General features: G+C 34.0%; 2 protein-coding genes across 3 annotated transcripts; both read right to left on the bottom strand.

Annotated features, from left to right (window-relative positions):
- Positions 1 to 11,225: 11,225 nt before the first annotated feature.
- On the bottom strand, positions 11,226 to 16,086 carry LOC131062401 (disease resistance protein RUN1). 2 transcript variants are annotated; one of them, XM_057996052.2, is made up of 5 exons: positions 15,081 to 16,086; positions 13,843 to 14,929; positions 13,356 to 13,697; positions 11,985 to 13,265; positions 11,226 to 11,873 (listed from the first exon to the last, which is right to left on the bottom strand). In XM_057996052.2, exons 1-5 carry the CDS (start codon positions 15,794 to 15,796, stop codon positions 11,424 to 11,426), a joined length of 3,876 nt encoding a protein of 1,291 aa, XP_057852035.2. In that variant the 5' UTR covers positions 15,797 to 16,086; the 3' UTR covers positions 11,226 to 11,423. The 2 variants fall into 2 exon arrangements, with proteins under 2 accessions (XP_057852035.2, XP_057852034.2); XM_057996051.2 differs by having other exon boundaries at positions 11,226 to 11,882; positions 15,081 to 16,081.
- Positions 16,087 to 43,094: 27,008 nt separating this feature from the next.
- On the bottom strand, positions 43,095 to 54,867 carry LOC131062399 (disease resistance protein RPV1). The gene is made up of 6 exons (XM_057996049.2): positions 54,687 to 54,867; positions 46,861 to 47,913; positions 45,654 to 46,734; positions 45,157 to 45,486; positions 43,782 to 45,062; positions 43,095 to 43,698 (listed from the first exon to the last, which is right to left on the bottom strand). The coding sequence occupies exons 2-6, from the start codon at positions 47,727 to 47,729 to the stop codon at positions 43,261 to 43,263; spliced, it is 3,999 nt and encodes a 1,332-aa protein (XP_057852032.2). The 5' UTR covers positions 47,730 to 47,913; positions 54,687 to 54,867; the 3' UTR covers positions 43,095 to 43,260.
- Positions 54,868 to 72,089: the final 17,222 nt, after the last annotated feature.

Below are 72,089 nucleotides of genomic sequence, written 5' to 3'. Positions count from 1 at the left end.
ATAATTAGTTGTAGTTGATTGTTGTTGTGAACACATGACCTATCTTTCACTGCAACTTTTCCAGATTCACCTATAGTTTTTTTTTATCATTTTTATTTTAACTATAGTTGAAATTCAAACCTAATTGACTATTTAAGCTCTTCCCTATAAGTGTCTAGTTGAAACCCTAGTTTCCACCTGACCAATCATACAAAACCCAAGTTCTCTAGGGTACCAAGCACACCTATTACACATCATCCTTCATACCCCATAGAATGCCCACACTACAGTTGGCCACGGTTCTTTAACCACAAAGAAAGTGAGCGTGAGCTAATGCAACTAGTCACTTTACCTAGAGGGCTAATCTTCTTTGCAAAATCATTTAATTTTATCTGAATTAGATTTGAATGTTTAATACTAGTCTCAATTGTTGATGATTAGAGAAGTGCGCAGTGCATCTTTGACAAAGTAAAACATAAGTAGTGTCCATCAAAATTAGCAACCCTTTGAAAGATAAAGCAGTTGCTGAAGAAATGTGGGTAGGCAAGGTCAACCAACTGGAGCAATGAGAAAATGGTTTTCTACCAATAATAATTTTGGTTTAATGTATGACACGATCTGCTAGTGCAAAATACACATTCAAATATATGTCAAGTTTACCCAACTAGGGAAATGACCAAATGGTTTTCTACCAATAATAATTTTGGTTTAATGTATGATTTTAGCTTGTAAGACATGATCTGCTGGTGAAAAATACGCATTCAAATATATGTCAAGTTAATTAATTACCTCAAGTGAGTTCCTTTTATTGATCGCGATAGGCATTTGTTTTTATCACATACTAAATTTTCCATAACACAATTGAATTGCCTAGGACACAAATTGTCATCCTCCTAGAACATAACATGTGAATTTCAATGTTTGCATTTGGCACTTAATGTAAATCCTTTTAATGTTTCAATCTAGTTTGTCTTGGAGAATCTTTTGGTTTTTTTGAGATTTGAATGCAGCTCAGTAAACAAGATTTATGCTATATGTGCATTAGATACGTTTGCACACACCTCAATAACAAGAGGATGATGGTATATTGACATAAGATAGTCAATGTTCACATTTCTATGTAAGATTTTTCATAGCTTCGTGTGACATCAAATTTTAATTGAGGCAAAAATTCCAGAATAACTAAAATGACAATAACACATGATTTGATTTGTTATGTTATAAAATTATAACAAATCTAGATGATTAACAAATATCATCGAAACTAAAATTCAATACTCTGTAAATATTGTCTATAGCACAAATTGGAATGGAGAAGCTCAAACATGTGGCCATGACCTTGCAAAGCACAGTATAATCAAGTGCCTTTTATACCTCTGAGCAAAGTATTGGTTTAGAAAAGAAACTTTTGCATGTCCAATATGAAGATATCCACTGGCCTCAGGAGGAAAGCCTGTACAAACTTTTCACATTTCTCCATCCAGCAAACCAATGCCAAAACAACCTTCCTCTTTCGGTTTGTCATTACTTTCACTTTTGATGTCTTGAAGCTTGCTTTCTTTCAGATTTACTAGCTTTTTCTTGCCAATTCCTCTTTTGCTTACATATTTAGCAACTACTCTGTTGAGTATTGGATACTCTAACAATATTAAAATGAACCGTCTGACTAAATTTCTTTCATTTCAATATCAAATGTTTGTAGCTTTCATAATCCAAATCTCATGCCTTCTCTCTAGATTGCGCTTGACACTTGCTCCTATCTACACTAGTTTCTATACATGTGTTCTCATATTTAGATTGCTTTATTTATTCTACGCATTATAAATTTACATGTAGAGATTGTTCTTGGGAAACTAGTTTGAAATTAAAACATAATGCATTACAATATTGTTGCCCAAAAGCATTTGAAATGCCAGTCATTGGTTTTAGACCAATGCAAAATTTAATTGTTTTATCCTCTATTATTTTTATAGTCATTCTAGCTGCACTTGCCATGGAGAAAGAAAAATCAAAAAATGTTTTTGTACCACATAAAACATGTATGAAAAATTGTTATAAAAAGCATGGCAGATATGCCTCTTTTTTAAAGCTCATGCTTGAAGAATTTGCTAGAAGCTCGTAAGTTCTATACTTCTATTTCTTTTACTTTTTCTTTTTGTAGGTTTTATGCATTCTAAAAAAACTTTTTGAATAGATGTACGTTTAATATTTATTATACTCTTTTCCTTCACTTTTATGATTCATTTTTTACTTACTCTCTGGTTACTTTGATTTTGCTAGACATGAAGCTAGATTCTATTGCACCAAGCTTGTGTTTTGCTAGGTAACTTAAGATTTGATTCAAATAGAATTTGTTTCTTTATTATTGCTATTACAAGCATTTTCATTAATACCAAGGTAAAGAAGCATAGTTAAAAAAACTAATCTGAGCTTGCATTAGTTGAGCACCCTTTAACATGCAACACCATATTGGCCTTGAGAATTTCAACATAATAATAGCAAAACTGCACTTTAGCTTTGCAGCTATAAAGGTTTCTACTAGTACACTCGTTTATGGTCAAAACAATAACCATTTTTTTAAACTCTCTCATTGTAACTCTGTGACATTTTTCTCAAAGGAAGTTGTACTTTTCTTAATGCTTAGGAAGATGAATAGGACAAGCTGAAAGGTAAAATAGTAGACTTTGAATATTATGACTTTGCTAGATATATAGATAGTTTTTAAGTCAGCCAAAGACAATTTTACCTATGTGATATAGGTTTTATTCAAAGTTTTTCTCAATTTAGGCGAAAAGCATTACACTTACAAATTTGAACTGAATTCACTAAAATCGTGAATTTGATTTGCATTGTCAAAAATCATCAGTAATAAGACCACATGAAATATATAATAACACAATTGACATTAGAAATTCCTATAGATTTCACCACAATTTCTACAACATTGATTACTTGCAACTATTTGTTATGCACAATCTCTACATCATGCATACAAAGCTCTTACTACTACTCGACTGTTGTTTGTATTTCATTTTTAACTTGGACAATTATACCATAAAGTAAGTATTTTAAAATGCTAAATATTTTCTCTATACAAACATATCCCTATTCTGCATAATTGTGCTTAATCACCCATTGATTGCTAGAGAACTTTATTTTTCATATTCATTCCTTTTGTATGATAGCAATTTCACATATGCTTATTTGCTCAAGGTTATCTTGTAATTTGATTTTTTGGACTAGTTTCTCTCAATCATATCTTAATTTTGTTAACTTTGCATTTTGTAGGTTTTCTTTCAAAAAAAACATTTGATATCATGCTTAGTTTTGGTAAATGTAAATTTTGTTTAGTACTGAATTGCATATAGAACAACCATAGTATGAGATACTATACTATTTAAACTTCCATTTTAAACTAATTTAGAATATTGTTTCTCAATAAAATACAATTACTTATCATTTTGGTGGTGATTATAAGTTGTCAACTATTTCATAACTTGTATGAATAAAAAAAGATTTACTTACGGCATATTTTGTTCACAGTGTTTACCACACTAAAACATTATTATGAAACAACATGTTATTGATTTTTTCATTGTCACTGTACAATATTCCTCTTTCTTTCACTAGGTAGGGACTCCAGCTCTACAGAGCTCTTGTTTTTAATGCAAACAACCACATCATTCAATGGCCGAGTCAATCCCTCATAAGTTTGTTTGTTTCTTTTGAGAGAGTGGAAATTCACTTGTTGCATTTGACAGTTGAGAATGGCTCCTTCAACAAAATTTATAGTAAGGGCATATCCAGAACCTGTCTCATATTTTGGAGTGGATACCCCTGTATCTTTATCAAGTCCAAATAGAAAGGCAAACTTCAAGGAAATCTCTGATCAAAGATTGAAGAGAATTCTGCACTCCACGGATGAATTTGTTATCTTGGTAGTCAAAACGGTTGTGGGTAAGGGCCATATTGATAGAAGTGAATATTATAGGGACAACACATGTGTGTTGGAATATAATCTCAACTACCTCCACCGTATAGTCAATCTTGTCATATGAAGCCTCTGTATCAACATTAATATTTACCAAGAGCTTCCATCTTATCAACTTAATTACACAACCACCTACAAGATATTTTCAATGTATGTGATCAATATGCAGATTTCTGGAAGTTTCTTCCAGCTACCTCCTGTACATTCTAGAAAGATCTAAGTCCTCAATATCAAGAGGCATTTTTGTAATTGGTTGTGAAGAAGAATGAAAATATGGTTTGATAAATAAAAAGTTGTCTTCCTTGTGTGCTGCTCTGTTTTCTCCATACTCTGTTTTTGTGTTCTGTTCTATTTCATTTCCAATACGTGGTATCAAAGCCAATGATAACGTAAAGAGCCTTGAGACCCAGAAGTGGTGAAGTGTATATACAAGAAACATTTGGAGGTGCTCTAACTATTTAAGAAGGGATTAGTACGAGGCACTACTCTACCGCCGCAAGAAGTGTTCAAAGTTACATTAATCAAAGCTTGTATTCCAAATCTGAGAAGGAATAGCTGAAGAGAGGTGATCACTGAAAATTGTTTTGTTTGCTGCAGCCAGTTTTAAAAAGAGAGGCAAGGCCACCGTATCTGGTCAAAATATATTGTTGCAGCCGTTGAAGCCATCATTGTTAGAGGAAATCACAGATTGAAGGTTTGCAGTCATTAAAATCATTGTGAAACTACTCATAGCCACGAGGAGAAGAAGATGTTGTTGGAAAGAGACTGCATAGGAGATCTATGTTTCGATTGGGTGATGATCTTGGAGAAGAAATGTTTGTAAGTTGTTTGTATATGTTTTATAGAGTTTGATGACCTCGAAGGAGAAATTGGAGACTGAGACATTGCATCTTAATGGAGGCCATAGCAGTTAAAAAGGCTACCAAAAAGAGAAGACTCTAGCAGACTGAAAGTGTAAGTTGTTGGCCAAAGATTGTGAAGGTGTACAGAGTTGTTTAGAGGAAGAAATTTGTAATAGCAAAAACATAGTCAAGCCTCAGGGCAAGGTAAGTTTAAGATTTTTTTGTTTCAATGGGTAAAGTGGAGAGAGTAAAGAAAGAGAATACAAATGATTTGGAAAAAGAATTGAAGGAATGTAAAAAGAAAATTTCAGAAATGATAATGCTTTTAAAAGAGAAGCAAATGGAAAAATGTGAACTGTTAGATGAAAATTATAATCTTGAAAAAGAACTGAATGAAGTTAAAGATAAAAATAAGGAATTAGAAGAGAAATTACAGTTATTTGATGATGTCAAAAGGAAGTTTGATGATTTGGAAGAAATTTCAAAAAGGTTAGAAGAAAAAAACAGTTTACAGAAAAGGGAAATTTTAAATCTGAAACAAGAGAATGAATGTTTGAAGTTAAAACCACTAGTTAGTAATGCTTCATGTGACACAAAAGATTTGTGTTCATCATTCGGTGAAAGTGATTTAGATGAAACTGTTTGTGATAAAGAATGCAAAGAAGAAGATGAGAATGTGTTTGCAAATTATATTAGTTGTGATGATAAGAATATTGGTTTAAAAATCATGAAGAAAATGGGTTATAAAGGTCAAGGATTGGGAAAACAAGAACAAGGAATTAGAGAGCCTATTGAGCCTATAATGAGGCCAAAGTATGAAGGTCTTGGATATGTCACAGGAAAAGAAAATGATGCTACTAGTTCAAGCAAAACAACCCATAAAAGGCATTGTATTAGGTGTTCTCATTGCAATAGAGAAGGACACACAAAAGAAATGTGTTGGGACTTGCATCCATGTAAAATTTGTGGTTTGAAAAATCATTCTGAAAAAATGTGTTGGAAGAAAGAATCAATAACAGATTGTATAAAAATGGATTGTGGATGGACCTATGGAACTAATTGGCAAAAACTCACTTGTATGTTCAAAAGATTGTACAAATGTTCATATGTGAAGAACAATAGAAGTAATGAAAGCTTTGAATGTCCAAAAGGGATTAAAAATGTTTTCAGCCAAAAGAAACCATTGTCTAGCAAGGCAACTACTGATTGTATGATGTTTTGAAAACTTCAAACCAAAGAGATTGAGAGACTATAGCAGCAGTTGAAGAAAATTGGAGCACAAGAAAGAAAGAGGAGTTGATGAAAGAAATCAAAAAATCAGAGGAGGATATCAATTAAAGAGAAGACATTGTGGATGCTGAAAATTGCAGCAGTTGTAGCAACAGCCAATTAGCCAAAAAACCAAAGGAGAGATTACAGATAAAAAGGAAAGATTGTTGAAGAAAGCTGAAAAGAACAAAAGGATAGATAGTATATTGGTAATTGAGATTAAGGGGGAGTGTTGGAATATAATCTCAACTACCTCCACCGTATAGTCAATCCTATCATATGAAGCCTCTGTATCAACATTAATATTTACCAAGAGCTTCTATCTTATCAACTTAATTACACAACCACCTACAAGATATTTTCAATGTATGCGATCAATATGCAAATTTCTGGAAGTTTCTTCCAGCTACCTCCTGCACACATTCTAGAAAGATCTAAGTCCTCAATATCAAGAGGCATTTTTGTAATCAGTTGTGAGAAAGAATGAAAATATGGTTTGATAAATAAAAATTTGTCTTCCTTGTGTGCTGCTCTGTTTTCTCCATACTCTGTTTTTGTGTTCTGTTCTATTTCATTTCCAATAATGTGGCGTCTCTATTGGACATTCAGGTGCCCAAGGTAGAAGTCGGAGACTTGGCTAACCCCCTCTTTGGTCCTGAGCTTTTGGTCGGTCTAGGCAAAGTTTTGGGTTATGTCGTGCTTGGAGTTGGCCTTCCGTTGGCCTTCCACAGCTCGAAGACCTTGCTGCAGTCACACTCGAAGAAAACATTAACCTTTTATCCATTCCTCCTTGACCTTAAGGGTTCAGCTCTAATGAGACAGAGAGCATTTTCTGTTATGACATACTCTTTCTTAAAATGGAAACCCGGATAAGGAGGAAGAACTAAGAGAATTTGCTATCCTGAATGGCCTCCTTCACGCAAAAGAAGATGATAATATTCCCAGCAGTAATGACAATAATTCAGCCCATTTGCAGGAAGTTCAAGGGAGTGTTCTTGGGCAGGGGTCTCAAGGTGGCGTCCGTGGTCGCGAACGAGGGAGAGGTCGAACCAGAGGGAGGGGTCGTGGTCACAGAGGTCATGGCAGTAGTGATGCAGAACAAATTTTCTCTCAGCCTGGGTCTTCATCCCAGGTGCTTTCTCAAGCTTGAAAGAGACATGAACTTGCAGACTTTTTTTGCCAAGTTTTTCTGAATTTTTTCAAAAACTAGATGAAATGTTTTGATAACACAAGTTTTCTTTGTTGACCTTGATGAACTCTTCAAGCTTTTGATGCTCGACATTACATTTACTTTGGAAATCTTTCTCGGCTAGGAAAGACTTAGTTGGATTCTCGGACTGCAAATTTTTTGTATTTCTAAACTATATTTTTTAATATAAAAATTTTGGCTTTTGCCATTTGCTGACACAAAAAACAATTAAAATTCAATTGAAGAGGTAATTATGGATACAAAAAAAAATAACGGACAATCAAACTTGGAGAAAAAGATTATTTTCCCCCTTTAAAAATTTTGTGACAGCTTTCCAAACCACAATCAATGCATGCTCCTATTCCATCAAAATCTATGAGACAGGCACTTGCACGAAAATTCGACCACTGAGCTCGAAATATTTTCACCAGAAAGAACAAAAACATACATAAAACCAATCAAATTAAGCACCATCAATACACCATTTTAATAATTCCCGTGTCAAAACCAAATCAACAAAGGTACATCAAACTATTGGAATCCAATATTTAACAAATGCCCATTCAAAAATTGAATTAAAACAGCAGCCAGTTCAGAAATCCGCCATATTACTAAAGCTCAAATGAAAAATTAATCAACAACCCAAATTGTCTAGAATTCACTGGTCACAGTTTAGGTTGTAGCTAACAGTCGCACAAAACCAGAAAAATTAGCAGACTGGGAAAATTGAAAAAATAAAACACAATATTTAAAATAGAAGTCCTTTGAATTGAACTTTGTGGAAGCAGCTGCTAAAAGATGAGTTTAGAAATTAAAATGAGGTCAGGTTTGTAAGGCATTTGTTTCTAGTTTTAACTTTTGCCCTGTTCACACTTCAGGGTTCTAATTTTTTTTTATCATATTTGTAAAACAAACTAAATCCAACTAAATGATTTGACAAACTGTTGGGTGAATATCAAAAACATTCCAGGTAACCTATCAGGCACGAAATTGCTAACAAATAATACCGATCTTTTCAAATTCATTGATAAGAAGAGACATTCTGTGCATAGGAAGTAAATGGTGCTTTTGAAAAGCCTAACTTCGATAATCTCAATAATGAATCAAGTGGACTCGTAGAATCTACATTACTACTAAAACAAACTCAAAATCAATGCATGCAGGCATACCAATTTTTCGCAAGGTGATATATAGTGAAGAGTCAACTCAACCCTAGTCAAAACGGAACACCAATTTTTGGTAACCACCATATATACAAATGCCCGATTCTTAAAACCCACCATACTACAAAAGCCCAACACAATATCGATCATAGTAGGCACACCCACTTATTTAAATCCATCATAAGTTCCATTAATCCTAAGTGGGAGTGAACATATTTTAATTCTTTTTATTTTTCTCTACATTCCCACTTCTCAAAATGTTCAGATCAGTGCCAAAGGGCGGCAGGGAACACTTCTCGGCAAAATGTATTCTATTGTGCCCTAGATTCAGATACAAATCAAATTGTCTTTGTATTCTATTGTGCCCTAGATTCTGATACAAATCAAATTGTCTTTGTATTCTATTGTGCCCTAGATTCTGATGCAAATCAAAATGTGTATTCTCCATTTTCAGCAATCAGGTGATTATCACTAATTGAAACAATTGATCTGGACTAAAATGGAAAAATGGATCAAGCAAAGGAGAGGGAAATGGAAAAATTTGCATATTTTCGGTTTTACAATTCACATCATGCTTGAAGACATATGCTGCACACGACTCTGACCGGTCTGAGAGAATATAAATTATTATTCTCCGACAGCTATGCAGCCTCTTCTTTACAACTCTTTGCAAACAAATTATAGAGCCCTTGCTCTGAGAGAACACATTTTTTTATTCTCCGACAGCCATGCAACCTCTGCTTTACAACTCTTTGCGAGCAAATTATAGAGCCCCTGCAGTTTCCTTTCCTTCTTTAGGCCTGATTTTTCCTTTGAAGACAAACAGTCCCCCAAATTTGCGGCGAGTCCTTGCGTGATTACAGAGGGTCACTGTCCGGCCTTGTGAGAATCATGCACGCGCATTTGAAGAGGAAGATAGCCAAGAATATCGACAAACTGAAGAATTTATCGCAAAATTTTATAGCCAAATATAATTTGATCTCTACTTAAATGGAATTCGATTTGATCCGATTCTATCATTTTCTGGTGACTAAAAAAATTAGCAGGCAACTGAAAACCAGCATACAACTTCGCAGATGGATTTCTAGCATAAGAGATTTTGAGTGAAAACCCCACCCTATATAGCCTATTGGCTAAAACATCAATAATGAGGTAAAGTGAAGGTTCAAAGGTCAATACATGAATGAATTGAGAGTATTGGAAGAGGGGCGAGGGAAATGGATCAATGATCGGAAATTGAGAAGAAGATTTAGCTAAGAAGAAAGTTAGATTGAAAACCTGATCACCAAAGATAAAATATCGGGACGTGTGGGATCTCAGATTAGGAAGAATGTGTAACTTACAAAGAAAATAGTTTAGATTCTAAAACGCACACATGATAAACTTAACCATTTTTTAGGATAAGGCATTGTAGATCAAAGAGATGGGAAGGATGGAGAAGGGAGACAAAAAGTGATAAGGGGAAAGCTCAAAGCTTGATTTCGCAAAAACAAAATTAATGGGTATAAAGGGTTGGGATTTAGGAGAAAAGATGGATGAGGGTTAGTGATAAGGGGGTGAAGGTAAATGGCAGGCTCAAACCCTGACAACTAGACAAATGTTAAACTTGAAATTCAAATATTTTCAGAATGCACAAAGTACACAGGACTATGGAAGGGGGACCATAGCTAAGAGAAAGAAAGATAATGGTCTTCATGAACTATCTCAAATCGGCTATCAACAAAGGATTATAAAGCAAGCACATAAGAGGAAACAAACTCAATAAAAAGGGGGCAATAACATTGAGTTTCAACAAAACCTTTAGCTTTCATTTAATTCTATCTATAGGTAATGATCACATAAAAGGGATACATCAAGTTGGAGTTATCTTACTCAAATAAAATCTAGAAGGTTGACATTATAGAAAAACATGTAAAATAAGTAGAAGTCATATAGAACTTTTTTATTTCTCAAAATCATATTAATTTATTATGTATCCTTTTACTAATACAAAAGGATTAATCAATTCCATTCTTGTTCAGGATGGGCATAATGAAGAGCGTTGAAGGATAGAAGTCCTTGGCATTAAGTTGTCCCACCACTTTTGTCAACAAAGTAATGGCATTGTGAGCATCTTCTTTAAATTCACTTGTGTAGAACCTTCATATTTTGGTGGCATATTTTCCCTTATGTATTAAATATCATTAATACAATTGATGATTTATGTTATCTTTGGTTCATAGTATTGGAGTGCCTCATTTATGACCATATTTTCATGTTATGCATATGTAGGTAGGTCAAATACTCTCTCCATTACATATATTATGTATAAGAATGTTGCTTAAGATAGTCCAAATTTTCCTTTTCCTTTTATTATACATTTATACACATGCCAATCCTACTTTGGAGATTGTAGATAGGCTAGGACTACAGCTCCAACTACATAAAACAATCCTCTTTGAACCATGTGTTCACCCTGAAATGTTCTATCTTCCTCCATATGAACCCTCTATAAAAATTGTTTGAAATCTACCCACCCTAAATTTGTGTTGCCTATTTCATTCATTAGGGATAACATATGTAAAGGGTGATGGTAGCCTTTGTCTTCATACTTAAAACACCTTGACATTTTTTTTTTCTCCTTACATTGATTCTACTAAGTAAATATAAAATGTATTAGATATATTAGAAATAATCATTGCAATGATAATATTAAAGGAAAAATCATAAGTTTGAAATGGCCGTGAAAATATCCCCTTTGTATTCAGAATAGAAAATCTCAAGAGTATATAATGCAAAAAAGAGACTCAAAATGAAGGAAACACGGATAGGAAAGCTCTTCAACATTCTTTCTGGCGAACTACTTCATATAGAAATGGGCACACTTATGGGAGTGGAAGGCATCCAACAGTTTAAATGAACTGCAAAAGAAGAATACAAACGGAAGAATATAAACACAATACATGTTTGAAAATAAACAACTACAAACCTATTTTAGTTTTGATTCAATATCAATTTGCTAAAAGCGCCCATAAATCACGAATTGCCTGCATAAGTCTCTGCTCTTCTCCCATCAGAAGCAATCCTTTCTCCACTTCACCTTCGCCTGAATATGTATTTATATTGTACATCTGTGCTACATGATTCCTTGAACGCTGTGTGAAGAGACCTATCCAGAACCATCTACCCTCCTCCACCTCCGTTGAAAACATGTGACTATTCATGGAAGATATTTTCAATATCATATTTAATATCATGCTTCGACAAGTACAATTTACAACAAAACATACAATAATGGCATCCTCACTGGGCAGTCGCTCCTGAACCAATACTGTTTTGGAGTGAATATTTTTGCTAGTAAAGGAGTCAACGAGATACATAGTCGGAAACGCGAAAGAGTTCACAAGAGATACAGCATCAGAGACTGCCCGCGTACATAGTAATATTTCTCCAGGCCATTTCTGCAAATCCTGTGCACATTAACATTTAGCCGGATTTGCACATCAACGTTTAGCCATATCACAATAAGACGAAAATAATTAGAGTTCTAAATTTCTAGAAGCCGTTATTACCTGCATGCTTTGAATGCAACTCTCAACACCTGATCTCCTGTTAGCTCTAAGCTCCACACACTTCAATTTTTCCAGGGGCTCTAAACTTTCTATACCCTGTACTTCCCACTTGGTATCTGCTCTTAACTCTTTCAATGCTTTGCAATATTCCAGACCTTGTATTTTCTTGACTCCGTAGCAACCTCGGAAAACAAATTCTTGGAGAGAAGCTGATTGTGCAAAACAGGGAAGCACATCCAACTCTGGACACGTTTCTATTATCAGCTTTCGAATGCTTACCAGACCAGCAATACCCCTGATGTCCCTCAAATTTCCACATCTTCTCAAATCTAGTTCCTTAATTGTAGTCGGCAGAACTTCTATCTCCCTGAGATTGTGAATATTTAGAATTTGAAGAGTCTCAAGCCCAGGACAACTGTCTTGAGAGATAGAAATCTTGTGAACTTTTATTGACGATAGGTACATACACTTTAGTTGGCATAAAGAAAAAGTAAATGACCCCGTCCCGAGATTCAATTCGCTCGTTAAGGAGTTGTCTATGGCCAGTGTATGTAGATTACTCAGTTGCCTCACTGATATTGGTAAAGATGTTACTCCTGAAAAGATTATATACAGATTCTCTAAGAGATTAAGACAACCCACCGAGTCTGGTAAACTCTCAAGCCCGGGACAGTTTTCAATACGGAGATCAGTCAAAGACGATAAATCTCCCAGAGAGTTAGGCAAGCTTGTCAACAGCTCACTCCCTATTTCCATCACTCGCAACTTGCTCAGCTGACCAATGTTCATTGGCACCTCCCATAAGCTCCTGCAACCACGTAAGTCAAGAGTTCTCAACGACTCCTGATTTGTGATGTTCGAGGGCAAAACCTCCAATTGCTTGCACCCAGAAAGGTTCACATACTGGAGCTTTCTCACGCTTTCCAGAATGTCTGACCTTAAGGTGAGTTTATCACATTGGTTTAGATCAAGATGTTCCAGTAATATCAAGTCCTTAAAAGAGTGTGGCAATGTACTCAATTGCTGGCATCCCTCTAAACCCAGATGCCGCAGGTTGTTCAAATTGCCGAAACTGTCAGGTAATGATGACAGCTTAACACACCATTCGATTTGCAGATGCTCCAGCCATCGTAGAAGGCAAAATTCTTTCGGGAGACCCCTCAGGGACCTGGCACTCTTAAGGACGACTGTTTTCAAATGACTCAGACAACCTATTGAATCTGGAAACCTCTTGAAGTTATAACAACCGGAAATAATCAATCCTCTTAATTGCACTGGAGCCTGCAGAAAATTTTCAATGAGATGGACAGAAACATAATAATTATAAAATCTTTGCAAAAAAGCTTTAAAACAGCTTAAAAGGACTCTTACATCACTGTCAGTCTCCCATAGCTCTTCTAAGTGACTATCAGCTTGCTGCTCATGGAGTTCTAATACCCTCAAATTTGCCAATGAAATAAATGAGCGAAGATTTCTCTGCCTAATGTCAAAGCACCGAAGCCACAACAACTCTCTTGATACATCAGCAATTATTTGTTTATAATAATTTCTTTTAACCTGAAAAATTTTCAGTCCAAGCGAAGATGGTGCGAGGCTATATGGTCCTCGGTTTGTGTCAACCATGACCTCCCCACCCAGCGAACATCGTGGAAACTCCTCAGACCCACTTGTGGATCCAGCTGTTGTAGATGATATTCCTCGAATGCGGATACTCTTTTCATTTAAAAATTAAAAAAATTTAATCAAAATCTTATAAAAGAACTCATAATTCCTGGAAACAAGGAAACAGATTAAAAATATTGAAAAAATGTCTCATCACATTGAAAACTGAGATATTCAGCTAAAATATTAATCACACCTGTGTTTGATCATAAATTTTAATAATCTGGTGTGGAAACCAAAGACGGTATGGTGACTGTTGATTTGCAATTTCTCTTCCCAAATCTCTTAAATGGTCATGCATTCTTATATGATCATTATCATCAAGTTCAACAAGGCACTTATTGAATAGCCTTTCCCAACAGTGTAGACCATTCCACTTTGATCCATCCCAAACATTAATGACCAAATTTTTTTTCTCTCCAATGAAAAAACATGCAATATCTAAAAATATTTCTTTTTCTTCATCATCTAAAGCATCATAACTTACTTTTAACCTTCCTATCACATTTTTAGGTAGTATTCTGGAAATCTTATCTAATTGATGCTTCCAATAATCTTTGCTGGAATTGCCATATAACTGTGCTCCAAAAATCTTTAAAGACAATGGTAATCCATCACAAACATTTAGAAAGCTTTTTACTAAAGACTCAAACCCTTGAAATGGTGATGATTGTAAGAAAGCATGCCAGCAAAAAAGTTGTTCAGCATAATGTGGATCCAGTGGTTTCATTTTATAAACTGTGGAAATGCCCCAAGATCTAAGCACTTCAAATTCTCTTGTTGTGACTACAACCAAGCTACCCCATCCAAGACTGTCCGTGTTAGGCAATAGTGCATCCAGTTGTTCCACATCGTCCACATCATCCACCACTATCAATACTCGAACAGATCTTAATTCGCTAGCAAGCATATCTTTCCCCACTTCTATACTGTTAACTTGTACACCTCTCAGACCGAGGCCCTCCAGTAGTTCTTTCTGCTTGTTATGTAATTCACCTTTAGCAGCAGCTTCTCTAACGTCAAATAGAAAACCAAACCTTTCCATAGTTTTATATTTGTTGTTATAAAAATGTTTGGCAAGAGTGGTTTTGCCGGAGCCACCCATGCCCCATAATCCCACAATTTGCACACGATGATTGTTTTCTGCAGATTGAATTGTTGCCCTTTCAAAGTCATTTACTGCTTCATCTAAGCCGACTGGATGTTTGGCGACCACAAAGGGCACAGTTTTCATAACTTTCAAAACACAATTAACAATATTTTTGAGCACCCCTACCTCGTCACTAGCCATATACAACAACAGCGGAACCAAACACAACAACAAACATGCTTCAAACACTGACCTCGGTTCAAATGGAAAAATAACAGATAATAAAATTTAAACAATTTTGGAAGAAAGTTTATAAGAAAAGGGTTAGGATACTTGGAACTCACTCCTCTGTATCCACAATGTGACCGGTAATATAGGAAACATGGTAGAGTGCATTCTTCCACTCCTGAAGCTTTTCTGGCGTATGCCTTCTCTTCACTTCGTACTGGCTAAATGCATCAGCAAAGGCTCCTCTAGCATATCGGACATCATCATCAGGTTGTATATGGTAGAAAACAGGTACAATTTGGGTGCCAGTTTTGAGCATAAACGAAAGCTCTGCCAAACACCATGGGGATTGGGCGTAATTCTTGGAAAATATTGCTAAATGGAGCGAAGCACTGCGCATTGCTTCTTCTAATTCTTTAGGTAAGGAATCCCCCAATTCAAGCTCTTCTGAATCTAGAAAAACCCTTAAGCCCATGCCATTTAGGATATTGTAGAGAGTGGTTGCCAGCGTCTTTTTCACATCGGGGCCACGATGATTAATAAATATATCGTAGGGCGGCTTTTTAATGCCAGAAGATAATGGATATGGTGCCATGCCTTGAAAAGCATCTGTAAGCTCATTCTGTGATTGACAAATTGTGGTGGATGCAGATGCCACAGAATTGGGCTGATCTAAACGCGTAGAAAAGAAGCGAGAACACCAATCAAAGCAGGATGAAAATACGCTTACCACTGAATAAGTAGCTGGAGCAGATGGAGTTGCTGGAATTTCTTGAGAGGCATTCTCATTCTCTGGCCGACGCCCTGTGTTAAAATCTGAAGTAGATGCCATTGAGTTGAATATAACTTCGACAGAAAGAGAAAACAAATGAGAAACCAATGCTACCAGAGTTTTTGTTCAGAAACCGGTTTGAAGTCTTTGCGTGACGAAGAGTAGCTAAGAGCTATTGAGAAAAATAACATACGATTGCATAGTAAACCGAGTCTAATAAAGCAGAATACGGTTCCCTCTGACAGGCGTGTAGAAGAACGCACTGACTATGCAGCAATGTAAACAGCACCCCATAGCCCTTACTTTTTTATGGCACTGACTAAGCAGCAATGTAAACCGCACCTGCTTAGCCCAGCCCCTATGTCCCTCCCTTGCAAACAGTTACAGCCTAACTGGAACATGCCATACCTCCGGTATACGGTGACTGCAGTTTCGAGTGGACCAAATGAAGAACGGCAATTTCCCATCGTGCACCGTGCCCGCCTCCCCCTCTGGCCGGAAAGTCTCCCTCCTAAGTTAAATAAAAATAAGTTTAAATTTTAATTTTATAAAATTGAATAAACTCTATAAGCGAATAAATTTTCATGTATAAATTTTGTTCAAAAATGAATAAACTTTCATTTATAAGTGAAATTTTTTTCACTTTATTCATTTATAAGTGAAACTTTATTAATCTTAAATATTTTTTAAAAATTTTATATATTTTCTTTATATTTTTTAATAAATTTTAAATATATTTCATTTATATATATGATATATAAGTGAATAAACTTTCACTTATAAGTGAAAGTTTTGTAAGTTTTATAAATGAAAGTTTATCATTTTTGAACAAAATTTATAAATGAAATTTATCTTTAAAGTTTCACTTATAAGTGAAAGTATTGTAAGTTTTATAAATGAAAGTTTATTCATTTTTGAACAAAATTTATAAATGAAAATTTATTCGCTTATGGAGTTTATTCAATTTTATAAAATTAAATTTTAAACTTTATCAAACTTATAATAATTTAAGATGATTTAATTTAATCTATGATATTGTATTACCTTTCTTTCACCTAGAATGCACAACCTTACAAATTGTATTTTATACCACTTAATTTAGAAGAGTTGGGGAGATAAAAGACTATTTTGTTTTATTAAAAAGGGTAAAACTAATTAGGTCAAACTTTTATTTAATCAAAATTAGACAATGAATTCAAGTACATAATTCTATTAATGAAGTTACCCTAATAACAAATAAAATAGAATATACAATTAGTCAATTTAGTGAATGAGTCAAAAGTATAATACACTAATGATTTTTCTATCTTGAATCTTCAAGCTATCCCCTCCAAGCTCTCGTTCTCAAAATGGAAGGTAATTACACAATCACATTGAAGAATCTCTATATTCCCCAAACATTACTGTAGCATAAAGTATCTAATAGACTGTCAAAATTTTGAAAGTATAGTACACTTGGCTTTATTATTTGTAATAATGTTGATCATGATTAGCCATGGCAATGTCATCAAAATTGTACATTACATAAATTAGTTATAAAATGTATTTATTAATGTAAATTTAAAAACTATTAGAAAATAATTTCATAATTGTTTACCATCTTCTATTTCAATTGAATCCACTATCTGAGGTGTCTGGTTAAGATCAATACGAAATGGTAACCTATGTTGTCCACTATTTTGTTGATCATCTAAAGATGCAATGACATTTACATTTAGCAAAACAACATAAATAAATTGCTAAGTGTAAGAGTACAACATGTAGTTAATGTAAATAATATTGAAATGTAATTACCTAGAATGGTTTGTTGAAATGTTTGATTGGGGATAACATTGATACTTGATGATGGTTGAGTTCCACAAATTGTACCTAGTAATTGTTTCATCAAGTGTAAAAAACATGTTCGAAATAAATGCCTATCAATATTACAATTAATAAATTAACAGATGTAAAAGTTATAAAATTACCATCTATAATTTACATTTCATCTATTGTCGAATGGTTTAAATCAATTGAGAATGGCAATCGACGTTGTCGACTACTCTCTTGATTGTCAAGAACTACATTCACATATTTCTTTCATGTTAGATAAAAGGAAGAATTATTACGATGAAAAAACTAAAATAAATTAGAGTAAATCTACTCACTATGTTGTTCTCTGATAGTAACCATTTCTTCTTGTATGGCTATGCCTGGATGTCTTAAGACCCTTTTTTTTCTTTTGTTTTCTACCACCTGTAGAAGGGAATTGGAATTCATCATGCTCCACTACTCTTTCATTTAATTCTTGATGGATGCCATTTCGTCTTCGATGGAGAGAATGGCATTTGCGCATTTTGCTAGGGCTAAACCATGGTGGTATTCGTCTCATGGGCATGTTCTCTGAGCTAGGGATCGATGTAAACTTTGAAGAGGAAGCAAGAGACGCATGAAACTCTTTTTTAAATTTCTCAACACATTCAATAAAAATGAGTTTTTCATTTTTTGTAGTTGGCATATTTGGAGTACTGAATTCATACAGTCAACAGAACTTTGAAATTTATCTTTGAAAGCGCTTGATGAATTTCGGCCATCTATGATAAAAATAACAATGATTCATTAAAATAATATTTACAAAAAAAAATATTCAAAAAATTGTGACATTGAAATTTACCAGTTATTTGGTCTTCACTAGTTGCAACCCCAATCACATCTTGATCTTCTAATGGATTACAAACATCTACAATTGGAATAATAGTTTATTAAGTTTAGGAACTATAAAAATCAATAAACTTTTATACCATAAGTCCTAACTTTACCAAGGATATTATTCGCATTACTAGAACTCCCTCCAACATCATTATCATCATCAATTGATGGAGTAACACCATCTGTAATTTAATGAAAAATATTTTAGTTAGTTTAGAGAATAAATAATAATCATTTAAATATATAAATGTAATACTTGAAGGTCAAAAGACTCTTACCAACAAATTGATCTTGCTCATTTGTTTCTTTTCTCTAACAAGATCAAAAATCTTCAACACATGGTTGCATGTGTTTCCTCTTTTTGCCCACTGGCCATCACACACATGCAAATTTGGTCCAAATTTCCTTACAAGGTACCATTTTGTTCAATCTGTTTGGCTTCTTATCTTATATGTGTCAAGGAGGAGACTATATGGACAACTGTCTGCATCTGATATTGCTTTTGATCTCTCCAAAGCAGTCATGTAATATCTTTCCTTTTTAAAGTTATTTAAAAATCCAGATAACTGCAAATATCTTGTATTCTTATAGAATGGTTCTACCTTGTGAAGAATTGTATGTATTAGCCAATCCATCCTCCTTGTGCATTTCTTAGAATGATCACTTAAATGGCGACTCTTGATTTGGAAGTGATATGACTGAATGGATGCATTGGTTTCTTGATTTGCATGAGAGAAGCCTCTAAAACATTTTGTCCACATTCTTGTACAAACAAACGTAATTATGTCTTAGCATACACAATATACAACTCAAATAATGTAAATGCATAAATACTATAAAGAATCTTTTGATGATCTTACTGATACGCCTCTCATCATGACACCAAGTTTTTTGAAAATACTCAATAAATTTCTTCTCGTCTTTGAATTGCTCAATGAAATTTCTTATCAGGTTAGTAGTGATGTCTTCATTGTCACTCATCACATGCATTATCTCACCTAGTCTATGGAACATATTTGTTCCAGACATCCTTATTACTGACATACCTAGATTGTAAATCATAATATCAAGATATGATGTTCAAAAGTGTAATTTTTCATAAATTATAATTAAACATTGACTTACCTATACACATTCCTTAGCCATGCCCTACGAACATGCCATAGACATAAAAGTACTTGGCAACCAAAGGATAATCTACATGTTACATTATAAAAGTTCATTAGTAGTATAAACAAAATATTAAGTAAATATAATATCATGAATATAAATGGAGGGTAATAAAACCTAATTGCTTCAATCTCAGCACTCGCATCATCTATCATGAATGCGTTGACATGTCAATCTTCTTATCATAAATTTTCACAGTGGACTTCTACAAGTCTAATTCTCTATCTCGGTTACAACTGTGTTTTTCTCTCTGTGTTTTCTATGCGCTACAGAATGAACCTATGCGCTATAGAATAAGACTGATGCGCTAGTTGAAGGCCCAGATGCTCTAAGTTGTTGTCTGGATGCGCTAGATTGATGTACTAAAGTGTCGGGACCTACATGAAATAGCATAAATGCTATGCGCTAAAGCTAAGTTTTTATGCGCTAAAAGATGGTTTGAACGCGCTAAATAGTCCGCCAAATGTGATAAAGTAACCACCGAATGCGCTAGAGGATGCTCTCCACACGTTGATTCAAGTTTTCCACGTACCTACAAAGTTAGTCCTGCATCAAAAATGATTTGATAAATGGGGTTATGCCCCACGGTGCGCCAGAAATGTATGCGGGAAAAGTGATGCAATGAAACAAAATTTACGAAATCATGACTAGTCCACACACCAATGGGACTCTTGATGCAAGTTATGGAGCTATATGGAATAGCTCAACTTCCTAAGGGATGTTCCATTGTTCTCTATCTCACAAGACCCCTTAAGCCAATGCCTTTGCTCTCAGATCACTAAGCAAAGTGATTTAGGGATGACAATCATGAGAATGAGGGATGTTTTGATCAATCTAACATGAATGCAATCCTAATGTGCATGACATTAATAAAAGATGAGTTAAACTAGCATGCATATGATGATAAGATGAAAGGATTAGTAGAAAAACTATCCTAGCATATCATACTAGTCTACCATGATTATACAAATAAAGTTGTTATGATTATTTCTATCAAAAAGAGGCTAAATGTTAGATAAAGATAATTTAGATGCTCAGTAAAATGTCTATAAGTTTGATGCTAAAGACTTGGATATGAGAATGATAGAAGAAGGGCTCTTTTTATAGGAAAAACAGGGCAATGAAGGGTCAAGATTGGATGATCCTATCAAGGGTCAGGATTGAAAGTTATCAATCCATGTTTACAATTCTCACCAATGAAATGGGGACAATTGTCAACAAGAGACTGCTTGAGAGGAGATGTAAGAAGCATTAAATGCTTGAGAAGACCTCATGGTTACCTTAGAAGGTAAGGGTTAAGGTTAGGTTAAGATTACCCATTGGATAAAGCTTTACCCAAAGGATAAACTCTTGTGCAATGGTTAAAGGGATAACCATGGTCAAAACAATGAATGCTTGATGAGACCCTATGGTTAGATGAGGGTTGAGTTAGGAAAAAAGTCTCTAACCATGCCAAAAAGGGTTAGTTAACCATTAATGGTTTGAAAGACTTTGGGGACAAATTTGTAAGTGTCCTTCCAAATTTGGGGGAACTCAACAAGTTAGGTTGTTGAAGGCATAAAGGCTTTAATGCCTTTGGAAGACTTTCCTCCAAATTTGAGAAGTGACATCCTCAAATTTAGGGAAAGGGGATAATTGAAGGGTTTAGACTAATTGATTAGGATTAGATGGGTTATAGAAGAATCTTGAAAGAGGGTTAGGAGGCAACTGGGAGATGTAGGAGAATGCAAGTGGATGGAGGGTAATTTTAATTAAAATAAATTGTTTTATTTCAACAAAATAGATGCAAGTGGGGGATTTAAATAAATTAGATTTATTTATTTGAAGTGAACAATTTAATTAAAAGGAGAGAGAAGGGATTTAATTAAATAAAATGATTTATTCAATTAAATGACATGAAAGGCTTAGGTGAATTTAAATAAATAAATTGAATAATTTATTTAATCAAATAGAGGAATGTGGATGATATAATTAAATTAGATTTAACTAAATAGAGGAATGAGAATAAAATGAATATTAAATATTCATTTAGGAAAGTGGTCATTTTTATACGTCTACAACTCACAGCATACTTTTATCAAAAAATACAATGGCACCTCATAATTATTACAAGGTGGATCATCAAAGACCATCCACCACCTCTACCAAAAAAGATTTTTCATCTGCACATTGGTACACCAATGTATGGGAAACTTCTTTGCATTAAGAGGTAACAACTAACTAGTTTTAGGATCAACAAAAAGGGACATATTTCTTGTTTACTAATATTTTTGTTTTTGACTCCCTCGTATGATAACCCATCAGCATAGAATTGACGACACCTATCCCTAAAGTTTCCCCATTTGATAAATTGTGTGGAAACAACTATGGCACCACTAGGTAATGTTTCTAGGCTGGTGGCGAGGGATTTATGATGCTCAAGTTTGGATGTTTTCAATTTATCAATCAGTTTATTAATTTTAGACGTATTTTGCCTTAACTGATTAATTAATTGCTCCAGTGTTTTAGGTGTGCGGTCAAAAGAAGGAATTGGGGGTGTATCTTGTGGGTTTTCAAGAGGTGCATTTTGTTGTTCTTGTTGTGGATTAGAAGAATCTGATTTTTGAAACAAAAAATGAAAAAACCTAATCAAAATTAATGAAATTAAATTCAAAATGTAAAACAAATTGAACAAACGGGAAAGAAAGACAAAAATTAACAAAAACTAACCTTGATCCATAGTGTCTGGAGGAGAAATGTGGCACCCCGTTCGCGATTTGGAGGAGAAATATAGCACCCCGTTCGCAGTTTAGCAAAGAAAATGAAGAAAAAATGTAGTAAAAACGCGACTGTCATGTGAAAATAAGACCCATTTTTTTTTAAAATACTTTTTTTGATAGGTACCCGCATACACGGTCATTTAGGGATTATTAGTGTGTACGCACTCATTTTCCTATAAGTAGCGCGTATGCGCTCATTTTCCTAAAGGTAGCATGTACGCGCTTCTTTTCCTAAAAGTAGCGCGTAAGCGCTACCTTTTCTAAGCTCGGGAACAATGAACTTGAGCGCGTACGTGGTGATTTCAAATTTTATAACCGCGTACACGCTGCTTGTTTTTCCATGTTTTTTTTTGGTGGTGTCCACTTTTCTGACCACCATCTTTGTGCACATATCCCACTGACACATCTGTTTCAATGTTGTATGAGAAATGTTGTATAAAAGCCTCTGCTAGATCACCCCATGACTTAATTCTAGGTGGAAGTTGGGAGAACCGTTACATTGCTTGTTCGCCTAAGCTTTGTGGAAACAATCTCATCAAGTATGTTTCTTCTGATGCTACCTCAATGCAAGCTGTAAAAAATTGTCTTATGTGTGCCTTAGGATCCCCTTTGCCTTTGTATTTATCAAAATTTGGTGTCACAAATTGTGGAGGAAATGGAGGCATTGGAATATTTCTATCAAATGGGTAAGGACACATATCTCTCATTGTGTACTGTTTCTTTGGTGTATTCATATCCGCCATTTTCTTTTGTAAGTCCTTTATCTACTGTTGCAAGTCATTCTTGGGTGATGTCTTTTCTTTTTGAGCTAGTCCCATGCCTGAGCCACTGAGCAGAGGAGGAGGGATATAATGCATATATGGATGGCATTGATCATAGATGTGTTCGTATGGAGGAGGGACATAGTTATAGCCTGGATATAGACCACTTGGTATAGTATTATAGTGAGGAGCACTAGGTCTAGGTTGATACATGTCATGACCATGGGGATAGGAGGTGTCATAAGAATGATGTTGGGTATTGCCCCCAAATATAACATGGGGCCTCCTAATGTCATGATTTTAAATGTTTGATTGAGTGTAATTGTATGCATTGGTATTATCTTGGGTATCATCAGGGTCATGAATGGTGGTGGTTCTTCTCCATGGGAAAGGACGATTGCAGGGTTGTTCATGAGAGGCTCTACCATCATTGGCATTAGAAGTGTATGTGTTTGGAATCTTGGGTTTTTGAAATAGGGATGAAGGTGACTCAAGCACAAGACACTCTCTCCTATTGCCACCACTATTGGGCTTCCTTTGTCCTTTATTAAGTTGATTTATTTAGTTTGTATCATCCTCCAAAATTTGTGACATATCAAAATCACGAGGTAGTCTTGTCCCACTTTGTGCCATGACTTGTAGGAAATATTGTCTATCCCTTTTCATGATTTATTGAACCAATCTATTAAAATGGGGATTCATGATAATTTCCTCAACTTCTACAGAATCCACAGATGCATTGTCATTATCATTATCATTTCCATTGTTATCGTCATTGTCTAGTATATTATTGCAGTTTTCAGATGGATTGTAGATTCGTCTCCTTCAAACTCATAGGTACTCATGTTTAAAAGCCTTAAAGCTTCTTTGACTTCCCTTCTAGACCTTTTTGAATAGGTTTCAACCGTGGACTAAAGTCTTGACCCAAAAATGAAAGGTAGGATGAAAATATAAAGACTATGGAAGACCAAGAGGTGTATAAAGTGTAGATGAATCTAGGGTAAACTTGCAATGTCCAAGAGTGTAAGACCATTTAAGTATGTGTGTTTGAGAGTAAGGTGTGGCTTCTAAAGAGATGATGGATCTCTTGATGAGGTAAGTTGACCTTGACTCCAGGTATGTATGTTTGAGATTAAGGTGTGGCTTCCAAAGAGATGATGAATCTATTGATGAGGTAAGTTGACCTTGACTCAAGAAGACCAAATGAGACCCTAAGATGATGGATCTTGATGTGGGACTCACCTAGTGTTGTGTTGTAGTATATTTGCAAAGTTTGATGTGGACAAGCAAAGTGACCTTTTGACTCAAATTTGGAAGATATGTATGAGGGTAATGCAAGTGAAGGAAAATGATTGACTATGTATGACCGAGACAGGTTGACTGAAGAATGAAGCCCTATAGGAAGTGGCCTTAGAAGCTCTTTAGATCTTAAAACTTAAGCCCTTATTGTTCTCAAGATTTTTCTTGTAATCTCTCAATTGTGAACACAAAAGCAGTTTTATCTAACCTAGACATGACTTTTGATAAAAAGAACAGTTTTAGTGAACACAGACATGGTTTTGTGGTGACAATGACAATTTTGTACTGAAGATCAAAAACGCAGTTCTGCCCTACACAAACATTTTTTTCTAGACACATACGCAGTTTTATCATTCACAAACACAATTTTCTAATAGATAGGACAATTTCTTGCTGACAATTTTATGTAGGACACAGATGCGATACTGAACTGCACAGACATGGTTTTTGATCACAGACGCGATTTTAACAGTCACAGACGCAGTTTCTGATTCTTTGCACGGTTCTATCTAATTTTGAGGATGTTTAATGTGACTAAATCTCAATATTTTGACTCTTTTCGTAGCAAGAGGACACAATAATAGTGAAGACTCAATGTTTGAAAATTTCTTATCTAAGGTATCAAATTTTTTTTTCCCAAATGTGAAGTGTAGTGTGAAATGTTTTTGCATACACTTGAAAAGATGATAGACATAATGTTCCTTTGTTTTGTTTGAAAGTGTTTAAGTGTTTTGATCATGCAAGCACAAATCTTAGGGCTGGCTGAGACAATAGTTGTTGAATCTCACGTGGGGGGTTACCCCGAGCTATGCAATTCAGAGCGGATACTTAAGTGCTTGACCCCACTATCTCCCCTCCACGACACTCACTTCTCTAGGGCAGTCAAGCACCAGTCCCCACGAAACCTCCCCATAGCGAACTTTGTATCTCCACTAAGAACTATAAGAATGTGAGCTGCTTCAGAGGTCTGACCTCCTGTGCCAACAACCAGAAGGTTTTGGGATTCTAACACAAAAGGTGTCTAGCAAGGGCATTCATTCGAGTGGCCATACATGCGGCAGTGTATGCTCCATTAAGGAAGGCTCCCAACCTAAAGAGGTGTGAACTAATCGACACCCATTGCTTGCAAATTTTGTCACAAACACTTTATTTATAGTGGCTTGGAAGAGCTTGGCTTTAGCTTGTTACCACTTGGGTCGTTCCCTCTCACTTGGCATTATGGGCTACTCAAGAGGCAGACCCTCTAAAAGGAAACACAAAAAGAGCCTATTTCTCAAGACACAAAAGACACTTGTTAATTTTAGAGCACCAATAGAAGTGTTTTCTAGACTAAAGAAGACAAAGCAAGCAATTTTAAAATCAAAATTCTTTGCCAAAGGTCCTGCACCAAACTTGTTAGTAGTTTTGAAATAATACCCCTACTGCAAGCACACAAATTAGGTAAATTTTTAGATCCAAAAGACTTTGTGAAATAGGGCCCTTTGACAAGACGTTCTTCTCCTTTTAGATAGCTGCACCACTTCGTTAGTCAGATCAAAAGAGGTTAGTGCACAAAAATCAAATCTGAAAACCCTAATCAAAGGCAAAATAAAAAACTAAAAACAAAAACCCAGCTATGTACTAGATGCAGATGCAAAAACAAATCATAGATGCAGAATGATAAGAAACAGACGCAATTTACCAGATCTAAAACCTACAAAACAAATAGCAAAACAAAAATGCGACAAAAACATGTACAAACGCGACTTCTGAGCACAGACGTGATAAGATAAATCACAGACACAATTTCAACAACTTGCAAATGCAAAATTTGATCCAAGACCCTACAAAAACAAAGACGCAACTTTATACAACACAAACGCTATTCTATGACAAAAATGTGGTTTTAAACTGCCTATACTGGATTTCTGGATCACAGATCTGCAAAGTCAGCAGAAAATAAAAAACGCGAAAATATTAGTCACAAACGCGAAAACATAATGAAGACATAGTTGAATCTGTCGCAGACGCAGAAAAACGCAGAATCGTCGCAATAACGAACCTGCAACTTTGAAAAACACCAAATCCATAAATAAAATGTTAAAATAAAGGGACAAGAGTCCCACCGGATGTGCCAAAATGTGTGTGGTAAAAAGTGGATAATGGAAACAACAATATTGAAAGAGTAAAATGGATCCAACCACAAAACCCTAGCCTAACAATGAAAGCAATCCACCATACACAATGAAGATACCTAAGACAATGCAAATCAATAAAACAAGTCAAATATACCATTCACATGTTTAGTAGGGTTTCCATATCCATTGATCTTGTTTGATATATTTTCTCTCAGATTTTATGTGTGCACAAGAGCTCAACAAAGAATGGAAATATGGTTGATAGCTTGATTGCATAATTAGTCATTAGGGTTGATAATAAAGGAAGCATTCTCTTATATAGAGAACATTGTAGGAAATGAAGGGATAAGATTGAGAGGTGTCATAGATAAATAGTTGGCTAGGATAAAAAGGTAGGTAGAGGAAATAATAAAATGATGAGAGGGTAGGTAGTGTAGGAATTAAGAGATGAATGACATGTGTCATGGGTAGAAAAGGCTAATGAATTAATTAAATAAATAAAGATTTATTTAATTAATAGAGGAATTGGGATCAATTAAATAAATAAAATATTTATTTAATTTAAGAAAAGGATAATGTAAGTAAATAAGAGTATTTATTTAAATGAGGAAAGTCTTAGAAGAGGCTAAAGTGAATTAATTAAATAAGTAAAGATTTATTTAATTAATAGAAGAATTAGGCTAAAATAATTAAATAAATAAAAATATTCATTTAATTAGAGAGGACAGTTTTAGGTGTCTACAAATTGTAATTCAAGAAGACTAGGGGAGAGGACCCAATAGTTGAGCATGTTCCAATTGTTGTGATAGTAGTTGGTGATTCAATACCCATATTTGTTGATAAAATGTCATTTTTTTTTACGACATTGCACCCATAGTTATGACTTTAATACCCATAATTGAATGAAATGTATCTTTAAATGTAAAAAGCAACCGATAATGTGATGCCACATCAGTTGCACAAATATGGGGTCCCTTATACACGACTGTTGGTCTGACATTTTTTGGGTTGTTTCAGACACCTTGGCAAAAAGTATGCTAATGTGGCATCAAATCTAATGATGTGGCACACTGAAACCTTAGTTATAATTAGGGGACTTGCCAAGTAAACTGCTATAAAAAATTGAAAGTGATTTGAAATTTCCATGTAGGACTTTGATGAGTGCAAAATTAGGGTGGTCAACTATTGGGTCCTCTCCCCTAATGGTATCTTTGATAATGGCAGTTGAACCAGACTGACAATGTGTTGTATCTTCAATTTTTGTACTTAATTGAACAAAAATTAGAACTATATTCTTAAAGAAAAACTATCATGCCTATGTAGCCAACAAAAGAACTTTTTTATGCATTACCAAAATATTTTTATGTATTACCAAGAAGCCCACATGCTTTCTTGCACAAGTGGGTCGAGCACTTAGAATCCTTCTTCACACTTCTTATAATTCTTCTACACGTCTTTCAGATGATTATGCTTTTCTAGACTTGGTTTCCTATGCACACACTAAATAAATGCGTTTAGGGGAACAACACCAGTAGCCGTCATAGCTAACTTCGCGCACCCACAAATCCTAAACGGTACATCGGATTTTAAATTTTTTTTTGTTGTCTTTGTATGCGGCTTAACTGCTTAAAGCTATTGATCTGGCTTATGGGTAGTAACGATGCACGTTGTGGAATTAGTTATGCACACAAAGGTCAAAAAGTACACATTTCAAAGTGCCCCCTGATATCTAACTAAAGATGTTCCAGTAACCGTCCACTCAAAATTGCCAGTACTTGTGAACAAATGTCCCAATAGTTTTGCACAAATGTTCCAATTGTGGTGCACAAATGGGCCAATTATGAACAAAAAATGACAAAAAATGATCGGCTATTGGTACAAAACAAATTTATTAATGGTGTTTTCACTATGACGGCTATTGGGGGTCCACTATGATAATAAGATGGCGGCTATTAGAACTATGACAACTATTGGTACTCTTCCCCTAGTCACTGCCATCTTTATCGACACTTGATCGCATAAGTGGGGTATTTATCCTTAGAAAAGTCCTCACTCCTTTTGTCGTACAAAGACTTAGCAATATGGGTCCTCAACAACAAGTGTGCTTGCGTTGTTGAATTTTTTTTTTAATTTTAAAATATTGTAATTGATTAAACCATTAAAAAAAATCGTTGAAAGTTGAACAGTTAGAATTTAAGGTTAGTTAAAATATTGTAATTTGTTGAAACATAGAGGTGTGTCAAATAATTTTAAAATATTCTTATTGATGGAAACATAAAGTTTTGATAAATTATTGTAATTGATGAAACATAAAGTTTTGTTAAATTATTGTAATTGATGGAAACATAAAGTTTTTGTTAAATTATTGTAATTGACCAAGACTATTGATTTGCTAGGACTAGCGGTGTGCGGTATCTTTATTGTTGTAATTACGTTGAAGTAGACAATGATAGTGATACCTGAATAGGATTTCTAAAGAAGACCACGTGCTTTCATGTTCAGAATGGGTCTACTGATAAATGCGTTTATTCACTGTCATATTATCTCAGTTAGCTTCGCATCCATACGGTATTTATCTTTATCGAGAGTTCTTAGCCGCTCCTTTCGTCATACAAAGACTTGAGCAATGCGGTTCCTCAACAAGAAGCCTACTTGCATTTGTTTTTCTTTTCTTCTTTTGAAATATTGTGATTAATGTGTTAACTTATTGTAATTAGCCATGACTATTGATATCTTCACTAATTGCGATTGACTCAATTAAGTACATTTCCCATTGTGCACCCCGTGTCCGCCTCCCTTTCTAGCCAGAAAGTCTCCCTAATCATGCAACGTGTTAATTTTTTAATATATTTTATTGAATATTTATTATATTTCATTTAATAAATTTTTAATATTATTTTTGGTAAGTTTTTAATATATTTTATTTATATTTTAAATTTTATATATTTTATTTAATAAATTTTAATTATATTTTTAGTTAATTTTTAATATATTTTATTTATATTAGATTTCTTTTATTTTTTAATAAAGTTTATTGTAATTCAAAAATGAATAAACTTTCACTTATAATCTTTAACCCTAACTCTAATTATAATCACTATGATTAACCACAATCCTAACCCCAACCCTAATCCTATCAATAACCCTAACCCTCATTATAATTATATCTCTAACCCAAAACCTAATCCTAAGCATAAACTTGACTATGATATTATTTGTAACCCTAACCCTAATCTTCAACGACAACCCATCATAATTGTTATTCTATTATGATCATAATCCTAGCTATAACCATAGCCCCACCCTTAACCATAATCCTAACCCTAACTCTAACCAAGATTTTAACCCTGACCCTAATATTATACACTTAATAACTATCAAACAATATTACAGTATCAAAATAAGAATTTAGTAGTATTATATTTATCATATAACACTCTATTAATATAATATTACTAATAAAACTATAAAAATAATATTATAACTAAAAATAATTTAAAATAATAATATAACATATTTAAAATATTTCAAATTTATATATGAATATTGTTTTCAATAAATTATGATGTTAACAATAACACTAACCCTAACCCTATTGGTTAACTTAAACCAATTATAACTATTATTCTATGTCTGATACTATGACTCCTCTAATCTAAACTGTAATCCTAAAATTAATTATAACTTGATAATGACCCTAAAACTAACTATATATCTTAGACAAAACCTAACCTAACCCTAATTATAATTCTAAACCTAACCCTATTCTAGCCCCAACTCTAATCCCAACCCAAACCCCAACTCTTATAGCTATCATCACATACTATCTTTAATTGCAATCCTAACCCTGACCCTAATCCTAATTATAATTCTAACCCTAACCCTAACCTTAATTTTATTTATAATTAATAATTATAATCTTTAACCCTAACCCTAATTATAATCACTAAGATTAACCCCAATCCTAACTCTAACCACAACCCTAACCCCAATCCTATCTATAACCGTAACCCTCATTATAATTACAACCCTAACCCTCATTGTAATTATATCTCTAACCCAAAATCTAACCCTAAGCATAAACTTGACTATGATATTATCCCTAACCCGAACCCTAATCTTACCCATCATAATTGTTATTTTATCATGATCATAATCCTAACTATAACCATAGCCTCACCCCTAACCAAAATCCTAACCCAAACTGACCTTCATATTATACACTTCATAACTATAAAACAATATTACAACTTCAAAATAAGAATATAATAGTATTATACTTATCATATAGCACTCTATTAATATAATATTACTATTAAAACCATAAAATTAATATTATAACTGAAAATAATTTAAAATAATAATATAATACATTTAAAATATTTCAAATTTATAATGAATATTATTTATATTATTAATTTAAAATGTTTTGATTATTATAATAGTATTTTATAATTTATCAACAGTACAAATTGACTGACGCTAACACACTGTACGAAAGGTCTGTTTTGAAACCAAAATAGCTTTAACCGACATGTTCCAATTGAGCTGTCCCTGTTTGCAGAAGGAAAGACATATGGACTAGGCTAAGCAGGGGCGGTTTACATTGCTGCTGAGCCAGTGCCAAATAGGGGAAAGGACCCAGTAGTTGAGCATGTTCCAATTGTTGTGAGGGTTGTTGATACTTTTTGTTCCAAAAATTGAACAAATAAAACCTATTGTTTGAAACAAAAAATATCAATTTTTGTTAGGAAATGTACCAACAGTTGTTAGGAAATGTACCAATAGTTGTTAAGAAATGTACTAATATTGTAAAAAGTAACCAATCAGGTGATGCCACATCGGCTGCACAACTATTGGGGTCTCTAATGCACGCCTATTGGTCTCACTTTTTTTTGGGGCTGTTTTGGACACCTTGGCAAAAAGCATGCTGATGTGGCATCATATTTGATGATGTGGCCCTGAAACCTTAGTTATAAGCAGGGGACTTGCCAAGTAAGCTGCTGTAAAAAAATCGGAGTGATTCGAAATTTCCAAGTAGGATTTTGAGAAGCGTGAAGTTAGGGCGCACGACTACTGGGTCCTTTCCCCTAGGTTGTAACAAAAGTGCCGTTCAATAAACAGTAAACATTGATTTTGTCAATGGAACCGTATTTGCATAGAAAACCGAGTCTGAGAAAAGCAGAATCATCTGACAGGCGTGTGGAAGAATTCTTAGAGGTGGACCCAATTTGAACACGAAAGCACGTGGCCCTCGTAAGGAATCCTGTCCGCCTATCACTATCATGGTGTACGTCTTCGTCAATTAGGATAATTAAAGATGTCGAATACAGCCTGCCTCAGTCATCGCAATTATTGAAGATATAAACAGTCTTCCAAATTCTTAGAGGTGGACCCAATTTGAACACGAAAGCACGTGGCCCTCGTAAGGAATCCTGTCCGCCTATCACTATCATGGTGTACGTCTTCGTCAATTAGTGTAATTAAAGATGTCGAATACAGCCTGCCTCAGTCATCGCAATTATTGAAGATATAAATAGTCTACCAATTGCAATAGTTTAACACAATATGTTTCAATCAATTCCAATATTTCAAGAGAAGAAAGGATAAATAAATGCAAGCTGGGTTCTTGTGGAGGAACCGGATTGCTCAAGTCTCGGTATGACGAAATGAGCGGCTAAGAGCTTTCGATAAAGATAAATACCATACGGATGCGAATAAAAGTGTGATAAAGATGACAGTGACTAAATGCATTTATTAATTGAATGACAACCTCGATTAGCGTTAGAAATTGAGTGGGAGAAAAGCAGAAGCATTTTGAACATGAAAGCACGTGGTCTTCTTTAAGAATCCTGTTCCCGTTTGACTATCATTCGTCTACGGCTTGATAAATTACAAAATAAATAAATAAAGATATCACATACATTAGGGGAGAGGGCCCATTAAGCTATTTTGGTTCCAAAACAGTGCAATCGTACATCATGTTATTGACTGCTTGAAAAATCGTTCTTGTAGTTTGCACGATCAACGGTGTAAAATGTGTGACTAACATTTGTGTTATGTGCATTTTGTGCAAACGTACTATGTTTTTAGAGCTAGTTTATCTTCTACCTATTATGTGCACACCCTATGTTGACGGTCTACGTGGTCTGTCACGTGAACCTCAAACCCACAACAATTTCTCCATCATGTAGGAAGAGTAGAACTTTTTAATAAAAAATTTTTTTGGTCGATTTTCACGTCATCTGACACATGTACAACAGTCATTGGTTTCAAGGGGTCCATTTTTTGCCAAATTGGTGCAGTGACTGAAATGTGGTCGGGCCCACCCCCACTAGGTGCATGCCGCAGCATCTGAAATGGACAGTGTGGTCGTGTGGCAGACTTCCACCTTGCTACACTATACATTCAACATGCTTGCATTTGACTCTTGCCATCATCCTACACTCTGCCACCTTCCCACGTTTATTGTGCATCCCTTCTCCTTACTTGCACCTTACATCGCAGAAATCTCAAGCTATTTAACATTCATTTCACCTACATTTTCTCCTAAAAATCTAATATTGTTTCCTTTTGTTGCCACCTTTTTTCTGGAGTCTTTGATATGTTAGGGTCCCAAACATGATCGCTTTTGATCTCTGCAACTTTGTTCATCTTCCGCAAAATGCTCACAACCGACACTGGTCTCCCTTCGACTTTGGAGATGGCTACACCTTGGTTTGTGGACACCACCACTTCGTTTCATCATCTGTAAGTAAATGTCGATGGTTTAAATCAATCCCATTGCATTTGTAGACACTTAAAAATAATTATTTTAATTATCTTAAGTTCCTAACATAATTAATTTATTAACTATGCCAATTTTCAATTCCTCCTCAATATTAATTAATTATAATTAATATTGTCATTATAACAATCTATAGTGACCTAATTTGTAGACACTGCTTCTCGTTTGACCTAGGTAAGTTTCAACACTCACTAAGACCATCAATTCATCTATTCGTTTAGTCATTCTTGTTTTATGAGATTTCTTTTTTGTTAATTTTTGGATTGCTCGGTGCTTGATTGTTAGGGTTTTTGTGTTGGCTTTAGATGTTTATTTTGAAGTTTATAATATGGGTGTTTATGAACATTATAAAATTTGGTACATAAACACATTACATTATTCTGGAAATATTTGATCTTCTGTTGAGGCATCATTGTCAATCAAATTTGGAGTTATGTGGCAAAATTTAGTGAAATGAGTTAACTGGTATTAAATTATATGTCTTGGGCTTTATTTTGTGAGTATTTACATAATTACCAAAAGCAACACTATTATAGTTACCTTCTGTAATTATATATGTTGTTTTTGGTAATTATGTAAGTATATGAATTAATTGTTCAGAGAAGGAATAAAAAATTACAATATTGTTTCTATATTAGGCTTTATTAAATTGTGTGTGTGTGTGTTTTATGTATTAAGCTTGAATACCAAACTAACAAACTTGTTGAAATGAGTTAAATGCTTAAATTATATGTATTAATTTAAGGTGTGTTACTTATAGGTCACACAAAATTAGAAAGAAATGACATTGAATTCAATAATGAAGAAGTTTCATCATGTGAAACCAAATAAAATAGTTAGGAAGGTTCAATGAGGGACATTAGGACGCTAATCTATTTGACAAAATAAAATAATAAATTGTAGCATGTGATAATTAAAGGAAGCTAGATATAACTAAATATTTTATTACATAGATGATAAATATCCTACAATTTTAGAGAAATTACACAAACATGCAACACATGCAGAAAACACATTACATAATAGATATCTTTAAAAAATATTTTAGAAAAAAACCTAGCAACAAAGGAGAACTCTCTCTATTCATAATCACTATTAGCACAATATATTGTCATAGCATCTACCCCTCTATCATACCATTTTGGTACAAGCATGCATTGATTAATTATTTCCATACTTTGTAGTGTTCATAAACTTATGCACCCATTTTACAAATTGATGAATAAAGATTGTAATGAAGACCAATAAGTGTACTTCATTACACATTTTGTAGTGCTCCCAATTTGTTGTGCATGCATATTTGTTTACTATTTTTTTTAAATAAGGTTCTACCATATAGAATAGATGCCTTTTATTCTGTTCAAAACAAACTTAGTACATCCAACGGCCTAAGGTCATCCCTCCGACCAAGGTATTAATTCTCTCAATTTGAGAGGTAGAGAGAAGGTCCCCGTATAAACTTTCATAATTACCAAAAGAAATAGTATTGCAAATTTCCAATCCTTCTCTGAACAAGTTGAAGGCTTCTTTCATGATTTTCTCCTTTGCCACTGCCTTTGCATCAAAGACACGCACAATGGACCCACTTTTTGGATTGGGCTTTATTTTGATAGTCTTAGTAATGACATCATTTCTATATTCTGGCCTGAGCAATTTGTTATCGAAACTGATTGCTTTCTAGTCAAACCCTGTGTCATGGACTACTATGCAGAAGAGCCTATCTAGCAAGACACCATCGTGCAGATGTGTCCCAAGAATTTTTGAATTATAGGCAGGATATAATTCGCCTCAACAATTAACAACCTATGGATCTGAGACTCCCGATCTTCCTCTTCACACTTTTATTTAATCCCAAAGAACTTCCTCCTCGCCATAGCTCTCTATTCTTAAAAACTTGTCCACATACCCACTCTCTACACATGGTTGGTTATATAGCCAAATTGACCAAAGTGTCCTTGTTCTCAATGATATTTGTGAATCTTAAAGGACCAAAAAATCTCACTTAGCATCCTACACTAAGATTTTCTATCTACTTTGGACTTCCCAAATCTCGTGGTTTCAAAACCCTATGATTGTTTTGGTAATGGGTCCCCTCTGATTGCTTTTGAAAAGATTGAGAATTTTTTAACCTTTCTAAACATCTTCTTTCTCCAGGGTCACGGGTAGTGTACTTTCCTCATCCTATTCCCGTGTGATTATGTATTTTGAGATTAGAGAGATCTGATTTTAAGATCTATTGAAGATACCCCACCGATCCACTCTATTTGTTACAATTTCTCTTTGTCCTGAGGTGACTCCCATGTTAGGCTAAAAGTCTCCAAGTTGGTTGACTTCTTAATATATACCAAAACCATATAATTCAAAATCTTGCTTAGATTTTGAAGGATACTTCTAATATTATAAATTAATCTCCAATTTGCACTTTGCACTTTTCCCTTTTTGTGATTGCATAAACCGTGACTAAAGAGCCCTTTTAAATCAACAAATCTTATTCCCCTGTCCGAGCGAAATTTGATACCTCTCTCGAAAGCCATTACTTTTGCCTCATTGTTTGTTGCCTTACCCATTACACCATAAAGACCTAATAATTTTTTTTCCTCATCATCTCTTATAAGAATATTTGTTTGCTATGTATGCCAATGCAGTTGGCAAATATTTTCAACCTTTAGCTTTATTTTTGTCATCCATATACACATGTATGTGATATCGATATATATTTGCTTGTATCTATATATACATGTATGTATATATATCTACATCCATGTATCTATATGTACACGCATGTATCTATATGTATACCTACAAACCAGTGAGATGAGAAGTAAATATGTAGCTATAAAACTATTTCAAACCAAATAATTGAAACACAATGCAAATTTAGGTGATAGCAATTCGCCAATTTGGGCACACACACATAGTCATTCAACATTCACATGAATTTATCTCATTATTGATATTTTGTACTAAGTTGTAGACCATACATTAATATTTTCTGACTCTCTCTTATAGTTGATTCAAGAGTAAAATTAAAATAAACTTTTTCAAACCATAAAATGGAAACACAATGCAAATTTACTTATGTAAAGGTAGACTATTTTATTAAGACTGTAATAGTTATGTAACTTTGTTTGGGGGGGGGGACTTATATGTTTGCACCCTATGTTCTAAGGTCCATAATATGAAATAAGTTGACCTCTAGTCTAAATGACATGTTGTCCATTCATAACATACTTAATATTTCAAGGAGAATCATGACTGGCGAGGTTTATCAACATTTAAATGAACAAACCATCACCATTCTTAAGAGTATCATGAAGTACAATTGTGTGTGTATATATATAGTTATGTATATGTCAATATGTAAGTGTATGTATATATGTGTGTGTACATATACATACATATGTATGTCTATATTTAAATGTAGGAATTAAATGTGATCATGTTGAATGCATAGTGTGACTAGATGGAGGTCTACCACATGGCCACATTGACCACTTCAGATGTTGCACCATGCACCTAGTGGGAAATGCCTATCCCACCTTTAGCATGTACCAATATAGAAGTTACCCTTACACATCATCACTTATATATCGATGCATCTGAAGGGTTGGATAGCCACTTCCCACAGGTAGTGGGGGTGGGCATGACCACGTTTTAGTCACCACACCAATTCAGAAAAAAATGGACACCTTGAACCAATGACTATCATACAAATGTCAGATGCCGTGGAAATTGACAAAAAATAATAGACTTCATATAAGCCCAAAACAAGCAACCATGTTTATATTATATACAACAAAACATACACTTCATATAAGGTTGAGTACCCTAGTAAAAAGCCAACACAACTAAATTAAAGTGCCACTTTAAAGTCCTAATAAAAATATTTATGCCATGAAGCCTATCTACCCATCAAATCCGTATACCATTGTTTCTTAGTTCAACGTGACCACCCTAACATGTATTGGCATGTGTTTGTAGGAGTTTAATTAAATAAAAAACTTCTTAAATTGTAGACACCATGTACATCATTTAGACAAATGCAAAACATAACATATTAATATTCAAAAATTAAACAAAAGAACATGGATCTATGTAAAGTTTTGGTTTTAAAAATTATTTGCTACATTGTATATGTGTATATGTGCGATGAATTGAACATATAATTCAATTCAAGAACATGAAAAAGAAAAACCATTCAAAAAGTTGATTCTATTGTCATGGATCAATCCCAATATTAGACAAACTAGGTAGGATGGGTATTAGCAAGTGATGTTGGTTGATGTACTAATGGGAGCAATGTTCTTAGCCCCTGGTGGTGCTTCTAAATTGCTAGAAAGTTGACTTAAACATGGGTGGGAAAATTGAGTGCATGTAACATTTGAGGGGACCTCTAGACTACTAGTAACTTGACTTAGAAGTTGACTATAGGTAACAGGAGATGTTGAGGCATTTGAGTAGGTCATTACAGTTGGAAAGTTGGGGAGGTATATGTGCATCAGATCCCTTAGTATTGTATGACTTTCAGGCATGTGATTCCTAAGACGGGTTAACTACCTTATTCGTGCCAATTCCCTCTATGCGTTCTTAATAGATTTTTGATGTCTCTTATGCTCCTTCACTTCCTAAATTGTTCCTCTTTTCCTGCCTCTTTATCATTCTTCTATTATTCTTTGATATTTTATTTCTCTTTACACATAATTTCCTTATCTATTTTGGCCCGCTCCTTCAATTCCCTTGCCACCAACTGTGTCATTTTGTTTTCCTCAATTTGTTGTTTCTTTTGGACTTTGATCTTTGAGAAATTTCCTTTTTCTTCTTCTCTTGCATTTGATTTAGCTTCCTCATCTACAGAGAATAAGTATAATGACAAGTCTTACCAATGAAAGCAACATTTAAAAAAATATGAGGACCATTTTCACACTATAAATGTTAACTATTTTGATATTCAATGCCACTCAATTTAGTGTTTGTTGACAATGGCTTTAATAGAAGAGAATTAAGTGACTCTTGAACATGAAGTATTATTTGATGAAGATGAAAGTGATGTATGTGCTTCTAAATATGTTAGATTTCTTGACTTTTTGGTTTATTTTGTTTTGTAGTTGTGGTTCAAGTGTTGAAGCCAATGTTTTGATATGTACATTGAAAACATGGTTGCATGTTGCTAAACTTTTTGGGCTATTTTGTTTCAAGTTGTGGTTCAACTATTGAAGCATATGAATGGAAACATAGAAGTTTGAATGTAACTCTAGAAATCTATTGATATGTCTGATGTATAGAAGCATAAGTAGTGGAGTTTTTGTATTTTCCCAAGTGGAGTTTTTGTATATTAAATTTGTTATAGAATATTGGAGATACCAAATTTTAGGTGGTCCATAAGTGCAACCCTAGAGGTGAGGTAGAGAGTTGAGAGGATGAATAGTTTAGAAGAAAAAACTTAGATAAAAAAATATGGTTGAAAATATACAAGAAGTACACAAGCAAGAAACAATTATAGTAGAGTAACCTATATTACAACAATTTTGTTGATAAAAAAAGAACATTAATAGAGAAGTTCCATGAAGGAATGTTAAATATAGATAATCTTAGGAAAGAAAGATTCTATAACTTGAAACTAGTAACGTTCCTTTTGTAAAACAAATCTCAATTCCTTTAGAGTAGTGCAATATATCTAGTGAATCCATGTGAGGTATAGATACTTGAGGGCATGGTATTTCTCATATTTTTAATCTTCTTGATGTATTCATTTACTATATGGGATATTGTAGTCACATAAATCTGTCCACTTAATTAAATGAATATTTAGTATTTATTTGATTATTTAACCATCAATCAACAATTAATTAAATTAATATTAAATTAATTCATCTTAACCCTCTTCTTCTATTAATTAAATAAATTATTCAATTTACTTGATTTAATTCACTTAACCAAATTCAGACCATTAATTAAATAAATAAATCATATTTGTTTAATTAAATCTTCTCACACATTTAAATAAATTAATATTTATTTAAATCCCTCAACATCTCATCTCTCACATTTAAATAAATTAGCATTTATTTAAATCACCTTTATCCTCCACCCACTTGCATTTACAAATGCAAGTTGCAACAATTATTTTAAATAAATTATTTATTTAAAATCCTATTTATCCTCACCCACTTGAAACTTTTAATGGTTTCCCTTAAAGTCTTCAAACTTAATGGCTTCCTTCTAGAGTCTTCTCAAGCCTTAATGGTTTCCCTTAAGTTTAAGACTTTAATGGTTTCTCTTAAAGTCTTCAAACTTAATGGCTTCCTTCTAGAGTCTTCTTAAGCCTTTAAAGGTTTCCTTAAAGTCTTCAAGCATTTAATGCTTTATCTTCTTTTTTCTCATTTAAATAAATTAATAATTATTTAAATATATATCCAAATGCAAATTACACTATTTAATTGAAATAAATGATTTTATTTTAATTGAAAATCCCAAAATTCCCCCCACTTGCATTCTCCTACAAAATCCACTTGCATGCCTAAATCCCTTCTAGATTCTTCTAACTCCTTCTAATTAGCTTAATTCACCCCCTAAATATTGTCACATTCCTAAGCAACTTGGAGTTACTTCTCAAAGCCCTCAAAGTCTTTGAAAGACATTTAAGGCTTCAAGTCTTCAAATGGTTAACCTCTAAAGTCTTCCAAACCATTAAAGGCTCTTACATAACCATTTATGGTTAACTCACCTTTTACCTTTGGTTAGAGACTTTCCTCTAACTTAACCATCCTTTTGACTCATGGGTCTCTTCAAAGCATTTATTTCTTTGACTAAGTAAAAAAGGAATATCCATTAACCTAACCCTAACCCAACCTCCTAGGGTAACCATCATGTCCCCTCAAGTATTTAATGCTCCTTATCTCTCCTCTCAAGCCTCCTCATGGTGACACTTGTCAACATGGGATTGGGTTGAAAGTCTCACATGGATTGAATATCTTTCAATCCTAACCCTTGTTAAGATTGCTCAATATTAACCCTTCATTTCCCTATTTCTTCTATAAATAGAACCCTTCTCCTCAAGCAAAGAAGGAAGCATTAGAGTATTGTTGTTATACTAGTATTAGCATAGAGCTTTTTCATAGCATCACTATCTACACTTGCATAGCATTTGCTTATCATACACAACCATCTTGAATCTCCATATGGCATCCATGGCTAGTGCTAAAAGCTGAGAGCTACACTCATGTGGAACTTGGAGAGAAGAGGAACAAGGGAGGAGCAACTATGAGCATCTTGATTAGCATTTGGAGGAGTATAGTTTATCTATTCTATGTTTGTATGCTTTCTATTTCATGCTTAATATCTCTCTTGATATATCTGTTTAGGATAATCTTTTGTTGCTAACACTAACGTTTGTTTGTTGTGCTCTTGTGTGTGTTGTCATCGAATAGATTTTCTAATCCTTTTTCGAGAGCATCAGATACTATAAGGATCTATTAAGGAACATAATCGCGATTGCAAAAAGACATATCCTAGAATAGTTCCAAAGAAGAAATTGGGAAAGTGTTATAGCAAAGAGTGATCAGGAAGACTAGATGTAAGGTGTATAGTAAATATTTGTTAAAATATAATAATAGAATAAAATTTGATGCTTAATGGTAAGCCCGTACAGATAAAATTATTTTAGTTATGCACTAATACATTGCAAGTCATCATATAAGTAAGAGTGTGCGTCTAGTGTTTAGTTTAGAAGCTTCTAAGATATTGGAGAATCAAGAACTCAAAGGTTATTTCAATAGTGTTCTAGCCCATTCTAATTTTTTTTAGGAGGGATAATATTTTATTCCATAGAAATAATCTATGGATGTGTAGATTTTGGACATGTAATGATAACATATTCAACTGAGGCTTACATATGACATATTAGAGAATATATGATAGCTAACATATTGCATTTTATGATAACATCTTCAAGAGGTTATATTTGACAAATCATAAAAGAAATATGATAAGCTATGAGAGGCTATGATATCATATAAGAAGCATTTATGCCATACAATAGGTATCTTATCCTATCCTATGTGATCCTTCAAGTGATGGACACCACATGAAGAGAGAGACCTTTCATAATAACACTTTACCAATCTTGGCTAGGATCTAATTTGGGCTTCATTTTAAAGAAGAAAATATAAAAGGTGCAAGAGGATTGAATCAAGATTTACTCTTCATGTGTTATTGTTAGCTGACAGATAGAAAATATCTCATGAAGTCCCTTATACACATTGGAGGGCCAAGAGGAAGATTTTGTAAATTTGTTTTGATTTCAAATTCTATTTTAGTTTTCATCATTTTCTATGAGATAGTTTGGAGATTACAATACATTATATTTCTATGGATTTGTGCTATCAAAATCTACCTAGAATTTTTTATTGTAATATTACAATTATTTAATTAATGAAAAAATTGTTTTTACACACCTAACATGAACAAACAACCTCTATCTATTATTAGATTTGAGAGTTATTTGTTTATGTATTATTTTTGTAACTAGAAATTAATATTTTCAAATATTACAAATGGCTTAAGACCTATGTTGATTAAAAATGCATGCAAAATATTACTTCAAAAAACCTTGTTCTAAGATATAGATTTGCAATTTCACTTCTCCAAATTTTATCTGAGTATACAAATTCTTGTTTTAGTTTATTAGGAACTATGAGATTTGTTTAAAAGTTTTAGAAATGTGTTGTTAAATGTTGGTGCAAGGTGAAAGCCAACAAGCTCTACAACTTTTGTAAATCTCACAAGTGAATGAGTTTTTTAATGCTACACAAAGATGTGTGTGTGTGTGTGCGCGCGCGTGCACGGCGTGGGGGGCTTTTAATACCTTAGCATACTATCAATCCGTAGAGATCCATTAATTTAAATAAATCACAATATGTAAAGATCTTAGCATTCTGTCAATCCATAGAGATCCGCACCTCAAATTGTCTCTTCACATTAAATGCTTGTCTTAGAACTTTGATCTGAACTCTAATAAAAATGATCATATTTTATACAATTTCCAAGCATAAATAATAAAATTAAAAATTTCTTCCTTCACAAGTGAGCTCTCAAATCTAACAAAAAAGTTCAAACAAAAATCTCACCCTTACCAAATGGATTGTAGTTTCAGATCTGCAATATAAATATTTCCTTCAAACTTTTAAAATCATTGTTTTATTCATAAACGATTATGAAATTATTAAATTTTTCATGGATAAGTTAGAATTCAAATTTAAGACCTTTTATTTACTGTTGGAGTGCACTAATATTGAATTATTGACCTTTTAAGACTAGGTATCTTTGATCAGGATGGCTTGTTTCCAACATCCCTTAAGTCATTCTATAGAATGTTTGGGGCTCCTAACCTAGTCTAGTTTGAATTTGATCTCTTGTTGAATTTTATATGAATTAGTTAAGATTTCAATCCAAAATTTTCCATTTTCTGTTGGAGTACTTTACCAAACTACTTGCCCCTTTAAAATCAATCCATCTTTAATTTTGGTTTGACATATTTCCAACAATCTTCTTTAAGTCACTCCAGAGAAATGTTTGGATCTCTTAGTCAAGCCCCACTTTGAAACTAGATGAGTTATTTTATAAATCAGATAAGAATCCAATCTGAATCGATTCATTTACTGATTGAATGCTCTATTAGTGAACTACAGCTCTTTTTAGGATGAATCCATTCTTGATTCAAATATAACTTATTTCCAACATAGATATCTTCAATTATACCAAAAATACAAAACGTGAGAGTTCATAATACAAAACATACAGAACTCTTTAACGCTTGTTGTGGCGGACTTTACCATATAGAGATGGTTACACTTACGAGAGTGGAAGACATACAACAGTTTAAATAAACTACAAAAGAAGAATAGGAATGATGAATAAAATATATTCAATTTTCTTTTCTGATATATCAATATGCTAAAAGTGCCCATAAACTCCGAAAAGTCTCCACAAGTCTCTGCTCTTCTCCAATCACAAGCAATCCTTTTTTCACGTCCCCTTCGCCTGAATATCTCTCTATCGTGTACTCCCCTGCTGCCTGAGACCTGGAACACTGTGTGAAGAGACCTGTCCAGAACCATGTACCCTCCTCCACTTCGGTTGAAAATACTTCATCATTCATGGCAGATATTCGCAATTGCATACGTGGAGTCATACAACTTATAATAAAACATACAATAACGGCGTCAACATTGGGCAATTGCTTCTGCTCCAGTTTTGGTTTGGAGGAAATTTCCTGGTTAGCGAAGGAATCAACAAGAGAGAGAGTTGAAAAGTCGAAGGAGCTTACAAGTGAGGCAGCATCACCGACTGCCCGCGTACATACTAATATTTCTCCAGGCCATTTCTGCAAATCCTTTGCATAACAACATTAGCCACACTACAATAAGATGAAGATAATTCAAATTCTAAATTCCTAATAACCATTACCTGAATACTTTGAATGCAGCCTTCAACACCCGACCTCCTGTTTGCTCTGAATTTGACACTTCTCAATCTTTCCAGCCTCTCTAAATTCTCTATACCCTGCATCTCCCACCTGGTATCTGCTCTCAACTCCTCTAATGCTTTGCAATATTCTAGACCTTTTATTTTCTTTACTCCGTAGCAACCTACGAGAACAAATTCTTGGAGAGAAGCTGATTGTGCAAAATTGGGAAGCGCATCCAACTCAGGGCATCTTTCTATTTTCAACTTTCGAATGTTTACCAGACCAACTATACCCCTAATGTTCCTCAATTTTTTACACCCCATCAATTCTAAGTCCTTCACTGTAGTTGGTAGAACTTCTATCTCCCTGAGATTGTCAATATTTCTGATTCGAAGAGTCTCAAGAACGGGACAACAATCTGGAGATATAGAAATGTTGGAAACTTCTATTGCCGGTAGCGACATCCACGTAAGGTTGCACAACGAAAAAGCAAACAACCCCCTCCTGAGATTCAATATACTCGTTGGGCATTTTTCTATAGCCAGTGTCTGAAGATTATTCAGTTGCCTAATTGATTTTGGTAATGATTTCACTCCTGAAGAGGCAATGGAGAAATGCTTTAATAGATTAAGACGACCTACAGAGTCCGGTAAACTCTCCAGCTTGGGGCAGGTTTCTATCCGAAGATCAGTCAAAGATGACAAATCTCCAAGAGAGTTCGGTAATCTTGTCAACAGCTCACTCCCTATGTTCATTATTCGCAACTTGCTCAGTTGACCAATGTTCATTGGCACCTCCCTTAACCTCCTGCAACCACGTAAGTCGAGCTCTTTCAATGATTCCTGATTTGTGATATCGGAAGGCAACATTTCCAATTGCTTGCACCCAGAAAGGTTCACATACTCGAGCTTTGTGATTTCTTCCAGAATGTCTGACCCTAAGGCGAGATTTTCACACTCCTTTAGGTTCAAATGTTGCAGGAATATCAACTCCTTAAAAGAGTCTGGCAACGACCTCAATTTCTGACAACCCTCTAAACTTAGATGCTGCAGGCTTTTCAAATTGCCGAAACTGCTGGGTAGTGATGATAGCTCAACACACCAAATTAATTCCAGTTGCTCCAACGATCGTAGAAGGCAAAATTCTGTTGGCAGATCCCTCAGAAAACTTGCATTACTAACCACTAATTTTTTCAAATGACTCAGACAACCTATTGAATTTGGAAATCTCTGAAAATTATGACAACCAGAAATAATTAACCCTCTTAACTGCACAGGAGCCTGCAGAAAATTGTCCATGAGATGGTCAGAAACATACAATTTTAAAAATATTGAAATAGTTAAACTGTTTAAAAGGGAAAAAGGAGATGCTCACATCCTTCCATAGTTCTTCTAATTGACTATCATCTCTTTCATGCAGTTCTAAAACCCTCAAATTTTCCATTGAACTGAACGAGAGAAGATTTCTCTGCCCAAAGTCAATGCACCGAAGCCATAGCAACTCTCTTGATATATCACCAATTATTTCATTATATAAACTTCCTTTCACCTGAAAAATTTTTAATCCAAGAAAAGATGGGGTGAGCACACGAAGTCCTCTGTTTGTGTTAACCATGATCATCCCGCCTGACGAGCATTGTGGAGACTCCTCAAACCCAATTCTGGATCTAGTTGTTGTAGACGCCATTCCCCGAATGCGAATTCTCTTTTCAATTAAAAATAAATAATCAAAACCTAATAGAAACACCTATAATTCCTCGAAACAAACAAACAAACAAACACACCAAACAAAATTTTTGCCATGCCATTGATTAATGAGAATCAAATAAACTAATAATCTCACCTGTGCTTCAAATAAACTAATAATCTCACCTGTGCTTCATTATAGACTTCAATAACTTGATATGGAAACCAAATGCGGTATGGTGACTGTTGATTTGCAATTTCTCTTCCTAAATCTCTTAAATGATTATGCATTCTTATGCGCTCACCATCATCAAGTTCAACAAGACATTTATTGAAAAGTTTTTCCCAACTGTGTAGACCATTCCATCTTGATCCATCCCAAACATTAAGGATCATACTTTTCTCCTCTCCAATAAAGAAACATGCAATATCCAAGAATATTTCCTTCTCTTCATCATCTAAAGAATCAAAGCTTACTTTTAAGCTTTCTTTGATATCTCCAGGAAGTATTGTGGAGATCTCCAGTTGTTGCTTCCAATAATCTTTGCTGGAGTTGCCATATAATTGTGCCCCAAAAACTGTCAGAGACAATGGTAGTCCACCGCAAACATTTAAGAAATCTTTAACTAAAGACTGAAACCCTTGAAGTGGTGAGGGCTGCAAGTAAGCATGCCAACAAAAAAGTTGTTCAGCATGATGTGGATCCAGTATCTTCATCTTATAAACCGTGGAAATGCCCCAAGATCTAAGTACTTCCAGTTCCCTTGTAGTGACAATAATCAAACTACCTCTTCCAAGACTGTCCCTGTCAGGCAATAGTGCATCCAATTGTTCCACATCATCCACATCATCCAATACAAGCAATACTCGAACAGATTTCAATCGGCTAGCAATCTTACCCTTCCCCGCTTCTATAGTGTCCACTCGTACATCTTTGAGACCAAGGGCCTCCAGTAGTTCTTTCTGCTTAGTATGCAATACACTTCTCTTAGCAGCATCTCTAACATCAAATACAAAACTAGATTTTTCCATAGTTTTGTATTTGTTGTTATAAAATTGTTTAGCAAGAGTGGTCTTGCCAGAGCCACCCATACCCCATAATCCCACAATATGCACAGGGTGATGGTGTTCTGCAGATTGAATCGTCACTTCGAAGTCATTTACAGCTTCATCTAAACCGATTGGATGTTGGGCAACCGCAAATGGCAAATTTTTCATTACTTTAGAAACAGAATTAACAATCTTCTTGAGCAGATCCACCTCATCACTAGACATATACAACAGCAGTGAAACCAAACACCGACTTTAATATATACAGAAAACTAAAGATTAAATTACTGAAAGACATTGGAAGGAAATTGATCACAAAAGGGTAAGGATATTTGTTACTCACTCGTCGGTATTAACAATGTGACCGATATTAAAGGAAACACTGTAGAGAGCAGTCTTCCACTCCTGAATCTTTTCTGTGTATCTAGGCTCCTTTTTGTGCAGGGAAAATGCATTGGCAAAGACTCCTTTTGCATATCGGACTTCGTCAGGTTGAATATGGTAGAAAACAGGTACAATTTGGGTGACAGTTTTCAGCATAAGAGAAAGCTCTGCCAAACACCGAGGGGATTGGGCATAATTCTTGGAAAATATAGCTAGATGAAGCGAAGCACTGCGGATTGCTTCTTCTATTTCTTTAGGCAAGGAATCCCCGAATTCAAACTCTTCTGAATCGAAAAAAACCCTTAATCCCATTCTATTTAGGGTATTAGAGAGAGTGGTTGCAAGCGTTTCTTTGACATCGGGGCTATGATGATTAATATATACGTAGGGTAGATTTTTCATGGCAGAGGTAGAAGGATATAGTGCCATGCCTTGTAAAGCATTTGTAAACTCATTCTGTGATTGACTAATAGTGGTGGATGTAGGTAGCACATAACTGGACTGGTCTAAACGCGTAGGAAAGAAACGAGAAAACCAACCAAAGCAGGATGAAAATAGGCTTACCACTGAATAAGTAGCAGGAGCAGATAGAGCTGCTTGAGAAGTATCTGTATTCTCGTTCTCTGGCTGACGCCCATTGTTAAAACCTGAAGTAGATGCCATGGAATTGGATGGAGCTTCGACAGAAAGGGAGAACGAAAGATAAACCAATGCAAGCAGGGTTCTTGTTGAGGAACCAGATTGCGTAAGTCTTTGTAACGCTTTTTTTGAGTCAGGGAATGACCCCGGGTTTGCATAGGAAACAGAGAGTAAGAAAAACAGAAACATTTAAGAGGTGGAACCACTTTTGCAAGAAAGCACGTGGTTTTCTTTAGGAATCCAAAGAGCACACTAAGCTCTGACCTGGTCAAAAGTTTTCTAGTTTTTCTTTTCATCCGCTTGGCTCCTGAAGTTGTTACGTCAAGCTCTTCATTTGTTTCTCATATTTCCCACTTTCATTTGCTCATTTACACTACATGCATAAGAAATAGGTGTCAAGTAAAAATTGCTTAGTAATATTGAACTAGCACTCTTATTGGACAATGTTTATGTCGATAGTAAGGGTTGCAAGAAATGAATATTGGTATTGTTAACAATAATTGTTTACAATATAAATGATTCGATCTTGATATGTGAAAGAAATTGAATATGAATGTAGGCAACTTAAACTAAATCAATATATTGTACAAAATGTTTTTGTTATTTGAAATGCTTTTACAATAAATATTTAAATAGGTGTCAAGTAAAAATTGCTAAGTAATATTGAACTAGCACTCTTATTGGACAATGTTTATGTCGATAGTAAGGGTTGCAAGAAATGAATATTGGTATTGCTAACAATAATTGTTTACAATATAAATGATTCGATCTTGATATGTGAAAGAAATTGAATATGAATGTAGGCAACTTAAACTAAATCAATATATTGTACAAAATGTTTTTGTTATTTGAAATGCTTTTACAATATATATTTACAACAAACACAAGAGAGCTATTGTATCAAACCCATTTTTAACTATTTGTTGAGTTACTTTGTATACAATTTTCATGTATCAAAAAAAATGTACAAATTTTTGTATTATGAATTTCAAGAATATGTAGACTTATTCATCCTTTCTATGTCCTTAAAAATCTTTTCAACGGTGTAGGATGCCTTAAGGGCATGCTTGAAAATACCTATGAACAAAAAGAACTGGAACATTTGAATCACAACTCTAGATTGGACCTGTATAAAGCAATGTTGAGATGAAAGGAAAGATGGTGCAACCAGAATGGTAAACAATGAAAGACCATAAGAAATCCTCTCATGCTAAAAATTTTAGCCAGTGCAACAAGATTAGCTCATTCCATAGAATTGTACCAGCATAAATTTCTGGATAGAAACAAGATATACTTAAAGAAAAGAAAAGAAAGTGGAGCAAGACTAGCTCATTCCATAGAATTGTACCAGTATAAATTCCTGGATAGAAACAAGATATACTAAGAAAAAAACAGAGAAGAAAGTGGAGCTAGACTAATTGATGTTTTAGATAAAGTGAATGAGAAATAAAAACTAAAAGAGAATTAGCATCATATAAGCAGCTCAAGCCTCCATTATAGAGCCATCTTTTTGCAATTGAATTTGTAAATTTTAAACCAACTCATGTAGCCAATTCTATATTTTGCCAATATGTCCAAAATTCCAAATATACTGGCCATTACCGTGTTATTGCAAGTAGTGGGCACGTCAAAACAACACATGGATGTCTTTTTTAGATGTCTCAGTTGCTTTGAAGTAGAGGGAAGAAGATAGGAACGAAAACATGTGGTTGGAGTGTAGCATACACATTTGCATGTGTAATATTTGTAAGCCAGTGGTGCAGGAGCAGGAGCATCTCACAGGCTAAGCAATCTTGCATCACTCAGAAACATTTTCTTGCTGCTTGGTTCAGAGAATACATTTTAAATTTTGAAGTGTGCAGTTTGAAGTTCTAAGTGCAATTTCTCCTGGAGGTCTTTTAGGTGTCCAAGTGATGCTCCGTAGTGATAAGGCATCATTGCTGTACAAAACTCCCTTGGTCTGAGACTGATTTTGCCTACATGAGACTCTAGAAAGCCTTGCATTACCAATCTATGCCAAATATGTTGTGTAGGAGTCACGCATAGCCACACAAAGCTGAGGAGTTAAACTTTTCAAGGTTGGATTCCGCAGAGTCTCTGGATAATTTGTACTGTTGTTTGATCCTACAGCCAGTTACTCCTAAAGGCCAAGGAAAGTATTTGAAGTTTGGTGCCTACTTTTTTATCAAGCATTCACCCTTAGCTGGTTAACAACCATCCTTGATCCACAAATGAGAGAGACATAGTCATGTGACTGAGATCTACTAGCAGTGCAGGATCAAACCTTCATGCGGTTAATACGAATAGGAAACCCAAGCCACAATGCACATATGTTTGTCGCTTGCCCCTATTTTCTTGGTTAACATGGATTTGAAAGGGAGTTCAACCAACTGGACACACCATTAGTGAGTCATTGGATCTGACACCGCATAAGCCTAGCTGGACCAATCAATGACCAGACATGGGAGAAAACATAACAAGGTCACCAGTATTAAACGCTTAAGAATGCAGATCCTAGGGTGGAATCTGGAAGAAGCAATTCATAACCAAGATTTTGAGAAAAAAAAAATTGGTTTTCACCAGATTTCCCGACCAATCACAACTCAGAATGGACAGTTGATCCAATTAATGTGGGACATAAAGCTAATAAGATCCTTTGAATTGTGATAATGATTTTAAATTTTTTCGCATATATATAGCTACAACATTGTATGTAGGGGCATTAAGGGATATAGAGGGAATATAGTGGATTGAAAGAAACACCACAAATCTTAGTTGATTGATTTTGAGTTAGGGTAGTTGATCTTTACTAAAACTGCAGGAAAAAGTAATGCGGCTTAGTAGCCCGTATGTAATCACTCTCATTGGTTAATAAAAAAATCTATTTCCAGAAGTTTATTTTTACTTGCGTGGCACTCTCACATTATGTTTTCTGATGTCTCTGCGGTATTGTGTATATAGGACAGTAATGCATGTGACTCCAATAAATTTTTCATGATCCTGCTTTACTGTTGTTATTTCGTATTTAATTTCTTTTATATATAATATATTAAATAAGTTGCATATAGTTCATTTATGTGTGTAATTGCCCTTTTAGTTTTCAATGCTAAAGGCTAAGACTCCTGAGATGAAGAGATCAGTTGTGATTGATAATCTGACTGAATTGAAAAGTCATTAATAACATAGGTCCTAAACAATAGAGCAAGGCTATAAAAGGAATTATTAAAAAATCATCGCAGAAGAATATAGCCACAATGGAAGCCCGCATGTTGTGTATGAGGCACACACTATCATAATGACCTGGGCTCGAAATCCAATCGATTAATGCTATGAATGTTAGAATAAGTCATACCGGAACTGTACACCTGCTGTTAATGTTATGACTTATTCTAACAATGAATTCCGTTCAGAACCCAGATTTTTATAGACAGTTTGTAGACTAAGTCATCCATTATGACCAATTTCCTCAAATAATCTTCTATTTGTAAATTCTGGAGGTGAGGGATTGCATACCATTTCTTCGAGCTTTGACGGACATAAGTGAACACCCTTTATACTAAATTGCTGAATCGTAAGATTTATCGAGCAATTCCAGGCATGAAACGTATCGAATCGGATTTTGAAATGAGTCTCTTGTGGGTGCATCCATGCACCGCGATTCATGTTTTTGGATGTCGAAATGTTTAGTGAATCTAGTTTGAAATTTTTGATATTCTTAAGATCTACAGTGCTGATTAGTGAATTTAAAACTTATCTATCATGAGATTCTAGCTTGATCTTTTTGATATTGAAAAACTGAATTTAAATTAGTATAATATGTTTCAAAATTTCAAATTTATAATGATTTTGTTTAGCATATGTATTAGTATATGACATTCTAAACTTAATACCTATGTCTCTCTCACACACAATTTTTGTATGAACGTACCGGAAAAATGTACCCAACTCCAAAAAAATTTCTGTCGTATCAGCGTTTTGTACCCATGCATCCATTCCCGTTCCCGTTCCCGTTCCCAATTCGGCAACTTAGCTTTTATGTGGTCTTCGGTAAGCTTGGGCAACAATTATGAGATTCCTTAACATGGTAATGGTCAAATGTACTAAAAGACATTAGAATACAGCCTTGTTATATGTCTCCTAGAGTTATGGGCAACTTAAGTCGAGTGTCCCCATTTTACAAGAGTCCTAATTTGGTCCCACAAGGCAGGTAAATTTGAAAAATATCACGTTCTCTTGAATCATCTCCAAAAGATAAACCAACAGTCTTCTTTTGATTTGATTATTACTAGCACTTGTATCAAAAGTAGGTGTAACGGTTATGTTGATAGTAAAGTATACATCAAAACAATTAGTTTATAAAATATATTGTATAAAGATAGTTGTTTTATTTCTCCTCCACATTAGCAAGTAAATGTCTAGAATCTAGAAAATATCCATCTGCCTTAGTTTCCCAAAGCAATTTCTCCAACTTTGCATAAATATCATGTTTCTATGGATATGATTTGTCTCCTACAAAAAAGGCATGTACTGGATTTCAATCCAGCTACATCCAGGGGATCTTTTTAATTCCTCTATCTTTCATCAATCTTCTTACCATTCAAACCTCACCCAATATACCCACTTCTGCATGGATGTTTAAAAAAAGAACATAAGTTGCAACATTTTCCTAGTCAAGAAGGTGTGATTATTTTTAGTTTCTAGTTTTAGCCTCATTATTCTATTAGTTAAATCAAAACAATAGCTGTTACATCATACCTTAACATCACATAAATCTATGTTTCCTGATACTTTTCCCTCCCAAATATCTGTTTTCTTATATCTAGATTGGACATGGTCCTTTTAGATATATGTTTTAAGTGTATTCGCATTTCCTGGACATTCAGACAAGTAATCTGAAAAAAAATGAAAAGGAAGAAAGAACTCTGACCTATATAGACCCGAAAAAATATCTTCCTTTTTCACACAAACCAGTCAACTTTGAGTTTGTTTCAGGTTATTGGCCTGCTTTTGGCTCGAGGATGTTTCTGCAGCAAACTGTACTTTTCTATAAATAATTTGTGGCTATGGAAATACATTCTCTTCAAGGTTATTGGCCTGCTTTTGGCTCGAGGATGTTTCTGCAGCAAACTGTACTTTTCTATAAATAATTTGTGGCTATGGAAATACATTCTCTTCAATGATTAATATGTGTGGGCTGCTATTCCTTCTATCTTGTGTTGGAATTATTATTGCAATTGTCTCATTTCAATCATATCTCAAAATTGATAGAATGGTATTTTGAATTCTCCCATTTTTACAATCATATCTCAAAATCGATGAGCGGTATTTTAAATTTCCTTTTCTTATGACATTATATAGTATATACTATATACACACTCTATATGTCAGAATATGTTCTAGAGTGTTTCATTAATTCAAAGATTTTGAGAGCATCCTTGAAATATCCATTTGAGCATATCGTGCAATCATCGCCTTCCATGAGATGGAATCTCTTTGAAGCATTCTGTCAAGCAATTTGCATGCCTTTTCTATGCTTCCACATTTTGCATACATGTCTACCAGAGAATTTCCAGCTCTTGATAAATTCCCCATCCCCCAACCAGTAGGCTTTGATGGATTCTGGTAAAGTTTTTTGAAATTTGGCTTTACACCTGCCAACTGCATTTGCTTGAAAGTTTCTAAAGCCTTTTCAACAAATCCATTCTGTACGTATCCTGCAATCACTGGAGACCATGAAACCACATTTCTTTCTGGCATTCTGTCAAACAATTCAAATGCCTTGTCTATGCTTCCACATTTTGCATAAATGTCAACCAGCGCAGTGGCAACATCTGACAAAATTCCTTTATCCTTTAAGCTTTGATGGATGTCCAAACCTTGTTCCAAAGCTCCCATTTTGGCACAGGCAGGGAGGATGCTGGCAAAGGTTGTAGAATTTGTCTTTACACCTTCCAATTGCATTTTCTTGAAAGTTTCTAATGCCTTTTCAACATCCAGTTTGACCATATCCTGCAATCTTGGTATTCCATGAGATCACACTTCTTTGAAACATTTTGTCAAACTCTTCAAATGCTTTGTTAATGCTTCCATTTATTGGATACCAAGCCAGTTGCAACTACATCTTATGGGCATCCATACCCTATTCTAAAGCTCCCATTTTGGCACAGGCAGATAGGATGCTCCCAAAGGTTGTGGAATTTGGCTTTACACCTGCCAGTGGCATTTGCCTGAAAGTTTCTAGAGCTTTTTCATCAAACCCATTTTGTGCCTATCTGGCAATCATGACATTCCATAAAATCACATTTCGCATTTTGTCAAACAGTTCACGTGTCTTATCAATGCTTCCCCATTTTGCGTACATGTATATCAGGGCAACTGCAACTACAACATCTGATAAAATTCTTTTATCCTCTATGCTTTGATGGATATCCATGCCTTGTTCGAAACCTCCTATTTTGGCACAGGCAGGAAGGACGCTCGCCGACGTAGTGGAAGTTGGCTTTATACCTCCCAATTGCATTTACTTGAAAATCTCTAAAACTTTTTCAGAAAATCCATTATGTGCATATCCTGCAATCATTACAGTCCATGAAAACACAACTCTTTGAGGCATCCTGTCAAACAGTTGACGGGTTTTGTCTATGCTTCCAAATTTTGCATTCATGTCTACCAGAGCAAATCCAAATACAATATCTACAAAGAATTTCCCTTCTATTATTCACCAATTGGCATCTTCTTCCACAGAACACAAGGTAAGAATAAGCCTTCAACAAAAACCAAATTCAACAGATTCTTCAACAAAAAACAATTTATCGCATATAAAATATGCTTTCCCGCCAACACAAAACTTCTTTCCCGGCAATGAAAAAAAAACCAATGTGAAGATTCCGGTGGGTATTTTCCCACTGGGAGTAACTTATAGGCTAATTACAGGAAGAATAGTATTTAATTTGGTATCGCAGTATATGGAATTTAAACATCCAGAAAATAAATAAATAGAATAACATATATCGATTCAAAGTAAATTACCCAAGAGGAGGAGTAATTAATTTGTTCTCGCAGAACATGGAAAAAACTAAAATCGTCACATAGCCATGAAATAGACTAATCAATTAATTAAAAACCCTTTCGATCAAAGAAATTTACCGTGGAAGGAGTAGTGGTCTCAAAAAGCATGGCCTGTGGCATGAATCTTAAATTTGGTCGATGGATTCCCTACTACTGAAAGAGGACAATGACATGCTTGAATGTGTCTTTGCAGTTGACAATACCTATTCTCGATTATAGTGCTCAAGGAAATTTGAAATATCAAGAAAAACCTGCACATTTACCAAAAAGCGTAGGTTAATGAAGCCAAATCTACAATACCAACATAGAATTGAAAAGGAGGCAAATCCAACACATTATGTGACCTACTTAACTTTGTTTTAATGTGTATTGGAAAAGCCATACAACCTATAACTATTCATAAACATATATGGCACTGGCTATCCAGGGGAAAATTTGCACTGCCTGGATAGCCGTGCTTCCTCGGTCCGTGCCCCTCCGCGTTCGTGTCTGTCCGCTTGCGTGAAAGGTGCCCGTGAAAGGACGTCGCCTCAAACCGCTCGCCACACCTCTGCCGGTCCGGATTTTCCTTTTTCCTGCGGATTCCGGATTTACCCCCTCCGCCTGCATGCCGTTTCGTTTTGTGGTTTCGTTCCGTTTTGTGCATTCATACATATATACATACATATATGTATGTATATGTATATATATGTATGTGTGTGTACATATGTGTAGATTTTGTCAAGCTTCTTAATAGTAAATCACGATTTTGTGAAATTTTGACCATGTCTTAATACTTGAGTTAAGAGCTCAAAGCCATCATTTTATCTTTTGGATAGTGATAAGCATCATCGAAGTAAACTCAATATTTGCACACCCAAAAAATCTTTCACTCTTCCTAAATGTCATACTTATATTCACACTTCCATAACACTTTTCTATTTTTGGATATAATTAAGATTTAATCAAATTTGGATTTCATATATATGAATGCTTAAGAATTTGTTTGCATGAAAATGTGAACAAATTTCAAACCACTAATTAATCACTTTTTAAATTATTTGTAGGCATTTGAAAACTAGTTCAAAGGACACGTAGTGGACCAAGATTTTTCCTCATATTGCACACCAAAATTCAGGTAAATTTGTCTAGAGTGTGTTTCTTGTTGTATAATATTTGTCAACAATCGTTAAACTAGATTAAATTTTGCATACTAACTTCTCTTTTAAATGTTCAAAATTTTGTACTGGATATAATAGTTTAGTTTTTTTAAAATTTTGATGTCTTATTTTGTATGTTTTCTTATTATATTTTGTCTCCTTTATAGTGTAAGTACTCAAAAAAATTAAAATATAAGAGAATCATTATTATAGAATAAAAAGGTCATGTTTTTGTTTTCTTAGATTCAAATTATCTTGTTAAAGCTTAGGTGTCCGATTTCCAATATAGGTTTAGGTGTCTCAACCATGAGATGTGACATTCTATTTTATTAATGATATGATGGTTTTCATATGATTTTGGTATTATTAAAATATATTGTTGAGGATATTGATACAAATAAAATGGTATCAATGTAGTTGTTACTAGATATTTGAACAAGCTAGAGGGCCACTAACCATATTAATATTATCCAGAATGGGTAGAAAGAATAAATGGGAATCACTTATCAAGCTAGATGTGCAAGACATCTCCAACGAGGGAAATAATTTCTCAAGTGAAGACCTTGAATGGACACCAATTGGAGATGATAATAACTGACATATAGACTTATGTGCTGCTATCCCTTTTGAGAGACTCTCTCACTTTGTCCAAGGAGAAGGTTTATTGGATGACACTGAGACACAATTTGTAATTAAAAAGCATAAAGTGTACAATTTGACAGAACCTAATGACCACGCCACCAAGATGTATTTAAGGTTTGTTTAGATTTAATAAATTAATTAAGCACATCACCTTTTATATTTGTCATTAATTATATCAATTAATATATATTTTGTACATGTATAAACAGTTATCATTGTGCTTATGGGCCTGAGGATAGAAGAAATAAACCTGAAAACAATCTTGAAAAAATGCAAAGGATACGAAGGTTTACTCAAAAAAGGGGTTGTCAAGCCCACTTTTATGTTAAGGTTATGTATGGTAGACCAAATGTTGCAGTCATCACATATAATGAGTTTAGCCATCAAGATGCTAATGGTGAATTTTGTCATGGAAAGGATGACCCTTCTGGTGATCCAAGAAGTAGTGTTGCACCAAGATTATCAAATGAATGCAAATCATATATTGAATCCTTATTGTTGATGGGTGTGTCAATTGACACAATATGTGAACAACACTATTTGGATCGTGGTTTGACAAAGTTGATGAATAAGAGGGACACATGCTTGTTGAGGAAGGATGTATTGAATGCATGGAAAAGAGTACGCTCTCTTCGATCACAAAAAAATGAAGATGATGCAAAAAGTGTATGTTTGTGGCATGAAGAGGAGAAAGATAACTTCTTCTACTATAAAACACCAAACAATGAGGAAAATGTTCCATTTATCATAGGCATTCAAACACCATGGATGCGGGAGATGATGGTGAAACATTCACATAACTCAATTATTGCAATGGATTCCACATTTTCAACAAACAAATATGGGGTAAGTAGAACCATATTAATTGTATTTGTGGATCTTAATTTAGTTAGTGGTCTATTTTATCTAAAAAATTACTTATCAATGGTTTATTCATGTGTAGTATCAATTATATTCTTTGCTCGTATTTGATGAACAAGAGGCTGGTGTGCCTGTTGCATGGGCCATATCTTCAAGAAATAAAGTTGAAGATATAAATGAATGGTTGATGGAGGTTTACAAGAGAGGGAAACGAGATAAAGAAGATTGGCACGTCAATGCATTCATGACAGATGATGCTAGTGCAGAGATTGAAGCAATCAGGTTTTATTAGTCTTAGTTTATGTTTATGAGATTGTAATTTCTTAATATTTAGTTTATCAAAATTTATATTCCCTAATTTTCAACATTAACTAGTTTCAATTTAACAATTAATTTTGTTAAAATCCCACTTATAAACTTTGATGATGTAACTTGTAGGTTATCCTTTGATTGTCAAGTATTGTTATGCATTTGGCATGTACGTAGGGCATGGTTGAAGAATGTGTATAGGTAAGTCAATCTTTAATTAAAACATATGGTAAATTACACGCGTCAACTTCATAATTTGATCTTCTATTATGTAATCCAGGTATGTTAGTAATAAGGATGTTGCAACACATATATTTGATAGATTGGGTGAGATAATGTATGAAATAAGTGATGATCAAGGCATCACTACTCAATCGATCAAAAATTTTATGGAGGAATTCAAAGAAGAGAAGAAATTTATTGATTACTTTCAAAATACTTGGTGTCATGATGAGAGTCGTATTGGTAAGATAATCAAGTTATCAATTATTGTTTGTATACATTTTCATAATTTAAGTTGTTTTTTGTATATGCTAAGACTTCATTATGTTTGTTTGTATAGCAATGTGGGCAAAACATTTTCGAAACTTCTCTCATGCAAATCAAGAAACCAATGCTTCTATAGAGTCATACCACTCCCACATTAAGAGTCACTATTTAAGTGATCGTTCTAAGAAATGCACAAGGAGAATGGATTGGCTTATTCATACACTTCTTCATAGAGTAGAACCATTCTACAAAAATAAAAGATATTTGCAGTTATCTGGATTCCTCACAAACTTCAAAAAGGAAAGATATTACATAACTGCTCTAGAGAGATCAAAAAATATAGCAGATGCAGATTGTTTTCTATATGATCTCCTCCCTAACACATATAGGATAAGAAGCCAAACAATTCCAACAAAATGGTATTTTGTTAGGAAATTTGAACCAAATTTGCATGTGTGTGATTGTGATTGGGCAAAAAGAGGAAACACATGCAAACATGTGTTGAAGGCCTTAGATATTCTAAAGAGAAACAAACCAAATGAGCAAGACCAGGTTGTTGGTAAGTGTCATTTCATATTTAAGTTTAATATTTATATTTTTAATTATTATAATTTTTTTTCAATACTAACTAAATTAATCTTATTGAATTGTAGATGGTGTTACTCCACTGGTTGATGATATTGATGAAGTTAGAGGGAATTCTAGTCATGAAATTGACATCATTGGTAATGTTGATATGATGTTTATAATTAAGTATAAAATGATTTTTTGATTCATATCATTGATTAATTCTTATTTCAATTGTAGATGGTTGCATACCCTCAGAAGATCAAGATGTGCATGGGGTTGTCGTTGGTGAAGCTCAAAGAACTGGTAATTCTTAAAAGCATCATTTTATAATGAAATATGCATTGTTTTTAAATATTTTTTGACTTAATCACTATTATTTCTATTACAGATGGTTGGATATCATCTAATACTTCTAATGATGGATTTCAAAGTTCCATTGATTATTTAAATTCATTGCTCCAAAATTTACCGACCAGTGAAGATGAAAAAAACATTTTTAGTCAGTGTGTTGAGAGGTTTAGAAAAGATATCAATGCATCTCTTGCTTCATCTTCCAAATTTAGATCAATCCCTGGCTCAGAGAACATGTCTATTAGACGAATATCACCATGGTTTAGTCCAACCAAAATGCACAAACGTCATTCTATTCATCAAAGATGTAATGCCATATCTGAAAACTTAAATGAAAGAGTTGAGGAGCATGAAACTTTTCTATTCCCCTCTACAAGATGTAGAAAGCAAAAGAAAAAAAAGGTCACCAATCGCTCAGGCATAGCAATACAAGAAGAAAGAGATATTATCATGCAGCAAGGTGAGTACATTTATTCATAGGTATTTGAGTAATTCACATATCAATACTTCTTATTTTTATTTCATATGTTAAACATATGTTTATTATAGGTTTGAATGATCAAGAAAGTACTCGACGACGTCGATTGCCTTTCTCCATTGATCTAAACCAAATGCTAATAGATGAAATACAAGCTGTAGATAGTAAGTTAGTCAATATTAAACATTTTTATTAATTTTTATTGAAAAATACTCAATTCCTATCTCTAACCATTTTTTTGTACTTAATTAAACAAAAAGATACAATTTCTAGAGATCAACCATCAATGCTTAGTATTATTTCAGCTCAAACATTTCAACAAACTGTTGCAAGTAATTATGAATTTTAATATTGTTTAGATTAATTACGTAATGTGATTTTATACTTGAGCATTTTATCTAAGTTGATGTGTTACATGTGTACTTCAATGCAATTTCAGGTGATAAAGAAAAAGATCAACAACATATGCTGCCCTTTTCTATTGATCTTAACCAGACATCAATGACAATGGATGCAATACAAACTAGATATGGTCACAAAATTATTAAATAAAAACAATCAATTTTGTGTCTTTAGTTTGTAATTAATTTTATCTAAGCTGATGTGTTGAATGTGCTTGTTATTGCAGCATTAGAAGATCATCAAAAAAATCAAGAATATATGGTACTGATTTCTGTTGATCCTGAGAAGACAACAACAACAATAGTTGATGCCATGCAAGCTAGAGATGGTAATGAAATTGTGAAGTGAACTTCATTAATTTTCAGTCTTTAATATATAAATTAATTTTATACGTGATATATTAATGTGAATGTTATTGCAACTTTAGATGGCTAACAAAACTCTCAAAAAAACATGCAACCATTTTCTATTGATCTTAATCAAATGATGACAATAATGGACACAATGCAAAGTGGAAACGGTAAGTAAATTATGAAATGAACTTCAATCAAATTTGAGTCTTCAATTTGAAAATTAATCTTATAATGTCCTCATATGTATTTTCAGGTGTTGATGATATTCATATGGAGGATCATGATCAACACTTTTTTGGTTAATCACTATAGTGTATTATTCTCCAATGTATTAATCGTTAAGTACTTTAACTCTATTTTAAAATTAGAGCTTGGAGGGAGTGGATTGTGGAATTAAGATAAAGACATTATTTGTATATTGTACTTTTGAGTTAGACTACTATTGTATATGTGAAAAATTGGCTCATCCTTTTGTAAGCTTTTGTGAAATTTATGTGTAGTGACTTACTCACTTCCACAATGGTCACATTTATTATTATATATATAATACAAAGTTGCAATGATATATCTCCTATGCTTATATTTGACAACAAATTTGGTAGTGTGAGTTCTCTCATATTGTGACTATAACTAATATGAATGATATGTGCATTTCCAATGGATTTGATTTCCAATCATGGTGGTAGCTCTATGATGCTTTATATTTTCATTTCTATATTATATCTATTCATCATCTTGGTGTATTTATGTTGTCTCCCACTTCCCATTCAACATTGTCTCATCATTCAATCTATTGTATTCTGTAAGGGGTGGTATTTATATTTGAAGATTATCTAGGTATGAATTTTATTTATCTATGTTTGAAAAATGGACAATAAAGATATTTTAAAAATTAGGCATATAAATTATGAATAAAAAATTTATATATATAAATTAAAAAATAACCAATTTGTTAAAACTTCTTCTTATTCTTATTCTCTAACGAAAAATATTTGGCTCTTCCATATTTCAGCTATATTAATGATGTTGCTTACTAAATCTCATAAGGTCTTGAAAAGATTTCAAATTAGAGGACAAATTTAACATGTAGAAGGTGTAGATTCATTTCACAAAGGTTAGAATTTCATTGTTTCCTACCACACTTATTTGAGCCTTCCTAGGGAATTTATTGATCCATTTGAAAGTTGATCATAAATGAAGTTTTCAAGGGTATAGGGGAATTTGACATTCAAACAATATCTATCTTTACATACGCATTTGACCTTTATAGGGGAAGTTGCTTTCATGTTTTGTAGGTTTCATATATTTTTGACACCTCATTGTGATGCACATTAATGTCTCTCTAACATATCTATGTTATGGGATTTTTTTTTACTTGCAATTTATGCCAATATTTGTCTAAGGCCATGTACAAACACGTGGGAATAAATTTTTTAAAAAATGAATGTGCGAGAGTGCATTTTACCAAAAAGAAACAAAGTATAGTGTTATACTAAAGTATCGGACAAATACAAATCAATGACATGTTAAATAATACTGATAAAATTGAACCCAAAAGATCGTTTCGATGGTCTTGCTTCTCTTCTACAACATTATCCGCTGTTCGATGAAAAACCGAGGTCATCTCTTTCAAATAAGATGCCTTCGACGTAATTATTAAAAGAGTTAAATTATAAATATCATTATTAATATATAATATCATTTAAAATATTATATTACAAGTAAAAAAATATTTTCTATAATTCTTAATTATTATTATTTTAATTATATTTATATAATATTAACTATAAATCTCACTTCAATAAAATAGTATTAATAATTATTATATATTATAATTGTTATATTAAAAATATAATTTTTTAAACATAATTCTAAAATGATCATATATTAAAATGATCAAAAAAAAATTATCCACTATTGGTACATGTGATATTTATTAAATGAACTTTTCATTATCAATTTTTTGGTACCTTTCCCCCTAATATATATATATATATAATTAATTGAGTGAAAATAGGTTTTTTTTAATGACTAAATGAAAAGTATTTAAATTTATGACTAAAAATTTGTATATATTAAAATAATCAAAAAGAAAATTGTTCATTATTGATACATATGATATTTATTAAATGAACTTTTCATTATCATTTTTGAAATTTTGAATTTAAAAAAAAATAAAAAAATATTGTGATTCATCTTGACTTCCACATGTTGCATATTGGTTGATTAATTAATAAAGATAAAAACAATTCCAGACTATTGGCGAGTGCAACATCACAATAGATAACCATAAACCTACAGGAAATGCAACAGGTTAAAAAAACGATTAAGAAAATGTGAAAGTAATATTAAAAAAAAAAAGAGAAAGTGAAAACCGATGAAAAATTAACCTATTTCTTTTGCACATATCGGAAGTTGTTAATTTGAAAGGGTTTCTGAGTATACCACAGTCACAACCGTACGAAACCACAAAACGGAACGGCACGCAGGCGGAGGGGGTAAATCCAGAATCCGCAGGAAAAAGGAAAATCCGGACCGGCAGAGGTGTGGCGAGCAGTTTGAGGCGACGTCCTTTCACGGGCACCTTTCACGCAGGCGGGCAGACACGAACGCGGAGGGGCACGGACCGAGGAAGCACGACTATCCAGGCGGTGCAAATTTTCCCCTGGATAGCCAGTGCCAACATATATCACCTAGCATAATTAAGTCAATTATTTTCTAAAAAATGCATGTGAAGTACAATAGATCATGTCACGCCTTATGCTCATTAAAATATAAGACTTTAAGTTAAAGATCTATTCTTATTGATTTCTCGGCGAGTCTATTAATGACTGCAACCATGATCATTTGTGTGAGTAAATAATAAGGGAAATGAATACCTTACTGTAGACCCAATTTAGTATTTTGGTTAAAATAAAAAATATCCAGAAGTAAGAACTAATGTCTCATTATCACAAAACTTTGATCTCCTAACATGTGGTTGCAATAAATTCGAGAAATATTCTATATTACCACAAAAAAATGTTATAAAATTCATAGAAATTTGATGTGTCAGGATTACTAATTGTGTTGCGTTGTTACCATACCAAATAGTCCAAGGTTCAAAGTTGAGTCCGTTTGTCATCAAATAAACAATAACCCATTTCTAGCATTGAATCTAGTTGGCATACCATTTTGAGGCATTTCAAGAGAAGTGATCCAATTAGCCATCTAAGCAAAGAACTACTAAATTAAATACCCATACACAACAATGTCTATACTTAAAGGTGATATTCTAATAACCAATCATTTCACATTGTACAAACATGTCAAAATGGAATACAAACCAACAAGCCAATAAATAATCATCACTATCATAACACACCCACCTTACTAAGTAGTGTATGTAAAATTAACCTTTGTTCACCCAAACAGTGGAAGTGTGAAAGCAAAAACATGAAACAATTGTAGTTCAAAAACATTAGGAAAAAGGTTTTGTGATGGTTCTATGATCTAGTAGGGTTTCAACAGCTTTTGTTTACTATCTATTTTTTTGAGGTGGGTCTATCATCATACCAAATTTATTACAAGATTTTTTTGGGTTTATTATGGCCTCGTCCATTCTTAGCCCAACATTTGATGCTAGTGTTGGAGCTCTAGTGTCCGACAATCATGGCACCCTTGAACAAACACCCCAATAAATGTTTTCCCAAATTCTTTCATGCGGTATGTCTACTGGGTCCCCTGATATTGTGTTGCCTATTCAAGATTTTGATAGTGCATGCTAGTGGCTTAAATGGTTTACCTTGATTAGGTATTTTATGCGAGGGTTCCACCCAAAAGCATGCTTCGTGACTAGGTCATCAAGACTTGTTCCCCCATGGGGTCCATCTTGATGGCATCCAAAATCTCACCAAAGGCTTTTTGTTTCATTTTGCTGAGTCAAACCATGTTTAGGACATTCTTCAACATGGGCCTTGGTATGTTCAGTCATCTTTGCTTTTTTTTTCAGCCATAGTCAAGACACTTCTCCATCTTTGATGACAAGAAGCTCAAGTTCCTGACTTGGATACAAATTTTTGGTCTCTCATTGACTTGCAAGTCATTTTTGTAAACCAAGTTAGGGTTCAGGAAGATCCAGAGTAAATACAATTAACAATTATATGTAGATACAAACACAAAAGATGAAGAAAAATACATAACATAGATAACATAGATATTTAACATGGTTCACCCAAGATGGGCTACATCCATAGAACAAAGTCATCCAATCTTTTCTTATTATCTAGTAAATCATTGCAACACCATTACAATACATTTTTACATTCCAGTTGCTTATAACATGCAATTTGTAGGGCAACATACAAAGTCGACTATTTTTTAGGGTTTTTTTTCAACAAAAAATGGGAAAAAATAATTCCTTGAGGGAACCCCGACAAGGATACATTATGAGTGTATGTTATTTTGCATGATTAGTCACCACATATCAACAATCTCCCACTTAGAGACTGATGAGGCTCCACACCAAACAATCTCTTACTTAGAGACTGATCTTGGACAACATTGTTGCACTTGTAGCTCCCACTGGATTAAAACTCATGGACTCGGGCGTTCCTTAATTCCATAGTTTTCAATCAAGAAGGCCAATAGAAATTGACGACGAAATCAACTTCTCCTATGGGACGACCTTCTTCAACATATCTGCAGGATTGTCACTTGTGTGAATCTTCTCAAGCTGTAATTGGTCAGCCTCCAAAATAGACCATATGAAGTGGTACCTGAGATGAATGTGTTTTGTCCTCGAATGAAGAGCATAATTTTTTGCACGATGATTGGCACTTTGGCTATCAGTATATAATAGGTTATCCTCCTACGTCTTGTCCAATTCTTACAGGAAACATTGTAACCAAATCATCTCCTTGTTAGCTTTAGTAGCAGCCACATACTCAGTTTCAATGGTTGAAAGTGCAACTGTTTGCAGTCTAGAAATCCAACTAACTACAGTTCCCCTATAGTAAAAACATACCCTATAGTACTTGTATTAATATCACCTCCCAAATTAGAGTCAATATATCCTCGTAGAGTAGCATTTGATCCTTTGAAACATAATGCCTTGCTAGTAGTACCGCTCAAATACCTAAGAATCCATTTGACAACATTCTAATGTTCCATTCTTGGATTGCTCATATACATATTCACAACTCCCACTGCATGTACAATATCCGGTTGTGTGCATACCATTGCATACATCAACCTGCCAACAACTCATGAATATAGGATGTTAGACATTTTATTTACCTCTTCCTGCGTTTTTGGACACATCTCCATAGTCAATTTGAAATGAATAGCCAAAGGTGTACCAACTACTTTTACATTCTGCATGTTAAATCTTTTCAACACCTTCTTTATATACTCACTTTGGGACAAAGTTAATGTTCTAATTTTCCTGTCCCATGAAATTCTCATTCCAAGGATTTGCTTAGCTACACCCAAATCCTTCTTAGCAAATGACTTTGCCAATTTATGTTTAAGTTCATTTATATGTTGCATGTTAGACCCAACAACAAGCATTTCATCAACATAAAGTAACAAGATAATATAAATTACATTATCCTATCTTTTAAAATAAACACAATGATTAGAATGGCATCTATGGTAACATTGTTTAGCCATGAAACTATCAAATTTTAAATATCGTTATTAGGGTGCTTGCTTTAGGCCATATAGACTCTTCTTCAACCCACACACTAATTCCTTACCTTTGACCTCATATCCTTATGGTTATTGTTAGTACATTTCCTCCTCCAAATCCCCATGGAGAAAAGTTTTTTTAACATCTAGCTATTCAAGATGCAAGTTTCCTGCAACCACAAGACTTAGAACAGTTCTAATTGAAGTCATTTTTACAACTGGACAAAATATTTCATCAAAATCTATACCCTTTTTCTGTGCAAAACCTTTTACCACGAGTCTAACCTTATATCTTTTCTGAACTCCATCCTCCTCTTTTAGCCTACAAACCCATTTATTTGGCAAGACCTTTTTTCTAGTAGGTAATGGAGCTAAATTCCATTTCTGAATCTTCATCAAGGAATCTATTTCTTCTTTTATGCCTAGCTCCCACTAATGTTTGACAGCCACCTGCATTGCTTCTTCATATTCTTCTGGTTCACCATAATCATTTAATTAAATATAATACAAAGGAGAAAATATTTCAGGAGGTCTACTTAACCTTGTAGAACATCTAATACTTGTAGGAATTTGTGAGATATTTTGTTGTTGCTAAGCATCAAGTACCAATCGCATTTTATTTTCAAGAATCTCATCTAACACCACATATTCCTTTTTGACCTGCTCATGCTTCTTTTCTTACATTTGTTCTTTATACATGACCTTCTCATTGAATATAACATCTCTACTTCTAACTATTTTTTTATTTTTAAAATCCCATACTCGATAACCAAAATCATCCATTTCATATCTAATGAAGGTAGATTTTTTAGATTTCACATCAAGCTTCTAGGTTTTGTTTTCTTTATCAACATGGACAAAAGCTTCACAACCAAAGGTTTTCAGAAAATAATAATTTACCTTTTTACCAGTTCATGCCTCCTTTGGAATGCCATCGTCCAAAGGATTTGAAGGTCCTATGTTTATCAAATAAACAACAATATGTACAACATCTACCTAAAAATGTAGGGGAAATCCAAAATGAAAAATCATGCTCCTTGGACTTTCCATGATGATCCTATTCATTTTCTCAGACACACTATTTTCTTGTGGGGTTCTTGGAACCGTCTTCTTCCTTCAAATTCCATTAAAAGAACAATAATCTTCAAATGCTTTGTTGCAATACTTTCCTCCATTATCATATCTAAGACACTTCAACTTTTTCTGGTCTCATTCTCAACCAAAGCTTTCCATTTCTTAAAAGTTTCAAAAACATTTGATTTCTATTTTAGGAAATATACCCATGTTTTCCTAGTTGCATCATCTATAAAAATTACATAATTACAAGAGCCACCAAGAGATAATACCTAAGGTGGTCTCCATACATCTGATTGCACAAGCTCTATTTTCTCTCTTCTTCTCTTTGCCAACCTTCCAAAATATGACTCTTTTCTGTTTCCCATAAACACAGTTTTCACAGAACTCTAAATCAATATGCTAAAGTGAAGGATTTTCATCTCTTTCTCACTCATGTGCCCATGTCTATGGTGCCAAAATTTTAAATCTATCCTTGCAACATCTAAACTAGTAGTCCCTGCAACAAATTTTTATGTAACAACTAAGGTAGAATAAGTTTTACCAGTACACAAATACAATGTGCCTACCTTTTCACCTTTGGCTACTACTAATGCATATTTAGTTACCTTCCAAACATTGTCTGTAAATGTAACCATGCAACCTTCACCACCTAGTTGTCCTATAGAAATTAAATTTCTTCTTAAATTACGGACATGCCTTACCTCCTTCAGCAACCAGTCATTTCCATTCTGCAACTTGATTATTATCTTGCCTTTTCCAACAATCTAACAGAGCTCATCATCACCCAGGTATACCTGTCCAAAATTACCTTGAACATAAGCTAGAAAATATTTTAAATGTGGCATGGCATGAAATGAAGCCTCTAAATTTATTACCCAAGAATCATTAACATTATCTAGACACATAATCAAGGCATCTTGTATAGTATTACTTGCAACATTAGCTTCGTTATTGTCATCTTCATTTCGATCTCCTTGTTTGTTTTTTCCCAAGACCAACAATCTTTCTTTAAATGTCATGGCTTTACAAAATACTATCAATCCTTTCTTCCTCTGGATTGAGAGCATCCTTTCTTTGACTTCCCTCGTGACTTCTCATGCCCAGAGAATTTTCCTCTTTCCTTTGATCTTCTCATGTTCTTTGTATTCAAAATAATACCCAATGATGTTAAAGTCTCACCTGTTCTTTTCCATCATATTTCATCGCTTAGGATAACACCAACAACATCATCAAATTTCAAATTGTTTGTACCATAGATAAAGTTACTTACAACCATAACCAAGCTATTCCAGCTGTCTAGCAAAGAACATAAAATTAAGAGAGCCCTAACCTATTCATGAAAGTTAACTTTTACAAAAGTTAATTGGCTAGTAATTGTATTAAATTCATTTAAATGATCTGCTATAGATCCTCCTTCACTCATTTTCATAGTAAACAAAAGCTTCATAAGAAATACCTTATTCGAAGTTGAGGGTTTCTCATACAGTTTAGCTAGTGCTAACATCAGTTTTGCAGTCGTTGCTTTTGATATATTAAATGCTACAGACAACGCAAGACACAACTAAATGGTTCCCAATGCCTTTCTATCCAAAATATCCCAATTCATATGACATCATAGTTGGTTTCTTTGTCTTTCCTTCCAATAGTTTCCACAAATCCTTTTGATACAGGTAATCCTCCATATGCATTTTCCATAATTGATAATTCTATCTATTGAACTTCTTGACCTTGAATTTGGTTTTTTCTATTGCTCCCACTCAATTTTGAAAGTCCCTACCAATTTATAGAAATACACGGATCTAATATCAATTGTTAGGGCTTAGGTAGATCCGAAGCAAATACAAATTAACAATTATATACAGATACAAACACAAAAAATGAAGAAATATACATAACACGAATAACGCAAAGATTTAACGTGGTTCACCTAAGATGGGCTACATCCACAAAACACATATGTCTAATCTTTTTTTATTAGATCCCGTAAATCAGTACAACACCATTACAATGCCTTTTTACATTTCAGCCACTTATAACATGCAATTTTTAGGGCAACATACAAAGTCGACTATTTTTTCAGCAAGGATACATTACGAGTGTATAATACTTTGCATGATCAGTTGCCATATATCAAAAAACCATTGCCTAATATATCAACAAGGTTATTTGTGTTGAGCCTAACCAATTTTACCATGGTTGCCCTCAATAGAGGGTAAGTGTAGAAGTGTATTGTCTCGTGACCTCAAAGAAACTATTGGTATTTAGATAGGAAGTCTCTATCACTCACAACGAGTGCTCTATGTGAATTTTCCAAACACATATTTTCAGTGCCAGTCTTAAGAGCACAAGATTAAGAACAACCCTTTGGTTGCTCTACGGGTGAAGGCTGGGTAAAAGCACATTGTTGTGTCACACTTTTATAAAGGAAGTGACCAATACAACTAAAACTATTTAACTTCAACTGTATGAAAGTGACATTTCTAAATTGAATTTCAAAATTATGGAAATTGATCAACTATAGAAATATTAATGAAATTAATGTTTGTTATTTAAAAAAATAAAATAAAAAAATTGACATTTTTTTAATATATTCAAAGAAAAGTTTTTTATTGCTAAAAAATGTTGAAAATTAGGGGTTCTAGTCGGCGTCATAAACAAAATGAAAATGAACTCTCTCTCTCTCTCTCTCTCTCTCTCTCTCTCTCTTTTCCAAATAGAGGACATATATATGTAGTGTTAAAAAATAAATAAATTTTGATGTATATTTTTCTCGTCATAATATTTTTAAGTCCAACATAGTTGAATTTGATAGTTTTCATTCGACATCACCTTTTGTCTACTAAATTTATCATTATTAAGAAAAAATTATACCCTTTTGAAGAAGATTCTCTCATCTAGTGAAAATATTTTTATTTTTTATTTTTTTAATATTGTTTAATATTTTTTTAATTTTAAATCAACTTTTTTTTATACTTAAAACCTATTCACACTGATTAAAAAATAAAAAAATACTAAAATCGATCAAAATATAATTTTTTTTATATGTCTAGATTCGTGACTTTGAGCTCTACAAAAGGGCATTTTTTGAATTTTGTAACAAAATATTCTACTTGAAGAAAAAATAGGTGATTTGGCATAAGTGAAAAGTTTTAGAAGTGTAGACAAAATAGGTGATTTGGCTACCACATCACCTGCCACATAGGTGAGTTCAGCCGAACTGAGTTTGGTTGAACTTTTTTGAATTATTTTGAATCTTTTGTGTTTGGATGCTCACAAAAAACCCGGACTATGGCACCAATAGTTCGGCCAAACTATTGGTGCCATTTAGTCGCCACATCTGCGCCTTGTGGTGGGGAAATAGTCTGATTGGACTTAGTTTGGCCAAACTCAGTCTATCCGGACTCAGTTTGGTTAGAGTATGCCTAATTAGCCCCAAGTGTGACACAAGTTTGTGCTTTTTCCTAGCTCCTTCCAAGGAGTCTTTACCTTTACACTCATTTGAGGCCCCTAAATCTTGGAAAGGTTAGACAATTGTTGCTCACAAAGGGAAGAGTTCTTCATCTTTGGTTTCTTATAAGCAACAAAGTTTTTCTACCTTGCAGCCATACTTGTAGCCTATTACTTCAAACTCTTCTTCTAAGGGGAAGGAGTCCCCTACTCCCATAGCTAGTGATGGCTTTGTTCATACCACTTGGGTTCAAACTCCCCAACCTACCTCAGTGTTATCCGATCAACCTAAATCTCTTTGCCACACTTGTAGCCCTCTAAGCATGTGAAGGCTAGATATGGAGCTCCATAAAAGCATGGGGTTGCCTATTCTAGCTTCAAAGCGGTGTTTTGGAGAATAGTTATTGTTGTCTTGGGGAGAAGGATACCATGTATGAGTTTGAATCATGAATTTTCTATCATGGAATATCAGAGGTATCATTGACCTCACTAGTAAGTATTCCATGCAGGATGCCTGACAAAACTATCCTAGTTCAGATTCCTTTTATCTCCAAGAAATCAAAATTGCTTCTTTTATGCTTGTTGTTGCATGTAGAGTCATTTGGTTTGTTGGCTTGGTTTTTGACTTCAATCACGAGGCAAGATGGGGAGTTGTTGTCACTCTCCTCATGCCACATTGGTAGTCTTCTATTATGGATCATGGGACAAATCCTATCCAATGGCTAGTTTGGATCCTTATGTCTATGAACAATCATTCCTTTCTGATCATTAATGTTTATGCTCCCAATGATTCTATTGAGTGATATTTTTTATGGTGGTGGATTGTAAGTTAATTTCCACCTACTACTTAGGTGTTGTGCAGTGAATTTAATATGGTGGATGGTTCCTCTAACAAAGAAGGTTTAGTTCCCTTTCAATGGACAACTGGTGAAAGGGAGGTGTGATTTTTCATGCGCAATAATTTAAGGTGTTTTTTATCCCAATACAGACAACCACAATCCCTAGAGAATTTGGCATACATGGAGTAATTTTAGAGTTGGTATTGATAGAGTTTTTAAATGGCTTGATTGTGCTATGATGACAACACAATATTTTTTCTTTTAGAGACTATCGAGATCTCCTAGTTCTCTCTTGGAGGTTGCATTGTCAAACCATTATTCCATCAAGTTCAACATTCAATGGCAAGTGGGTCATGTACAACCATCCATGACTCATTTATTTTTAAATACTTTCTTTTTGAGTCACTAGCACATGATTTCCCACATCTAATGGGTTTGGAATTTAGAGAGTCATACTACATAGAAAGATGGGTGGATTGCTTGGTAGAATGATGTTAATTAAAGAATGACTCATTTTCTTTGGATCTATGACAGATAGATGGCTATGTATTGTTAGCAATCATATGAGGCTACCAACCTAGATCTCCACCATACCATGAGCTCTTTTAGCCAATAATTTCTTTGTCACCCTGCAATTATGGTTGCTTAGCTCTGTTATAAGAAACGTATTGTTGGTAGCCATGCTACTTGTCAAGCCTAAATCAAGGCTCAACTTCATTGGCTTAAGATTGGAGATCATGCTTCAAAGAAATTCTTCCTGACTCTTTGTGCACGTCACTCCTCACCTTGAATCAAGAAAATTAATGAAGGGAAGACAATGCCTTTTGAACTACTAGACATTCAAGAAGCATTTT

Source organism: Cryptomeria japonica, chromosome 7 (assembly GCF_030272615.1).
Source record: "Cryptomeria japonica chromosome 7, Sugi_1.0, whole genome shotgun sequence".
Classification (NCBI taxonomy): domain Eukaryota; kingdom Viridiplantae; phylum Streptophyta; class Pinopsida; order Cupressales; family Cupressaceae; genus Cryptomeria; species Cryptomeria japonica.
Note: the sequence above shows the minus strand (reverse complement) of the source record. Positions and strands in the feature narration are given on the sequence as shown.

What these genes read in the sequence shown, in the direction of transcription:
- LOC131062401 (XM_057996051.2), bottom strand. Translation starts at nt 15,796, where the DNA reads ATGGCATCTACTTCAGATTTTAACACAGGGCGTCGGCCAGAGAATGAG. An exon ending in CACATTGTGGATACAGAGGA is followed by an intron (nt 14,930 to 15,080) that starts GTGAGTTCCAAG and finishes GTATATGGCTAG; the next exon opens with TGACGAGGTAGGGGTGCTCA. An exon ending in AAATTTATGATCAAACACAG is followed by an intron (nt 13,698 to 13,842) that starts GTGTGATTAATA and finishes TTAAATGAAAAG; the next exon opens with AGTATCCGCATTCGAGGAAT.
- LOC131062399 (XM_057996049.2), bottom strand. Translation starts at nt 47,729, where the DNA reads ATGTTTCTGTTTTTCTTACTCTCTGTTTCCTATGCAAACCCGGGGTCA. An exon ending in CACATTGTTAATACCGACGA is followed by an intron (nt 46,735 to 46,860) that starts GTGAGTAACAAA and finishes GTATATGTCTAG; the next exon opens with TGATGAGGTGGATCTGCTCA. An exon ending in AAGTCTATAATGAAGCACAG is followed by an intron (nt 45,487 to 45,653) that starts GTGAGATTATTA and finishes TTAATTGAAAAG; the next exon opens with AGAATTCGCATTCGGGGAAT.